Here is a 72,089-nt window from a genome sequence, read left to right on the forward strand (position 1 = left end):
TAGGTTTATAATATCAATCATGGTCACCCATGGTGAACCGTGGTTGAATGTCACATCACCATGAAAATAAATCATGTTTATTTTAGTCTTTGTAATATTTATATTTGGGTTTATAATATTAGTCCCTTGGGTTTAATATTATTCCCTTGGGTCCATAATCCCTCGGGTTTTAGTATTATTCCCTTGGGTTTATTATTCATTTGGGTTTATAGTATCAATCCCTTGGGTTTATTATTCCCTTAGGTTTATAATATCAATCATCGTAAACAATTGCCAATCATAGCCAAACATGGTCAACCATGGTTGAATGTCACATTGCAATAAGAATTGTCTCACCATCAAAATAAACCATGTTTATTTTAGTGTTTGTAGTATTTATATTTGGGTTTACCAATGTTGGGTTTATAATATTATTCCCATGGTTGAATGTCGCATTTTGACAAAGATTGTCCCACCATGAAAATAAACCATGCTTATTTTAGTGTTTGTAATATTTATATTTGGGTTTACGAATGTTGGGTTTATATTATTCCCTTCCATGTTTATTTTAGTGTTTGTAGTATTTATATTTGGGTTTACCAATGTTGGATTTATAATATTAGTCCCATGGGTTTAATATTATTCCCTTCGGTTCATAATCCCTTGGGGTTTTAGTATTAATCCCTTCATTTTATTATTGCTTTGCGTTTAGAATATCAATCATGGTCAACCATTGTCAATCATAGCAAACCATGGTCAACCATGTTTGAATGTCACATTGTGACAACGATTGTCTCACCATCAAAATAAACCATGTTTATTTTAGTGTTTGTAGTGTTTATATTTGGGTTTAACAATGTTGGGTTTATAATATTAGTCCCATGGGTTTAATATTATTTCCTTGGGTTCATAATCTACTCGGGTTTTAGTATTGATCCCTTAGTTTTATATATCAATCCCTTGGGTTTATTATTCCCTTAGGTTTATAATTTTGATCATGGTCAACCATTGTCAATCATAGACAACCATGGTCAACCATGGTTGAATGTCACATTGTGACAAGGATTTTCTCACCATGAAAATAAACCATGTTTATTTTAGTCTTTCTAATATTTATATTAGGGTTTAGCAATGTTGGGTTTATAATATTAGTCCATTGGGTTTAATATTATTTCCTTGGGTTCATAATCCCTTGGGGTTTTAATATTAATCCTTTGGGTTTATTATTAACTTGGGTTTATAATATCAATCATTGTCATCTTTATTAATCTCTTGTATTTGTAATATCAATTCCCTGCACTTCTTGATCCCTTAGGTTTTTAATATTTATCCGTTGGCTTCACTAATTCCTTGGGTTTATAATATTAAACCATTGGGTTTATTAGTTCCTTGGGTTCATAATATTAGTCCCATGGGTTTAATATTATTCCCTTCGATTCATAATCCCTTTGGGTTTTAGTATTAATCCCTTTGTTTTATTATTGCTTTGCGTTTAGAATATCAATCATGGTCAAACATTTTCAATCATAGCAAACCATGGTCAACCATGTTTGAATGTCACATTGTAACAACGATTGTCCCAACATCAAAATAAACCATGTTTATTTTAGTGTTTGTAGTGTTTATATTTGGGTTTAACAATGTTGGGTTTATAATATTAGTCTAATGGGTTTAATATTATTTCCTTAGGGTTCATAATCCCTTGGGGATTTAGTATTAATCTCTTAGTTTTATTATTCCTTTAGGTTTATAATATCAATCCCTTGGGTTTATTATACCCTTAGGTTTATAATATTAGTCCCTTGGGTTTAATATTATTCCCTTGGGTTCACAATCCCTTGGGGTTTTAGTATTAATCCCTTGGGTTTATTATTCATTTGGGTTTATAATATCAATCCCTTGGGTTTATTATTCCCTTAGGTTTAGATCATCAATCATGGTCAACCATGGTTGAATGTCGCATTGTGACAAGGATTGTCTCACCATCAAACTAAATTTAGTTTAGTGTTTGTAGTATTTATATTTGGGTATACCAATGTTGGGTTTATAATATTAGTCCAATGGGTGAATGTCACATTTTTTACAAAGATTGTCAAACCATGAGAATAAACCATGTTTATTTTAGTGTTTGTAATATTTATATTTGGGTTTACCATATTAGTCCAATGGTTGGATGTCCCATTTTGACAAATATTGTCTCACCATGAAAATAAATGATGTTTATTTTGGTATTTGTGATATTTACATTTGGGTTTATGAATTTTGGGTCTATAATATTAGTCCCTTGAGTTTAATATTATTCCCTTGGATTCATAGTCCCTTGGGGTTTTATTATTATTCCCTTGGGTTTATTATTCATTTGGGTTTTAATATCAATCCCTTGGGTTTATTATTCCCTTAGGTTTGTTGGGTTCTGTTATATTCTTTCCACGACTAACCCACATAGTTAATTGGGGGGTTAGAGGGGGTGGGGGTGGGTGGGAGGGAAGCCCCCCATTCGTTACACCAATTGTGTAGTGGGGGGGTTCACAGGGGGTTTGAGGTGTACCTGTAACCCCATTTTATGGGCTCCGGGGCAGCATCTCGGAAAATTTTGGTTTTGGACCCTATGTTAGGTTGGACAGACCCACCTATGGTTTTGTGCATGATTTTCACACATGTCTTTTGGATGCGATGGTTTTCGGTCCATGGTCTTGGATGCTTCGGCATGTATAAATATGTATTGTAACATTGAAGGGAATATAATGAAAAATCAAGCTGGTAGTCCCGATTTTAGGATCCAGGGGAAAATATATGTGTATATGTGTTTTATGTGTTATGCTTTCGCATTGTTTATTTTCTGTGTTTTAGAATTCGTATGCAGGTAATTTCTGCACGGTGCTAAAACCTACATTTGGTATCAGAGCAGTTTTGGCTTCAAGGGGACACCTTTGTTGCTGAGGGGTTTCACTCGGGCTTGTGGTAGACCCTGTTCAGTGGGAGATCTGCGAGATCGATTCTGATGGTGAAAGAAGATGGCAAGTAGTGGAAAGATAGAGATTGAGAAATTTAATGGTCAGAGTTTTGAGTTGTGGAAACTCAAGATGGAGGATCTGTTGGTAGATAAAGATCAGTGGATCGCGGTAGATCCGGGTACTAAAGCAATGAGAGTGTCTGATGAAGAATGGAAGAAGTTGGATCGGAAGGCAAAGAGCACAATACGATTGTGTGTGTCAGATTCAATATTGCTGAATGTATCAGGGGAAGCTACAGCGAAGGCTTTGTGGGAAACGTTAGGGACTTTGTACTAATCTAAGTCTCTAGTGAATAAACTGTTCCTGCGGAAAAAGCTATATAACCTGAGGATGAAAGATGGAGACTCAATGACAGAGCATCTAAATGCATTTAATACTATGGTAAGTCAATTAGCATTTGTTGATATTAAAATTTCAGATGAAGATAAGTGAATCAGTTTGTTGTGTTCTCTACCAGATTCATGGGATAGTCTGGTTATTGCAATAGGTAGCAATGCAACTGTCTTATAGTTTGATGAAATAGTCTCATCCTTACTGACGTAGGAGATGAAAAGGAAAAATATGGAGAGCCAGAATGGTGATGCCTTGTATGTACGAGGACGGTCCTAGAACAGAAACAAAAATAAGTCATCAAGTGGGAGATCTAAATCTAGAGGGAGATCTAAATCTCCAAGAAAACTTGTAAAGGTGGTGTGCTAAAAATGTAGAAAGGAAGGGCACTACAAAAGGGACTGTAAATCTAAAGCTCCTGATAAAAGAAAGGGATCTGATGATGCTCCTTCTGCAGAGGCAAAAACCACTTTAGATGAAGGTGGGGATGTGTACTTGGCCTCGTCAAGTACACATGTAGATTATGAGGCATGGTTCATTGACTCAGGTGCATCCTTTGACTTCACTCCCCATCGAGAGTGGTTCTGCAAGTATGAGAAATATGATGGTGGTGATGTCTTCTTGGGGGATGACAGGAAGGCTAGAATCATTGGTTGTGGAAAAGTAAAGTTGAAGTTACAAGGTGGAAGGGTTAGAACACTTCTGGGTGTTCTGCATATTCCTGCATTAGCCAAAAACCTAATTTTTGTAAGCAAGGTGGATGATGTAGGTGTAAAAACAGTGTTCGAGAAGGATACCTACAAGATGGTTCTGGGGGCACTGGTACTGATGCGGGGAGTTCGAATTAGAACTCTGTATAAGCTGCAAGGTAGCACTGTTGTTGATGGGTGCAACAATTTTGTGGTTCCTGAAAGTGGACTAGAAAATCTAGTGGTCTCTGGAGAGAAGACCATGTTGTGGCATCAGAGGCTTCGACATATTGGAGAGAAGGGCCTTCAAATACTTCATGGTAAAGGTATGGTAGAAGGTATGAGTAATATCTCTCGAGATTTTGATTTCTGTGAAAATTGTGTATACGAGAAGTAGAATCAGGTGAGTTTCCCCTCTGGTAGTAAGAGGGCGAAAAAAATATTAGATCTTTTGTACAGTGATGTGTTTGGACCTGTGAAGGTTCCATCACTGGGTAAGTCTGTGTACTATGTATCATTTATAGGTGTCTTCTCAAGGAATACATGGATGTATTTCCTTAAGAAGAAATATGAAGCCTTTGATAGGTTTAAAGAATTTACAGCTCTCATGGAAAATCAGACAGAGAAGAAGATAAAGGTGCTAAGGACAGATAATGGTGGAGAGTTTTGCAGCAAGGAATTTCAAGAATTCTGTAAGAAGAGTGGTATAACATGACAAAAGACTACTCCATATACATCTCAGCAAAATGGAGTTGCAGAAAGAATGAATAAGATGTTGATGGAAAGGGCAAGAAGGATGCTCAGTGGTGCTGGGTTAGGATGGGAATTCTAGGTAGAGGCAGTGGATACTGCATGTTACCTGGTAAACATGCCACCTTCATCAGCATTGGAGGATAAGACTCCACAAGAGGTATGGACGGGTAAGAAACCCTCTCTTTCACATCTGAGGGTATTTGGATGTGACGCATATGTACATGTTCCAAAGAAGAAACGAATAAATTTGGATAGTAAATTTGAAAAGTGCATCTTTATTGGGTATAAGGATGGTTTAAAGGGTTATAAGCTTTGGAACCCAGTCACACAGAAGGTTGTGTAGAGCCGAGATGTGGTGTTCATAGAGGTAAAATATGTTATTAAACATGAAGTCCAACCAAAGGAACCTGAGAAGATAGAGTTTGAGCTTAAGGAGGAAGAATCAGACTCTACAGCAGAGGAGGAATCAGAAGATGAAGAGCCACAAACTCCGGGTATAAGAAGATCAGTTTGAGAAAGAAGGCAGCCAGAAAGGTATAGTCCATCTGCTTTCTGTACAAATTTTGCTTTATCTATTATCTGACAATGATCCCAGAACTGTGAAGGAAGCAGTAGATTCAGAGGATGGAAAACTCTGGAAAGAGGCCATGGTTGATGAAATGGCATCTTTGCACAAAAGTGAGGCTTGGGATCTGGTGGAGTTGTCGGCTAGAAGGAAATCCATTGGCAGCAAATGGGTGTTCAAAAAGAAGACAAATGTAGGAGGAAAGGTGGAGAAATACAAAGCTCAATTGGTAGCAAAAGGTTATTCCTAGGTGTCGGGAATTGATTTTGGTGATATTTTTTCTCCTGTTGCCAAGGTAGCTTCTATTAGATTACTTTTATTTGTTGCTGCTGCTTTTGATTTTGAGGTAGAACAGATGGATGTGAAGACAACATTTCTTCACAGGGATCTGGAAGAGGAAATATACATGAAGCAACCTAAAGGCTTTGTGGTGAAGGGTAAGATAGAACTGGTATGCAAGTTAAATAAGTCTTTGTATGGGTTAAAACAATCACCAAGGATGTGGTATCAGAAATTTGATACATTTATACAGGGACTTGGCTTCACCAGAAGCAAAGCAGATCATTGTGTGTGTTTTAAATTAATTGGTGACCGTGTTATTTATCTGGTCTTGTATGGGGATGATATGTTGCTGGTTGGAAATGAAAAAGAAATTATCCAGGATTTGAAGACCCAATTGTCCTCCAAATTCGACATGAAAGATCTTGGTGTTGTAAACTATATTTTGGGCATGGAAATTAAAAGAGATTGGGCAAAGAGGAAGCTCTGGTTAAACCAGAGGAAGTATGTCAAGACAATACTGTAGAGGTTTAATATGCAGGATAGTAAACCGGTGAAGGTTCCTATTCATGTAGGTGTGAGGTTATCTACTGAATAGTGTCCCAAGAGACAAGAAGAGGAAGAGGACATGTCCTGTGTTCCATATGCAAGTGTAGTCGGTAGCCTGATGTATGCAATGGTCTGTACTAGACCAGACATTGCACATGTAGTCGGAGTATTGAGCAGGTTTATGTCAAAACCAGGGAAGGAGCACTGGACAATAATGAAACGAGTTTTCAGGTATTTGTGTGGCATTAGTGATTATGGTTTGTGCCACCAAGGAAGACCATGATTGGACAGAATGTTGGATATTCGTGGATTTGTTGACGCAGACTGGGCTAGAGATCTGGATCAGAGAAGATCTACAAGTGGGTATGTGTTTAACCCATTTGGAGGTGCAGTCAGTTGGATGAGTAAGAAACAATCTGCATTGGCACTATCAACTACAGAGGCAAAATACATGGCAGCGATTCATGTAAGCAAGGAAGCAGTTTGGTTGTAGAGATTGTGTTCAATTATGGGGTTAGTACAGGGAGCTATAAGGATAGACTGTGACAGCCAAAGTGCAATTTTCTTGGCAAAGAACCCCGCATATCATTCAAAGACAAAGCACATTGATGTTCAGTATCACTTTGTCAGTGATATGATAGAAGACAAAAAGGTTTTGCTAGTAAAGGTGGACACTTTGAAGAATACTATAGATGCATTGACAAAATCTGTGAGCTCTGAGAAGTTCTCTTGGTGTAGAGTAACAATGGGCATTTCAGGGTTGGAAAAATAACTAAGCTCTCTTGTGGCCCCCTGTGGAAAGAAAACAACAAGTGGGAGAATGTTGGTTTGTGTTATATTCTTTCCATGACTAGCCCACGTAGTTAACTGGGAGGTTAGAGGCAGGGGGGGGGAGCGCACCCTTCGTTGCACCGATTGTGTAGCGGGAGGGTCATAAGGGGTTTGAGGTGTACCGTAACCCCACTTTATGGGGTCTGGGGTAGCACCCCAGAAAATTTTTGTTTTGGACCCTATGTTAGGTTGGGTGGACCCACCTATGGTTTTGTGCATGATTTTCGCACATGTTTTTTGGACGCGATGGTTTTCGGTCCATGGTTTTGAACGCGATGGTTTTTGGTCCATGGTATTGGATGCTTCGGCATGTATAAATATGTATTGTAACATTGAAAGGAATATAATGAAAAATCAAGCTGGTAGTCCCGGCTTTGGTAGCCAGGGGAAAATATCTACGTATATGTGTTTTATGTGTTATGCTCTCGTATTGTTTATTTTCTGTGTTTTAGAATTCGTATGTAGGTAATTTCTATACGGGGTTAAAACCTACAAGGTTTATAATATCAATCATGGTCAACCGTGGTTGGATGTCACATTGTGACAAGGATTGTCTCACCATGAAAATAAATCATGTTTATTTTAGTCTTTGTAATATTTATATTTGGGTTTATGAATGTTGGGTTTATAATATTAGTCCCTCAGGTTTAATATTATTCTCTTCGGTTCATAATCCCTTGGGGTTTTAGTATTAATCCCTTCGTTTTATTATTGCTTTGCGTTTAGAATATCAATCATGGTCAACCATTGTAAATCATAGCTAACCATGGTTAACCATGTTTGAATGTCGCATTGTGACGACAGTTGTCTCACCATCAAAATAAACCATGTTTATTTTAGTGTTTGTAGTGTTTATATTTGGGTTTAACAATGTTGGGCTTATAATATCAGTCCCATAGGTTTAATATTATTTCCTTGGGTTTATATTCCCTTGGGGTTTTAGTATTAATCCTTTAGGTTTATTATTAACTTGGGTTTATAATATCAATCATTGTCATCTTTATTAATCTCTTGTATTTGTAATATCAATCCCTTGCACTTCTTGATCCCTTACGTTTTTAATATTTATCTGTTGGGTTCACTAATTCCTTGCCTTCATAATATTAAACCATTGGATTTATTAGTTCCTTGGGTTTATAATATTAGTCCCATGGGTTTAATATTATTCCCTTCAGTTCATAATCCCTTGGGGTTTTAGTATTAATCCCTTCATTTTATTATTGCTTTGCGTTTAGAATATCAATCATGGTCAACCATTGTCAATCATAGCAAACCATGGTCAACCATGTTTGAATGTTGCATTGTGACAACGATTGTCTCAACATCAAAATAAACCATGTTTATTTTAGTGTTTGTAGTGTTTATATTTGGGTTTAACAATGTTGGGTTTATAACATTACTCTAATGGGTTTAATATTATTTCCTTGGGTTCATACTCCCTTGGGGTTTTAGTATTGATCCCTTAGTTTTATTATTCCTTTAGATTTATAATATCAATAACATGGGTTTATTATTCCCTTAGGTTTATAATATTCGTCCCTTGGGTTTAATATTATTCCCTTAGGTTCACAATCCCTTGGGATTTTAGTATTAATCCCTTGGGTTTATTATTCATTTGGGTTTATAATATCAATCCCTTGGGTTTAATATTCCCATAGGTTTATATTATCAATCATGGTCAACCATGGTTGAATGTCACATTGTGACAAGGATTGTCTCACCATCAACTAAATCATGTTTAATTTAGTGTTTGTAGTATTTATATTTGGGTATACCAATGTTGGCTTTATAATAGTAGTCCAATGGTTGAATGTCGCATTTTGACAAAGATTGTCTCACCATGAAAATAAACTATGTTTATTTTAGTGTTCGTAATATTTATATTTGGGTTTACCATATTAGTCCAATGGTTGGATGTCCCATTTTGACAAATATTGTCTCAACATGAAAATAAATGATGTTTATTTCGGTCTTTGTAATATTTACATTTGGGTTTACGAATGTTGGGTCTATAATATTAGTCCCTTGAGTTTAATACTATTCCCTTGGGTTCATAGTCCCTTAGGATTTCAGTATTACTCCCTTGGGTTTATTATTCATTTGGGTTTTAATATCAATCCCTTGGGTTTATTATTCCCTTAGGTTTATAATATCAATCATGGTCAACCATGGTAAACCATGCTTGAATGTCACATTGTGACAAGGATTGTCTCACCATGAAAGTAAATCATGTTTATTTTAGTCTTTCTAATATTTATATTTGGGTTTAAGAATGTTGGGTTTATAATATTAGTCCCCTAGGTTTAATATTATTCCCTTCGGTTCATAATCCCTTGGGGTTTTAGTATTAATCTCTTCGTTTTATTATTGCTTTGCGTTTAGAATATCAATCATGGTCAACCATTGTCAATCATAGCAAACCATGGTCAACCATGTTTGAATGTCGCATTGTGACAACGATTGTCTCACCATTAAAATAAACCATGTTTATTTTAGTGCCTGTAGTGTTTATATTTGGGTTTAACAATGTTGGGTTTATAATATTAGTCCCATGGGTTTAATATTATTTCCTTGGGTTCATAATCCCTTGGGGTTTTAGTATTGATCCCTTAGTTTTATTATTCCTTTAGGTTTATAATATCAATCCCTTGGGTTTATTATTCCCTTAGGTTTAAAATATTAGTCCCTTGAATTTATTATTATTCCCTTGGGTTCACAACCCCTTGGGGTTTTGATATTAATCCCTTGGGTTTATTATTCATTTAGGTTTATAATATCAATCCCTTGGGTTTATTATTCCCTTAGGTTTATATTATCAATCATGGTCAACCATGGTTGAATGTCGCATTGTGACAAGGATTGTCTCACCATCAAAATAAATCATGTTTTAATTAGTGTTTGTAGTATTTATATTTGGGTATACCAATGTTGGGTTTATAATATTTATCCAATGGTTAAATGTCGCATTTTGACAAAGATTTTCTCACCATGAAAATAAACATGTTTATTTTAGTGTTTGTAGCATTTATATTTTGGTTTACCATATTAGTCCAATGGTTGGATGTCCCATTTTGACAAATATTGTCTCACCATTAATATAAATCATGTTTATTTTGGTCTTTGTAATATTTACATTTGGGTTTATGAATGTTGGGTCTATAATATTAGTCCCTTCGGTTTAATATTATTCCCTTGGGTTCATAGTCCCTTGGGATTTTAGTATTACTCCCTTGGGTTTATTATTCATTTGGGTTTTAATATCAATCCCTTGGGTTTATTATTCCCTTAGGTTTATAATATCAATCATGGTCAACCATGGTTGAATGTCACATTGTGACAAGGATTGTCTCACCATGAAAATAAATCTTGTTTATTTTAGTCTTTGTAATATTTATATTTAGGTTTATGAATGTTGGGTTCATAATATTAGTCCCTTAGGTTTAATATTATTCCCTTGGGTCCATAACCCCTCGGGTTTTAGTATTAATCCCTTGTGTTTACTATTTATTTGGGTTTATAATATCAATCCCTTGGGTTTATTATTCCCTTAGGTTTATAATATCAATCGTGGTGAACCATTGTCAATCATAGCCAAACATGGTCAACTATGGGTTTATTATTAACTTGCGTCTATAATATCAATCATGGTCATCTTTATTAATCTCTTGTATTTGTAATATCAATCCCTTGCGCTTCTTGATCCCTTAGGTTTTTAATATTTATCCGTTGGGTTCACTAATTCCTTCAGTTTATAATATTAAACCATTGGGTTTATTAGTTCCTTGGGTTTATAATATTAGTCCCATGGGTTTAATACTATTTCCTTCGGTTCATAATTCCTTGGGGTTTTAGTATTAATCCCTAGGATTATAATAGGGTTTATAATAATAATCCTAGGGATTAATATAGATCCCTTGAGTTTATAATCCACTAGGTTTATAATATGAATTCCTTGGGTTTATGATATTAATCATAGGGCTTATGCTCCTAGGTTTAATTTTATGCCCATTGTTTACAATATTAATCCCTTAGGTTTATTAATTTTAGGGTTTATATTCCTATGGTTTAATATTCATTCTAGGGTTTAATGTTATTCCCCTCTGTTTTTAATCCCTTGGGTTTTTAATACTAAACCATGGTCAACCATGGTCAACCATGTTTGTTTTAGGGTTTAGAATATTTATCTTAGGTTTTATATACCTTGGGTTATACTATTAATTGTTTTGGTTTTTCAGGTTTTTAGTATTAATCCCTTGTTGTTATTAGTTCCTTAGGTTCATATTATCAATCCCTTGGGTTTATTAATCTAAGGGTTCATATTCCTAGCATATAATATTATTGATAGGGTTTATAATATTAACAAGTGTTTAATATAGGTTCTTTGGGTTTATAATCCGTTAGGTTTATGATATAAATTCCTCGGGTTTAAAGTATTAACCATAGGTTTTATATTCGTAGGGTTTGATATTAATCCTAGTGTTTACAATATTTATCCATTGGGTTTATTAATCATAGAGTTTAATATTCGCATTGTTACATTACAAAACTTGGGTTTAATACAAGGTTTATAATATTAGGACTTTTTAATATTTAGTTTATAATACTAAATTTTAATATTGGCTTTATAATTTGTGATACTAGGGCTTATAATATTAATCATAGGGTTTAATATCAATCCCTTGGGTTTAAAATTATTCCCCTCACTTCATAATCCGTTTAGTTTATAATATTAATACTAAGGTTTATAATATTAAATTAGGGTTTATATTCTTAGTGTTTAATATCAATCCCACGGTCTAATGTTATTCCCTTCGGTTTTTGATCCTTTGGGTTTTTAATATTAATCCAATCGGCTTACTAATCCATTGGGTTTATAATATTGTTCCTAGCGTTTCTAACATTATTCATAGGGTTTATATTCCTACAGTTTAATATTAAGCATATGGCTTATAATATTAACCTTAGGATTCAATATTAATCCCTCAATCATAGCTAACCATGGTCAACCATGATTGAATGTCACATTGTGACAAGGATTGTCTCACCATGAAAATAAATCATGTTTATTTTAGTCTTTGAAATATTTATATTTGGGATTACGAATGTTGGGTTTATAATATTAGTCCCTTGGATTTAATATTATTCCCTTGGGTTCACAATCCCTTGGGGTTTTAGTATTAAACCCTTGGGTTTATAATGTCAATCCCTTGGGTTTATTATTCCCTTAGGTTTATATTATCAGTCATGGTCAACCATGTTTGAATGTCACATTGTGACAACGGTTATCTCACCATCAAAATAAACCATGTTTATTTTAGTGTTTGTAGTGTTTATATTTGGGTTTAACAATGTTGGGTTTATAATATTAGTCCCATGGGTTTAATATTATTTCCTTGGGTTCATAATCCCTTGGGATTTTAGTATTGATCCCTTAGTCTTCTTATTCCTTTAGGTTTATAATATCGATCATGGTCAACCATTGTCAATCATAGAAAACCATGTTCAACCATGGTTGAATGCCACATCGTGACAAGGATTGTCTCACCATGAAAATAAACCATGTTTATTTTAGTATTTCTAATATTTATATTAGGGTTTACCAATGTTGGGTTTATAATATTAGTTCCTTGGGTTTAATATTATTTCCATGGGTTCATAATCCCTTGGGGTTTTAGTATTAATCCCTTGGGTAATGATAAACAAAAGGAACTAATATTATAAACCCAATGCATACAAACCCTAAGATAAATATTAAAAATACTAAAATAAACATGGTTGAATTAATAAAATCTAATAATAATAATAATAACAATAATAATTAATTAATTAATTAATAATACTAATTATGAATTATTAATATTTAATATTACTAATATTATTATGAGTTTATATTATTATAATAATATTAATATAATAATCATAAATATATAAATAGATATGAATATTATGGTTATTATTTATATATTTATTAATATCATAAATGGTTGGTCTTTAAAAAATTACACATAATAATTCATTTATCACAATTCTAATTATTATTGGATCATGATTATTATTATGAGCTATTATTATTATAATAATAATTCAATGTAATTGCGATTATTATTATTATTTTATATTATTGTTATAATAATATAATAATAATCATAATATATTATTACAATAATAATAAAATAATATAATAGTAATTATTATTTTTATTATAATAGCTATTATATTATTATTATTATCATATTAATTATATTATTATCTTATTAATAATTATATTTGTATATTATTATAATAATAGGAATTTTTCCGGAACAAGGACGGAGCGACAAGTGTTTTGAACAGGGGGCGACAGAAGCGAGCTGGTAACTATGGAGGGGCATGCAGGAGGGAGCTCCACTCCCTCCTATAGTAACGTGGTTTCAAACAGAAGCAAAGAGACAAGTCTAAACAATTTCCGGAAACCAACAGAGGCAGAGAACAAGACAACCGATACTCAAAAGTCAAAAAGCAACAAATCCCTCGAAAAAGAAGGGACCCACAAGGAGGCTAGGAGGGAAACAAAATCTGGAGACAACAGTCAGAAAATGGAGAATATATCTACGACGGGACCCTGCAAGCCCAAGTCTAACATCAAACCCTGGGTGGTCTTAAATGATCTTGCACTACAGGTGCACAGAGTTCACATGGCAACTGATGCGGTCATATGCAAGTTTATGGGTATATGGTCCATGGAGAAAGAATTGTACACTTAGATAAGAAACAACTAGAAACCAAAGGGAGAAATAAATCTACATATTGGGTCCAAGGGTTTTTTTCACAGTGGTTTTCACTAACCTGGAGGACAAAGACAAAATTTTCGAAGGAGGACCCTACTTCTATGCTGCTGTTGGCCTTTACATGCAACCTTGGACTATAAACTTTGTTCCGGGGCGAGAATCGTTCACATCGGTCCCGGTATGGATTAGATTATACTCCTTACCTTTAGATTATTGGCTATCGGAATCCTTAAAAGCTATAGGTAATAAACTAGGGCATTTTATAAAGATATCAGAGGCAACTCTGTGAGGTAAATATACCTCCTTCGCCCGCATATGTGTAGAAATGGACTTATCAAGAGCACTTCTAGATGAAGTCATCCTAGAGGTTTATGATGAGGAATGGGTACAGGCGGTTGACTATGAACATATCCCATTCAGATGCCGTAAATGTCATGAACATGGGCACCTCTTCAGAGACTGCCCACAAAACAAAAGGGAGGATAACCTAAAAACCAACACAGGAAAAGACCTTGAAGGTTTCACCAAAGTGGGAGGCAGAGCGAAAGGAGGGGGAAAAAAGCACCAAAAGAAACCTAGCGAGAACAAACTACCAAGTCATAATAGTTTCAAAATTTTAGAAGAAGAGGGGGGTAAAAATTGAATGAATAAGGAACCGGAGGACATTCATACAGAGAAGGAAAAAGAGGACAACATGGAAATCATACAGGAATGAAATGAACAAAAGGAGGACCCACCAAGCACTATGGAACTTGGCAGGGACCATGAGATGACCCCAGGTGAAGGAGGTATGGAGGACCAAGACCTACAGGAGATTCTCGAGAGGGAGAACCTTGAACTAGAAAAGTTTCTAGAGCAGGGAACCAACAAAAGGCTTGACTCTCTGCCACAAGAGGAGTTTGATAGAGTACAATAGCTATTCCTCCAAATGTCTCAAGAAAAGGTTGCAGGAGTCAAAAGGAACTACGATAGATAGGACAATAGAGGGGTTAAATCAATGGAGATTTCATCAGGTCACTCCACCAAAAACCTAGGCAAGAAAAGAGGAAGAAAGAGACAAAATGAACTTTTGTCAGAGTGTGGGAAACTCATGGTTAATTCAGGTAAGATGAAAGACCTCACCAGTTACTCTTTCACAAACCCTTCATTATGAAGCTTACAACTTGGAACATTAGAGGACTAGGAAGTAAAAGAAAACAAAGAAATCTTAATAACAGAATAAAAGAAGAAAAACCAGACATGGTGTTTATACAGGAAACAAAATGCTCAGTAGACAAGATTAGAGAAATGCATAGTAAATGGCTTATCAATTATGAGTACCTAGAAGTCAAAGCAAATAATACAGCGGGGGGAATTATTACTCTATGGAATCCTCATAAATTTGAGATCCTAGATGCTGAGGCATCCAAAAACCACCTTTCAATGGTTATACAACCTTTGGGGGACAAGGATTGTTACATGATCACAAATTTCTATGGTCCTCAACTTCTTAAAGACAAACTCAGGCTCCTCACCTCTCTGGAGGAGCTGAGAGAGAGACACTCAGTAATCCCCTAGATTTTGGGAGGGGATTTTAACATGATCAGATCTCTCATAGAGAAAAAAGGAGGGACGAGAACGCTTGGACGAGACTCAATTGCCTTCCAGAACTTCTTAAACAACATGAGACAGGTGGATATGGACACAATAAATGGTACCTTCACATGGAATAACAAGAGAGGAGGAACTTCCCAAGTTGCCTCAAAATCAGATAGATTCATAATATTGGAGGATCTCCTTCTCTCCGGTTGCAGCATGACAGCTTTTATCCTTCCTTTCGAAGGCTCGTATCACTGACCCATCCAGCTGGAAGCTTGATTGATTGGCACCTTAAGGAACAGACCTTTCAGGTTTGAAAATTTTTGGCTCACTCAACCTGACTTCATCACTAATGTTGGTAAATGGTGGGAGGAAGACATGCCCACCCAAGGCACAAAAATGTTCCTCCTGCAACAAAGACTCAAACACATCAAGATAAGGCTCAAAGAATGGAATAAAAATGATTTTGGTAATATTTTTGAAGCCAAAAGAGAAGTGGAATTTTTTTTACAGGAAACTAATCAAATTATCATCACAGAAGGCTTCACAGAGGAAAGGAAAATGCAAGCGGACTCACTACAACAAGAATGGGATAATAGATGCTAGCAGGAGGAAATCTTCTGGAGACAGAAATCAAGAGTACAACGGATTAAAGAAGGGGAAATAAATACTAGGTTATTTTACAAGTCTACCATGAATCACAGGGCACATAATCAGATCACAAAACTCATAGATCCTCATGGGAAAGAGCTAAATACTCTCAAGGAAATGGAATCTGTTCTGGTTCAAAATTTTCAAAACATAGTAGAGGAGACCATTGCAGACAGATCTCAATTCACTAAGAGCTTCACTCAGCATATTCCAAAACTGGTAACCAGGGAAGATAATTATAATCTCAACAGGCCAATAATGGAAGAAGAGGTCAAGGAAGTAATCAAAGAGATGCACAACAGGAAAGCTCCAGACCCGGATGGTTTCAATGTAGACTTCTTCAAAACATGTTGAGAAACAATCAAACGTGACATTCTTGATGTGGTGGAGGACTAGAGAAAATCAAGAATAGTTCTGAGAGTGCTTAATGAATCCTTCATAGCATTAACCCCTAAACAGGAAAAATCCCTGACACCAGATAGATTCAGAACCATAGCTTTATGCAACGTGGTGTACAAAATCATTTACAAAGTTATTGCTAATAGACTCAAACCTCTTCTTCCAACGCTCGTGTCAAAGGAGCAAACTGGATATGTGGAAGGTAGACAAATTCTCAATAATATCATTCAAGCTCATGAAGTGGTTCATTCCCTCAAGACCAATAAGCAAGTAGGTATGATAATACAGTTGGACATAGTGAAAGCTTATGATAAGCTAAGTTGGTCTTACATCAAGGAAGTTCTTAAAGCTTATGGCTTTGACCACAACTAGATAAAGTGGGTCATGGCCCTGGTTACCACAGCTAGTTGTTCAATCCTTCTTAATGGCTCTCCATCCAGAACCTTCAGGCCATCGAGAGGCCTTAGGCAAGGAGATCCTCTCTCCCCATTCCTCTTCATTCTCATGATGGAAGGATTGGGCAAAGTGATCAATTCAGCCAAGGAGGAAGGAAGAATCCAGGGACTCAAACTTACTCAGAATGGGGACACTTTGACTCATCAACAATTTGTGGACGACACTATGCTGCAGGGCATACCCACAATCAAGGAAGCCAAAGCTTTCAAAAAAATCCTACATGATTTTGCAATGGTTGCTGGCACTAAGGTAAGCCTCACAAAATCGAAAGTTTTCTTTTTCAATACTGATATTTCTATTCAAAGAAATCTCTCTAGAATTCTTGGCTTTCAAAGAGATCATCTTCCCTCCAAATATCTGTGAATGCCTCTCACTGATAAACCTCTGAGTAAGGAAGTTTGGGAGGCAGTTACAAATAAATTGAAGGACAAAGTCAACAACTAGACAAGCAGATCCTTGAATTTAGCAGGAAGGCTAATTCTTACAAAGGCTGTACTTCAAACCATTCCAATTTTCATGTTTTCAGCCCTTCCTGTCCCAATAGGAGTTTTATAGCAAATCAGGAATATCCAAAGAAATTTTCTTTGGGGTAAAGGGGAAGAGAAAAGTAAATGGGCTCTAGTAGCATGGGACAAGCTCTGCAAACCTAAAACCCATAGTGGTTTGGGTCTCCACAACCCGGTCACTCTAAGCAATGTCTTGGGGGCAAAACTTTGGTGGAGATGGCTAAAGGAAATGAGAAACCCCTAGGCTAAGCTTTGGAAACAAAAATATGCAATGGACTAGCAGGAAAGGGACCACATTTGAATGACAGGACACATCAGGGGTTCCCATATATGGAACAATGCTTGGGAGAATGGAGCCTTAGTTCAGAAACATAGTTTCTGGGAGATCAGAAATGGGAATCTAGCCTGGTTCTGGGAGGACAACTGGCAGCAGGAACAAAACCACTGTAGAGAAGGATTGGACATCATTGAAAATGATACCATCAACAAAGGACTGAAAAGGGTAAGTGACTTTTGGGATCAGTCAAGAGACACAGGTAAATGGAGAATTTGGAAGGTACCAGATTACAGTGAAGAGACCCCTTTGAAAGCCCAAGCTAAAGTTCTTGAAGCGATTCTGGAAAAGAGGCAAATTTTGACTTCAACCTTGAATGATCTACTAAGATGGGGGAGAAACAATGAGGGAATCTTCAACCTCAAAGAAGCCAAAAGAATAGTCACTGGACTCAACTATCCAAGCCCTGACAAGACTTGGAAAGACCTTTGGAACAACCCACACTGGATGAAGATCAAACTGTTCATGTGGCTGGTACAGCATAAAAAGATTATGACTTGGGAAAATCTCAGAAAGAGAAGTTTTGCTGGTCCATCAAGATTCCAGTTATGTGGTCTGCAGGAGGAAACTATGGACCACCTTCTCAACCTCTTCTCTTTCACCTCCTCCTTATGGAATTGGGTGGCCTCTATCTTAAACCAAATAGTCAGGGACGAAAATGACATTATTAAAACTTTAAAGAATTGGAGGAAATACTTCTCGGATAATGAGACCGTCAATTTAGCCTGGACTCTGATTCCAAGATTTTTTATCTGGGATGTTTGGAAAGAACGCAATAACAGATCTTCAAAGCTAAATCTGGTTCAACACAAAGCATCAAGGCTCAGATCCTAAAATAGCTCCAAGAAACAGTTAATGCCCTCTTGAAGCAACCTCCTAAGAAACTCGTTGGTCAACGGGATGCTCACATTCTCGAACTATTGGGGCTCCAGTCTCATGTCCCTCATGGCACAAAAAAGAAAGAAAGGCTCATATCAGAAGGAAAGGCTCTCTTGCAACCCCCTCCCCATGCCTTTTTGAAATTCAACATAGATGGAGCCTCAAAAGGCAACCCTGGGGATGTGGGTTATGGAGGAGTCATAAGAGATGAAGAGGGCGATATAAGAGTCATCTTTCACAGTCATTTGGGGAGGGAAAATAACAATATTGTGGAACTCATGGCCATTGAGCAAGGCTTAGAAATTTTGATTGATCACAATTTACATAACACAATCATAGAGGCGGACTCGAAATTAACAATTAATTCGGTCAAAAGGATAGGCACTAGCACAGCACCAGACAAAGTTTTGAACCATTGGAGACTTTTGCAGGTCTATCACCGAATTCAATCTCACCTAAGAATACTTAGAACTCTTAGCTTTGTTCATGTGCACAGAGATTCCAACAAAGTGGCGGATTGGCTAGCTAATGAAGGGGTGTTATGTACAAGAAACAATAAGTGCTGCTCATGGGAGTTGGTTCCTATAGGACAACTACGTGAGGACTGCTACATTCTGGCTTGCACAAACAGGGAGCATTATCAGTACATGAAGGGGAAATAGTCAATTGAAAATTAAGAAGATGAATGTTAAGGATTTAACAAACAGGCGACCCAAGAATTGGTTCATTTGGGTATCGCAAATGGATGGAAGGCAGAGGAGAAAGAGTGCAAAACCAAAACGTGGCACCAACCGCTTTACTATAGTACAAGGTGGTTTTTCTACAGTTACGTTGTTATCGGGCATCTGCATTACCATAAGTGGTTTTACAAAAATGAGCCCGATGCCACTAACTTTTCAACACATGGCTCAAGGAGGAGAGAGAATACCACCTTCATTAGGCAGGTATTCCTCGCTCTCCTTTCCAGCTCGATATCCTTCACAGTCGTTGGATCTAGTGGTAGAAGATCTACGGCTAAGGTTTGTTGTGCTTGTTGGTGGGATCGGGATATCTTCCTCGCACGTTCCTGCTCAGGAGAGGGTTTAGGGAATTTTGGGCGGAACAACTGCTCAATGGTTATCTACCTTGCAGAACCGAAATATTTTCACTGCGGTATCTATTTCCTCATCGGGTCCGCTTTTTGATTTCTTGATTTCACCTGGTTTGGTTTAGAAGGTTGTTTGGTTTTGTGGGCCCTTAGCCAGGATCTCGAGCAGTTGGCTCAAATCCCAAAGCACAAGGCACCAGTTCACTCTTTGGCTTTTTTCACCTTTGGGGGTGTTGTATTTTATGTAACCTATTTATTAGCTTCATATGAATAGAAGGTTTGATTCTTGCTTCAGCAAAAAAAAATATAATAATAATATAATATTATTATTATTATATTTTATTATTATAATAATAATACAATACAATTGTTATTATTATTTTTATAATTTTATATTATTATTATAATAATATAATAATAATTATATTATTTTATTTCTTGAATAATATAATGATAATCTAATTAATTAATATTAATAATATTATTATGAGTTTATATTATTATTATAATGTTAATATAATATTCATATAATAATATATATAAATAATGTGGTTGTTAATATTGATATAGTTATTAATAATAAATTGGCCTATAGGCGTATATCAACCACATTGGAAAATGTGGTTGATATATATGCTTGATATAAGCCTATCGGCATATATCAACCATATTTACCTTAGTAAATATGCTGGTGCTAGTATATTATGTATAGTCTTTTCTCTTATCTTATCGTTGTCGTGTTATTTTCCATCTCTAAGATTTTGTTGCGCTGCATTTCCATGTCGCTTTTGAATAAACAACCTCATGCGGTTCTCTTATCTTTCCTTGCTCAGGTCATATTAATGGTACGATGCAGCTGGCTTAGATCTTGTATGGGCGAGGCTTCTATATCACCTTCGTTAACACCCAATATATACAAGAGTGCCTAATGGGATCCAGATTTGTGGAATCTATTAAATCTTTGTTAAAACAATAATCACGACCACACAAATGGTGTTGCCCACTATTAACACATCAGCGAATTTAATGTGACTGTGTAGGAATCAGTCGAACATCATTTCAAGATGGCGGAGATTGGCGAAGGTCATTATTGATTCTCCTTCATATGTATCTATAAATAATTATATTCAGTAATGAAATATCAAGCTCTTTTCATAGAGTCTTCATGTTTTCTGTCATGGTATCAAAGCACAGGTGAGCTGTGTTTGGCGAGAGTAGTGAGGGCTTGGTGGGGGTGGCCAGAGTTGTGACCACTCCATGGTGTGAAGGGCATGTGGAGTCTGCCGTGGTGTGTGTGTGAAGATTGGTGCGGCCTTTCTGAGTGATCCAAGTGTAAATGCGCTATGAACTAGCCATTTCAGCCAAGTGGGAATCAAGGAGCAGTGTGGAGTGCGTAGTGTGCTGAAGTGTGATTGAGTGGTTAGAGGAGCCATTGAGTTGTTGCCTTCAGCATTGTATAGAAGTGTTGTTGTTTTGTTGTGCATAGAGCAATGTGAGGGAGTGTTGCTGTCCTGTTGGGCGAAGAGGCGTTGTTGAACTTGCACTTTGTGGAGACTAGTGGAATGCCCAGTAATTATTGTGTGTTAAGCATTGAGTTTGATGTGTGGAGCTTTGCCTCTTTTCTTGTGATTTCTCCTTGCTGGTTTTGCGTGTGGAGAGATGTTGGTATGAGCTGTGGGTATTCTTCATCAATAGAGTGAAGTGTTTTGTTGACGGTGGAGTGTTCTCCTCTGGTTGTGAGTGGAGATGCCTAGAGCAGTGTGGAGCTGTGTTTTGAATATAGAGACTCTGCCTTGGAATAAAGCCAACGTCCGAGTGTGTTAGTTATATGGTTGTTGTTAGTAGAAAGGGGCTGGCCAGGGGCATTGGATTGTGAAGTGCAGTGAGCCTTGTTCTGTTTGATGTTAATCCTACAAATTTTGTTATTTCTGCTGAGTGGTGTGAAGAGAATTTGAAGAGCTAGTCCTCTGTTTTTGAGTTTGTTGTGTATTTGGAGATGCTGTGAAGGTGGAGTTCAAGTGTGATAGTGCATTGCCCAATGTGAAGGAGCCTGAAGGCCGAGGAGTGGAGACACATGTGAAGGTCTCAAGAAACGATCTATGTGTGGAGTGGTGGATTGTGTGCCACCTGCGAGCGTTGTGAAGCTGTCTGATCCCTTTGATGAAATTGTTGGAAAACACTAATCAAAAGAGTGGGGCAGTGAAAGTGTGGTGTGCATCTGGGGAAGTGAGAGGCAGAGCCGAGAGTGGTGCTATTGTGAAGTCAAAGCTCGCCAAAGTTTAAGGAAAACTTGAGCCTAGCTAAGAGTTGTGTGGGAGCGTTGTTAAATCTCTAATGTGTCTTATTTGTTGGGATCTTTCCTGTGTGGTAGAGGTAAAGTGGAGCCCAGTGGATATGTCTATCTTTTTAGACTTTTTGGATAATGACCTTTTTGATGATCATTTTCTCAGGAACCCATTTTACAACATTTTTGGGTCTGGCAGTTTTTTTGAGTTCGAAGAAATCATTGACAAACAATGTGAAGCTATTGAGGATTATGTTATTGATGATCACGAGCTAAAATTTAGTCCACATGATTCTGCAATCACTAACCAATTGTTATAAATTTGATTGGATCTACTTCCAAGATAGCTACGATTGTGAAAGATACGACCATGGATGTTGTTTAGAGGTTGCGCATGTTCGAAGATGACTACATTTTTGTGGCTCCTTTGCTGGTTCCTCATGGAAAGTGGGGAGAACATGAATTAGATTACCTTGTTTGGGATCTTGCATTGCATCCCAATCCAAAAGAGGTTGTTGATGTTAAGTACGTAAGTAAGGAGCATAGGAAGTTCGTAAGGAAAGCCAGAAAGGTGAATATGAAACTGGGCCAGCAAATGAACAAGCATGGACCCTTTAGCAAGAAGGAAAAAATGAAATGTTTTGTTGTAAGCCTAGCTGAGACTTAGACCAGCAAGCAAGTTGAATTTTAAGTTGTCGTGATTAAGGGGAGGTGTTAGAACATTAATCACGACCACACAAACGATGTTGCCCACTATTCACACATCAGCAAATTTAATGTGACTGTGCAGGAATCAGTCAAACATCATTTCAATACGGAGGAGATTGGTGGAGGTCATTATCGATTCTCCTTCATATGTATCTATAAATAATTATATTCAGTAATGAAATATCAAGCTCTTATGAAGAGTCTTCAGTGTTTTTGTCAATCTCTGTCGGGCTTTACATTTGAGACGATTCCAGATGGCCTGCCTCCAAAACATGGGTGCACCTCCAACCTACCTGAGTTATTTCGATCCTTCCCTGATAACACCCCTCTATATTTCGACAAGCTGATGGACAAATTGAATCATTTCCAGGTGGACGGTGTTCCTCCAGTCACATGTAATATCTGCGATAGATTTGCTTCGTTTCCGCACAAAACCACAATAAAGTTCAGAGTTCCGAGTGTATCTTTCTAGACTCATAGTGCCTGTGGCATCTCTGCTTATTTCTTTGCCCCTCTTCTCATTGAGAAAGTCTACATTCCTGTCAAAGGTATAATCACTACAACTTCTTTTATTCCTCTATGTACTGAACCCTTTTCCCATACCAACTCTCTATATCAAACACAACTTGCTTACTTACTCTATACAATATGGTATGCTATTGTACTGTGATGCAGATGAAAGTTGTTTAGAAAATGGATATATGGAACAAATAATTCCCTGTATTCCTAGAATGCCCCATTGTGTCTCAAAGATCTATCCTTCTCCTTGTGAAATAAGGATAAGTTGGACTTTATGATAAGGGAAGTGCATGCCTCTCTCCAAGTTGATTTTATTTTACTTAATACCTTTGATGACCTCAACCGTCCTGTAATTAATGCACTCAATGAGAGACTCCCCCCTTGTACACTGTCGCACGGAATGAGTCGATCTTGCGGACAAGATAGACCTTCCTAGAATCTAAAGAAGACCTAATGACAAGCAAACCAACCAGACACTATCTTTCTCTAAATATGCTTCAATAAACAATAGCAAACAAAGGTTTCTAGGGCCTACCTTTGGTCCAACGCAAGCTTGTGGATGCCCTCGCTCTTTCGATCCAAATGAGCTCCTCTTCGCGAATCTACAAAAACAAACAAGGCAAACAAATTAAATAGCACCTGAAAAACCAATTGAAAAACTAATTGCATGAAACATATTTAACATGAAAGTCAAGGAGTCCATGAAACAAATAACATAAGATACTTGTTGAGAAAAATGAGTTTGATTGTATTAATTCAAAAGAAGAAGAACCTTACAACCTTTGCCTTGACGCTGTACAAGCTCCTCCCAGGGTCCAACAAGATGTCTCCTCTACTTTGACAAGCTTCACTCACTCTCCAATAGAACCAAGAGGTATGTGATCTCTCCTCTCAAGCTCAACCAAAGAGTCTCAATTTCACCAGCATTTACCCTCAAAATGTTCAGCTTCTAACCTCCCTAGTCCTCACCCAAATGCTTGTATTTTTAGTGCAATGGAGGGAAGTTACTAGGTCCTCCTTCAAAAGGATAAATCCCTCCTTCAAAGCGATAACTCCTTTAGTCAAGGGATTAGCTCCTTCTCTTTTGGGATGCATGGACCACCTCAGGGCGAACAATCCACGTCAAAATTCCTTCTAGAAAACTATAGAATTAACCCAAAGTGAGTTTTTTAAGATAAAAATTGCGCCTTTTGACTTTCACAGGGGTCCGAACCTACACCGTTAGGAACAGAGCGGGTAGGTACGCAGCTTTTGTACACAGAAGGTGCGGGACCGCAGGTGACCATGGGAGAAAGTGCGGAACCAGAGTTACATTGATTTCTAATGTCTTTCTCCCACTTCCAAAGCTTGATTTGAAGAGCTGAGGTTCTAGACTTGCTTAGGAGGATAGTACAAGTGATGATAGACCCATACTGACTGCAAATAATCATGGTGACAATATTTTTGTGTAACAGATTGCCCCCTAAAGTGCAAAGTCTGTAGTAGATGAGGATTTCATTTATCATATAGGAAGAGTGAAGTACTTTATCATTTCGAGGATTATCTTGTGGAGAGCCTGGTCGAAACCTGTAAAAACATTCAATGCAAGATATATATATGAGATCATATCATCGCTGAGGTAGGCATTCCCATACTCAGATGAAAACTAACTAGAAATATATTAACTGCTCTGATATAGGAATGATCTTGTGAAACATCATAAGTATAGACTCGTGTGAACACAGTATGGATGCAGCCATCTTTTATGAATAGTCCACAACATAATGAGTGCAAAATTCCTCGCAGCCTAGATGGTGGAAACTAGATCCAGGGTCTTCATTTCTACTTCCCGAAATAGTACGATCCTATCCATGCGAATAAATGTGTTGATGTCGAACATGGTAGAAACCACTTGATTACCAGTCAATGATGTAAACTGTTAACAAGTGTGAGAGAAACCACCAATGATGTCAATGGCTCTCAAAGTACCCAGTACAATCCATGAGATGTGAGTAAATGTATTGATGTCGAACATATCATGGAATCCTTTGATTGAAACTCAATGATGTAAACTGTCGTCGAAGGCGAGAAACCTACCATTGAGGCATGCAGATCCCAAGGTACTGACGATCTCTAGATCATCTTTCTAGATAATGAATTGAAGTCGATAGAAAGCGATCCGTTGCAGGGAAGCCCACAACACGAAATCATAGATCAAGTTGAAGAAATTTTGTTGCAAGGACTAACTCAGGGATGGTCAAGATGGATGACAGATATTTCGCAAATGAATGGCTTATTGGCAGTGACCTCTTGAACACATAACGACACGACAAATGGCTTGGTGACAATTGACCCAAAGTTAATACCCAGAAACCGGCTGAAGACTTTCAATGTGGTTTGATCAACTGTTAGGCAAAGGATTTCCCAACCCAGGTGAATAAAAGTGTCGTGTTCAAGAGGGGTTACAAAGTATGACAAACAGACTCATTTTTCTCTCTTTTCCCCCACCATTTCTGGCAAGTACCTCTTTATTTTTGACAAGCTTGAGGAGGATAACATTTGCTTGATTATAAGCTCATCCTTCGGATGAGTCCAACTTAGTTTAAATTCGAACCCTAAGAAGGAGTGGTTTGTTCCTGTTTGTAATTGAACAGGTCCTTTACTGTAAAATTTTAATGAGTCCAGTATAGGAGAAACTCGGCATTTTTCAATTTTAGAGAGTCTGAAAAAACTTAAGAAAACTCTAGGGTTGACTTTTTCGTAAATTTGTGTCTCCCAAGCCCGAAAAAGTATAAAATAATACTTGAGAGAACCACTTGATCTTTTACGACCAAGGAGTACTTTTCGTTATTAGTGTCATTGACCTGAAAAAGTAAAAAAGCGATCAACGACACGTCGTTTTATAACCAATATCGAATTTGAAACGACAAAAATCCGGCAATCTTTTCATGTTTTTTACGGTCGGAAAAGAGCTGTAAGTGGACCATCTTTTAATTCCGTTTTAACGAGTGTAAAAGAAACGCTCGGAAATCTTTTCATGTTTTAGGAGTCAGAAAAGGGCTTAAAGATGACTCTACTTGTTTTTTCGTTGAAAATGATAGATTTCGCCTGAATAATCCTGTATTCTGCACAAAGACACAAACATTACTCATACCTATTTAAAATGGATAAAAGCGTTGCAAAATACCTTTTCAAAGTGAAACATAAACAAATTTGCGATTTATTTACTCAAAAAACTTATAAAAAGGGCCTTTGTCAATTCATTTTTACCGTTCGAGTTTGGGTGAGAAAATAGTGCTTTTGCTTAGAAAACTTCCTGTGAAGATTGTGGAAAATCCAACCGTCGGAATTGAGCGTCGTCTTCTCCAGGTAATCCACATCACCTTACTCTTCATTTTCAACCGTTTAGTTTTTTGATTTAGCCCCTCATTTTGTTTTTTGGGAGAGTTTTTAGGCGCAAAACCCGCGCGCGGGGGTCCGCAGGTTTACCATTGCGGACCCGCGGACCCCGACTTTTTCTCCATTGGGAAAAAACTCGGGGTCCGTGCCTTCCGTGTAGACAAAGTGCGGACCCACGCACTGTGTCTAACGTGGAGGGTGCATAACCCGCCGCAAGGGTTTTGAACCCAAAATTTCTCAAAAATGGACCAATCAAAAGGTTTTGTAGCAATCTAATTAATCTTTATTCTTGATGCAGAGAATATATCATGCTAGATTGGCGAGAACGGGAGCATGAGGACGTGGATACCGCTGCATGGAATCATCAGCCTTCACTTGATGCTTTGAGGGCATGCGGACTGTACAAGTTCTGGACCATTCCTGGCATGAGGGCTCAGGTAGATTTCTTACAGTGGCTGGTTGACAGGTGGAGTGTACAGGACCAGTGTTTTTTCATTGGCAGACACCAGCTCGAAATCGAGCTGGAGGACATTTATTTCTTGACTGGTTTGCCTAAGAGAGGCGAGGACTTGACTCTATTCGGGACTAGGCCAGGTGGCCAGTCTGTCGATAGCCTCCGGCTAGAGTACTGCCACAGCCAGGCTAAAGACAAAGGGATAGACATAAAGACCATATCCCGTCCTGAGCTCATGGTGATTGCGTTTACTGTCACCAGACTTTGCGGAGCTGCCGCATTACATGTTGCCACCGGATCCCAGATGCGTATGGCAGTTGATTGCTTTCAGGGCACCATCTTCAACTGGTGCAATGCTGTGTTGGCCAATGTGAAAGGCCAACTGACCAGGGCCAAGAGCGGACGACTAAAGACCTTTGGTTATGGGGCTTTGGTCGTGAGTTTTGGCCTGGAGAGGGTTCCTATGCTGATCCCACAGCATCTTACTGTTGGAGCTGGGCTTCCTCGAGAGCCCAAACTGATGCGATGGGTCGCAGTCATGGCCTGTCACTCAGACGAGAGGACAGAGGTTGCTCGGTTTAAACCTGAGTATTTCCAATGGTTGGTAAACCAGGTTTTTTGCATTCAGGATTTCCCTTATGCTGGGATAGATTTCCGCGGTGACCCAGACATGGTTCTTCCACCAGGAGAGAAGTGGGACGAGTCAGGTAAAATCCTTTTCAACTTTCCCTATTTAAGTTTTTTTTTTATATTTTTCATCGTCTCAAAACTGATAGTAAAAATTTTGAATGCAGATGTGGGTCCACAATGACCAGCCGCTCTCCAGCCTTTCGAGAGGAGGCAACCAGTTGCACCCGCGCCAGCCCCACAGGACGAATCAGCAGAGGTTTTGGCTGAGTTGGAGAGTCATCTTGAGCGCTTGACAGGAGATATTCCTGAGACTACTATCGATGACATCCCTCGTCGACTTCAGTGCTATGTGATTGGAGTCCCGGGACCTTTTAGGAGGTTCCTTTGTAAGGTGGCTCGGGCAGTGGTTTCTTATAGAGATCATCACCAGTGATAGGATGATCGCCTTTCGTGGGCACATGTGACATTTTTGTTTTTTGTACTTATCATTTTTGCCGATCATAAGGTGTTTTTCAACCTATGATCGAAGACGATGTATTTTTTGACACACTCCTATATATATATCACTATTGCCAGCTTATCTTGTTAAACATGTGTGATGAAATGTTTTTAAATTTACATGTATGATTATTGCAAATGTCTACTTAACATTCGAGAAGCAATTGCATCTGCTAATGTATTTAGAGATCTTGGAATATGCTGATATTCAATATAATCACATTCACGTTCCAAGAGATGCACTCTCAAAAAGAATCTCAGTAACACTGGATTTCTAATGGCATACACTCTATTAAGCTGTAATACAACGAGTTCAGAATCTAACCTCACTATCAAACTCCAAATCCCAAATGAAATAGATTCAGATAATAACTCAATCACTGCACTATACTCGGGAATGTTGTTTGTTGTCTGACCGAGGCTTACCCCATGCATAGAAACTAACTCGTCAGAGGGCGAATAGATAACCCAAGTTGCGGAAGAAATGTTCCGTGTACTACGACAAGCACCATCAGCAAATCCAATGTATGTTTGAAGAGGCATCGACATCTGCAATATCAAGAGTAAAACCAAGATAAGCCAGAATAATGACGAAAAACACTCTCTAAGCTAAGCACACTTTTTAAACTAAAACACACTTGCTAGAAAGAAAAACTAACCTAACTAAAAATCTCCATACCCATTCTTTTAAGCATAATACCTCTTCAAGTAAAGGCCATTTCTGGGTTTACCCAAAGAGTCCCCATCAAAGTCTACCAATTCATAAGCCCCTTTGGCTAGCTTTCGCTTGACAACATAGGGCCCATGCCACATAGGAACGAATTTTCCAGCACCTAACTTATCATTAGCTTGATCATACAATAACACTAGGTCTCCTTCCGAAAAATTTTGAGGGGTCACATTTCGATCATACTGAGCTTTCATACGTTTTGCGTGAGTCTCGATTGCCAATGCAGCATCACGTTGATTCTCATCTAATTGAGCTAAGTATAATAACCGCTTTTCCTCTTCGGAAGTAGCTGGAAGTAACTCGATGGCCATTTGCAGTGACGGGATTTCGCATTCAATGGGTAGCACAGCTTCCAAACCATAAACTAGTTGGAAAGGAGTGAACCCTGTTGATGTTTTCACTGAGGTTCGGTATGCCCAAAGCGCCGAAAATAGCATGTTGTGCCAATTCGACCGATGAATGCCAATGATTCGTCGGATCATGATAACTAAAACTTTGTTGATGGACTCAACCAGACCGTTAGCTTGTGGATAATAAGGAGTTGAGCTATCGTGACGCAAGCCAAGATGGCATGTAAGTTCTGTCATCATAACGTTTCGAAAATGGTGCCCATGATCAGTGATTATCGCTTGCGGGACACCAAACCTAGCAATTATATGATTGAACACGAAAATTGCAGTTGTCTTGCCATCTGCTTCGAATGTAGGCATCGCCTCGGCCCACTTAGTAAAATAATCTACTGCTAGGATGATATACGCAATTGCAGATGTCTTGCCGTCTGCTTCGAATGTAGGCATCGCCTCGGCCCACTTAGTAAAATAATCTACCGCTAGGATGATATACGCATGCCCCCTGGCCGAGTGAGGGTTACATGTAATAAAATTGGTACCCCATTTAGCAAAAGGACCAACGGCAATTATAGGGTGGAGAGGAGCAGGTGGAGCGCGCATCTTTCGATCAAACACTTGACAGTTGTGGCATTTTCGGACCGCAGTAATACAATCTTTAAACAAGGACGGCCAGAAAGAGCCAGTGCACAATATCTTTTGGGCTGTGGCATACCCAGACATATGACCGCCACATGCCCCAGAGTGAAAGTCATTTAGAACCCTTTCAGCTTCTTCGTGAGTTAAGAAACGTCGAAAAATAGAGTCCGCCCCACGAAGATAAAGAGTATCTCCAATAATTTTGAATTGTTGGGAGTGGAACCGAATTTTTCGACGTTCTGACCTTGAAATTTCTGGCCGAAAGGATTGGGTCTGGAGATAGACGATGATATCCCCATACCACGGATCCAAAGTACTGATTAGAAACAAGGATTCGTCCGCAATGGGCTCCTCCGCCACAGTTTCCGTGTCAGCATGCAGGAAATCACACATTAACTCCGCGAAAACTAAAGATTTCTTAGACTTGGATTTCTCAAATTCCAAATCGAACTCCTGCAGGATAACGATCCATTTAGAGTACTTGCCCCCTAGCAATTGTTTGGTCAAGATGTAGATCATAGGGTTGCAATCCGAAATGACTGTAGTTTTACGTAGTAAAATGTAGTGACGAAAACGTTGGACAGCTTGAATGGCTGCCAATGCCAATTTCTCCACATGTGAGTATTTTAGCTCAGTGGGATTTAATGTTCGACTAAGGTAATATATCACATGTTCCGTTCCGAATTCATCTTCCTGAACTAAGACCATTCCAATGGTGGAATGGGATGCGGCGAGATACAAAAAGTAATCCTGGTTGTAGTTGGGAGGATGCAACAACGGTGCATGGGTCAACGCGTGTTTGAGTGCATCAAAAGATTTCTGAGCTATCTCATCCCAAGAAAATTGAGTATTTTGTTTCAACAACCGTGTAAAACCCTTTGTAACCTCGGCGTAGTTAGGAATGAATCGTCGTAAAAAGTTTGTTTTCCCCTGCAAACTTTGGAGTTGGCGAAGACTCGAAGGAGGAGGCAAATTGATAATAGCTTCGACCTTCGAGGGATCAACGCAAATGCGGGTTTTCGAAACTACAAATCCCAGCAATCGACCCGTTTCTATACAGAAGACACATTTGTGTGGGTTCAACCGAATACGATAATGCCTACACCTCATAAAGATTGCTCGTAAGTGGACGAGGTGATCATATCGATGTAGTGAATGAGCAGGCAAGTCATCGAGATAAGGTTGCACAATGTGCTTGATGTCATGAAACGCATAAGACATCGCCCTCTGAAAAGTTGCTCCGGCATTCTTAAGCCCAAAAGCTAATTTGCAATAAGCAAATGTCCCCCATGGACAAATAAAAGCCGTTTTTGGTTGATCGACAGGTAGAATGTTGATTTGATTGTATCCGAAAAAACCGTCCATAAAGGAAAATATCTCGCTGCCAGCACAATCATCAATGATTTGATTGATATAGGGAGTTGGGTAATTGTCCTTTGGACAGGCTTGATTAATGTCCCTATAATCGATGCATATTCTTATTGTTCCCTATTTTTTGTTAACCGGAACAATATTCGATACCCAATCCGTTAACGGGATTGGATAAATGAAACCTGCTTTCAACATTTTTTCAACTTCTGCTTTAATTGCAAAAGCTTTTCGTGGGTGAATCTGACGCAAACGTTGCCAGACGGGTTTAGCGTTCGGGTAAGTTTTGATCTCATGAACAACAATCGCGGGATCAATTCCTGGCATTTCTTCATAGGACCAGGCAAACACGTCGCGGAATTCTTGAAATAGGGCCTTATATAATTGGATTTCGTCATCTGTACACGAGGCACCTATATGAATGTTCTCAACAATTCCGGGCTTAACCGAAATTTCAATGGGAATAGTTCGAGAGATGTTTCCCAAATTTAACTCTGAATCGGGATGTTTCATTGGATTCTGAGGTTCCTTGACATATTCAGTCGTAAAGATTGATGAGAAATCATTTTCAAAACGATCATCCTCAGGTAAAAACGAAGATCTGTGATGGAGATCTTCCCATGGTAAATCATCTACACATAGGATTTCACGAATTTGCTCATCAGAGTGAACAAGTTCAGAAAACGTAGTTAAATCTGAGGTTGATGTGAAAAGTGATTCCTCACGGACCACATTCATTAAGTCTTTTTCGGTTGAACACGGGTCGGCAAAAGACTGCATAGCTGCATAGGCCATTTCATATGGACTCAAAGGCATGGAATTACCAAATGAGTCTATTTCAGATTCAGAAGGAACGATCCAAGGATCGTCATAAAAAATAGTGTCTGATGTAATCATATGAATAGTTGCAAATGAAGATGATGTGTTGATTGGAGGAAAAGGAAAAGTTCCCAGCAAACCGGCATCTTTAACTAATCCTACTCCAACATCCTTATATAGGATAGTCGTTTTACCAACATGCTGAATACTCTCCGAAGAGGCTGGGTCAGATGAAAAGTAAGCCAGTTGGTCTATTGTTACGATCTTTCCATTATGTGGAAATTTTATGACTCTAAAGACCGATGAAATGACCGCTGTCATAGCGTAAGACCAACTTCGACCCAAGAGAAGGTTATAGTCTAGAGGGGCATCAACCACCTCCACATCTAGACTAACGGTTTTTCCTTCAACCCCTATAGGCAAATCTTGTAGAATGCCAAAAGGATGAAACCCACGGCCATCAAAGGCCTTAAGAATTGTCGGGGATTGATTTAGTGAAGGAGAACCAAGCGATCTCCAACATTGTATCGACATAATACACGTTGAGGCTCCCTCATCAATTACAGTCCGATGAATAGGCCTGTTTTTTACTATCACTGGAATCTGGAAAGCCATTTGATGAGGCAAACGCGGTGTACTATTTTCTAGATCAAATATTACTAGGTTCGGTTCCTGAACATCAACAGCTCCTATAGCCGACAAAAGTAATTTGCGTTGTGCTGGGCATGATTGCAGCACTTCCAAAGCCAACGTTGCTGAAGGTGAAACAGCTAAATCCTCAACAATGTTATAATTTTGAGCCGCTCTCGCATGTGGATTGAAAGCTGACCTTCGAAGTAAACCCTTGGCGGGCGGTTTAATTACTAGGTCTGGATTAGGTTTCTCGATCTGTAGTCGATCGGAACCGGGAGCCGAGGTTGATGGATTAGAATGAGAAGATTCTGCTTCTTTGCCATCAACAGGACTTTTACTGCCATAATCTTGCGATCGAGTCGCAATCCTTACATGGGACATCATCAATATGGGTTCTTCATTGGCACTCGAGGAAGAACCTATCATCTTGCTATCTTGATTTGGAAATGGATCCTTCAAAACAGCAGGAATTTGGGAACCTTTGACGATTTTCGCAACCTCTACTCGATGAGGGCAGTCTCTTGTGAAATGTTCTTCATCACAAATGAGACACGGATAACGAGGTTTGCGCTTTTCATCATTGGATTCCGCCTTTTCAGGTTTCTCCTTTGAACTTTTGTCTGTTTTATTCTTCTTCTTTCCTTTCTTCTTCCCGCCGGATTTTGATTTAGCTGTAGATGATTCTACAACGTGAACATCGGCGGAAACCTCTGCAGAAGAATCTCCTGTCGGGGAATCAGGCAAGGTTATGATAGGAGAAGAATTCTTGGAAGACTTCTTCTTACTTTTAGTGTTAACCGTACCGATCATACCGTCAGCGGCATGAGATCCCGAAGGAACTGCAGTGATTTGATTTGACTTGGGAATATCGGGGATCTTTTCGTGTAACGTACCTGATTGAGTATAGACCAAGTCAAGGTACTGTGCTTGAGCAATGACTTGCTCCTCAGTAACAACTCCGGCTTTAGCAACATCTTCGGTGATCCTTGGCAACAAAGATTTTACAAACCATTCAGCCAAGATTTGATCCGGAATGAATACCTTCACTAAACGTCGTCGACGTCTCCACTCATGAATATGATCTGAAATATACGTGGATGTCGATTGTTTTAGCGAAGTTAACAATTCCGTGCCATTGTCATATCGAACTGGAAACTGGAAATGAGTTAAAAATGAGGTAGCTAACTGACTAAAATTATAAAAAGTGCCTCGCGGTAACTCAATGTACCACTTGGCCGCGAGACCAATTAGAGTGCACTGGAAAAGTCTAAGACGGATCGAATAATCTGTGATGGAGTTAGACGCACACTAGAGGTGGTAAGTCATCACATGGTTCGACGGGTCCTCTCCAGATTTACCTTCGAACTTGGGAATGTCACTGGGCAACTTATTCGGCATTGGCGGCCAAAATGGAAGATAATTAATCAGATCATTTGTTAGGTGCGACAAGTCTGGTAAGTCCAAAGTTGCGATAAATGGTAACTGCTGATTAGGATCCCCTAAAACTCTGGGTCATGAGACCAGCCCCAGGAGGAGGATATCCAGGATAACTAGGAATAGGAATCACGTTTGGGATATTGTATCCTCCTGGAAAACCAGGATTAACCGTACCGTACTAGGGTTGTTGAGGTTGTTGATAAGTGTACCCAGGATATGGTTGATACTGATAAACTGGCTGCTGGATAGCAGGGCCGAATTGGTATTGTCCCTGGTACGGTTGATAAGGGAATTGTGGTTGACTTGTGACAACCGTACTTAAACCAGGTTGTCCTACAGGCATCTGAACCGTAGTTTGAATCGTGGATCCAGACGGTGGTAAATATGTCTGAGGAGTAGATACAGGAACAGTAGAAACCAGAGCTGTCGATACTCCAGAAGTAGGTTGGGTAGATTGAACAGATGTTGCGGCAGTTGCAGCAGTCGTTTGAGATGGAGTACGAGGCGCAGTAGGCCCAGACTGAGAAACTACCGAAGGTACAGAAGTTTGAATATTAGACTGGACTGGTTGCTAAGGAGAACCAGAAACTAAGGGTTGTCCAGTTTGAGATGACAACTGTACACCTGGCTGCAACACTTGTTGAGTTTGTGATGGATCGCACACTATGTTCGTTCCGGGGTATTGACCCATAATAGGTTGAGAATATTGAGGACCATAACCGGGTTAAGGGTAGGTTTGATAATTGAAAGGTACATTTCATGTCCCTTGAACATAAGATTGACCTTGGGGTGGTTGGAAACCTTGGTTCGAGTACTGACCTTGGGGTAGATACCCCTGTGGCACGTACTGATACTGAGGTTGACCTTGAGGTATAAATTGATACTGGGGTTGACCTTGAGGTACATATTGAGTCTGAGGTTGACCTTGAGGAACGTATTGTACCGTAGGCACGTACTGTCCTTGAGGTTGCCCCCCAGATGCAAATTTTGTACCTTGAGGTTGTCCCCCAGGCGTTAATTGAGGCTGCCCCCAGGCGGTAATTGGCCACCTTGAGGTTGAGAATTGGGAATAGAACCTGACATCATAAGAATGTCTTCTACGCTCAACGGTTTTGCACCATTGCTTCCAGTGAATAACCCTTGTTCAATGGGTTGAGGAGATGCTCCCGAAAAAATACCAGAAAGTGACTGATACCCAGAGGGAACAGAAGGACCGTCGTACAAAAAAGATTCAGGTGATTGAGTAAACATGGACGACTGACCTGACATATTTACGGGAGTATAAAAACCTCTAGGATGATAAGGAGCACGAGGTGGTGAAAAACTTAACACTGAGTTTTCCAAATAATTAGTTAAAGAAAGATACCAAGTAGTACTCCTAGGTGGACTGTAAAAAATTGATTCACGCTCCCTTAGATCAATAACAGGTTGATTTTCAGGGATAGGGATGCCTACTTCTTCTTCCGGAGCAAGTTCTTCAATAGCTATCAAACCAGAAGGAAGATTTTCGGTGATTACTCTTTCTACCCTAGGTGAATTAGGACCACTAGAAGTTGGAGAGACAAACCCCGATGTTGGAGTAACAGGTTCAGATATCTCAGGTTCTTCGCCTATATCACTAGTAGATGAAAAGCTACCAGCAAGTTCGGAAACTGAAATAGCTTCAGGATTATAACCTGTTTCTAGAGTTTGGCAATCAAGATGTACAACCAATGAAGACTCTCCTTCTTCAGGTGAACCAACCTTACTGCCACTAGGAGTTACGAGGACTTTCAAGCCTTCAAGATGGCTCGGAACTTCTTCAGGAGGTTGGCCCCGAAGTCTACGGGACTTCCTCAGTAAATTAGCCACGGTTACAAACTTAGGAGACTGGCCTCGAAGTCTACGGGACTGTCTTGGTAATTCAGCCACAGTTAAAACCTTTTAACTACTTCACATGCAAAAAAAAGTAAAATCTCAATGAAAAACACCTAAAGCCTCTAAAGAACCAAACAAATTTGAATCACACGCCTAAAGAATCTAGAGATCAAACACACACAAACAGTAACTTTCCGGACCGAAAACACTAGTTGGTGATGAAATCCAACGCCGTAGAATTCAGTACAGAAATGGCGGTTGGAACAGTTACCCCAGCAACCTGCTTAATGAATAGACTGGACCAAGTTCCTCCACTTTAACCGTCTCAAGTGAAGTGAACCCCCCAGAAAATCCAAGTGAGTCTAGCCGACGTCTGCTCCAGGTACAGTGGGATCTTCCCACCACTGTCACCTTAGGAAGAATCCTAAAGAATATGGTCACTAAGGCTACCAACTGAGACAAATACACCTGGGGGAACAGTCTACGATCCGATACGCACGCAAGGGAAGAGTAGCAAGCTCAATCCCCTTGAAGTCTCCTTGACATAATCCAAGGTTTACCAACAAGTGACCCCAGGCTCCTCGACAATGGTTAATTTGAGGTTTACCATTTTTAATACGTGAATATCTGGCGTCGTTCCTGTTATAGACATTTTTGTGCCTCGCGACATGGAGCATGAAATGTCAATAATTACAGGGATCCTCAGTCCCTAAACATGTTGTTCTTACCCCTAAAAGAACAAGGTCATCAAACAACAGCATTTCCAATCAGTTCTCCACCTGAAAACACTTCAAAACAGGCTTATTTTGGATCATGTCAGCTGCTCCACTGAGCTTCTGCGCTGGAATGCAACTGTCCCTCCTTGTACCTGCACTGGAAGTCAAAGTTAATGAAGGCTACCTGCGCTGGGCGAGATTGGCCAAGTGGCACAGTCATCCTGCAAGGTGTCAACTGCCCAGGAAGCTTCCAAACTGACACTTGGTTCATGAGATTCGCCCTGTGATGAGTAAGAGGTACTTGATCACCATGTGTAAGCAAGGATCTCCAAGTGGACTCAAGAACTGAAGATTAACTGAAGAGGGAGAGGACACAAGGCAGCTTCATGTCAGTCTCAAGCTGACTCATCCTCTCTTCTTCTCTCCTATATATAGAGCTCTTCTATGAGGTCTAGGGAGGCTGGAATTTTGTGTAAAGCAAGGAGGTGCTGTTGGTTTACAGTTAGAGCTATTGGGTGATTGTTTTACTAGAGGTGAAGAGGAGAGTTCTTGCTGCTGGGGAGGTGCTGCTGGATTGGAGCCATCATTGGTTGTAACCTTCTCAGAACCCTGTTACTTCTATCAATAAAGTTTTGCATGTTCTCCTATATACTTGTATTGCATTGATGTATTGTATTTACATGTATATTTGATTCATCCTAATCCATGCTTCAGTTATGAGTACATGTATCTTGTAGTTTGCTCTCTTGTTTTGTGCAGGATCTGTGTGTAGCTGGACCGGCAAAGAGAGCAAGGAGCTGGGAACAAGAGACAAAGAGAGAGGGCAAGGATCGACTAAGTGAAAGACACCAGGTTGGTTAATCTTTCTTCATTCTCTCTGTACTTTCATAAAGGAAATCATCAAAACTTTACTTTCAGTTGTTGCTAAAGACTGTCACCTTTAGAGTAGGGATAGGGTCATCCGCATCGGATACTTTTCCCCACAACAAACTGGCGACTCCGCTGGGGAGCCTAGTATCTTGTTGGTGTTTGTAGTATTTTGCTATTCATTTCTTGAAGAAAAGAGTACCAAATCGAAAAGCTTTTGACTATATCAAAAGCGAAGTAGAGGGACTGCTACTCTTGCTCATTTGCTGAGAAAATTCAAGATTTGAAGAGCTTATCTACAAAATACTCTTTACTCTTTGTGATAGATCTTCATCCTCTTGATCATCCCTTAGCCTGTACTTGACCTATAGCTTTTTATTTCAACAAAAACAGTGCATTTTTGAGCTTTTTATGACCCGGAATTCTTTGTAGACGAAACTCTCGTGAGTCAGTGCAGGCTGTCCACAGGCAGTCTGCATTACAGCGCAGGTACTCCCTTCGGGAACTGCGCTGAGAGTCAAACTGGCAGACTAGAACCTGCGCTAGTCCAGTTAGCCATTGTCTTGCTCAGTTTTCCCATTCTGTCTTGGCCCTGTTTTCACTGATTTTTTGTTGATTGCTTGCTGGTCAGTGTACTTGCTGTAGACCACTTCTCCTTGACATTATTCCGCCTCAGTTGTGTGATGAAACTGTGAATATTCTTTCAGTATTTCTTGTTTCAGTTACACTTTCCCATTGTGAAAAGCGAACCAGTATAGCTGTGACCTCTTAGATCCTGAACTGTAAAAGTGTCTTTGTGATCTTATGAGCTAGTTTTATTACTGTTCATGGCTGTTTGAGTTTGTTTGTTTTTCGTTTCATGGTTTGAATCTATACATTTCCTGTGTTTTAAACAAGTCTATCATAAGGTGTCTTTTTGATTGTGGACAAGCTTGTTTATTTCTACTTGAAATTAGATTCAAAATTATACAACAGTTTCCTTTCTGTCTAGCATCAACATTAAGGATAACGAAAAGAAATACATGCATTGTGCATTTTGCATTTGACTGTATGCTTGACGATTTAGGAAGATGTGCATTTTAGTGTGTGTTCTATGATCTGTGGAAAAAGTTGTGTCTTTCTTTTCCCTCAGTAGATTAAGGTTTTCAAAGTTGAAAGATTGAAAAGATTTGCTTCTCATTCTTAGATTGCATATAGGAAGTTGTATATATACATCTCGTGGCGAACCTGAAAGGCAAACTGTTAAGAAAGATCAACATTAAAATAAACTCAATTTGCATAACAACGCTTTGGAATTTAACGCGAACATCTAGAGGTCTAGGTAGAGACGTGTTCCGGCGTCGTTAAACATAGTGACTGTCGATCTCTACGAAGGTGGGTGATTCCTCCTGAGAGTCGGTGGCACTAACACGGACTTGAGCTCCCGCGTACCGTCGCGTATATTGGGAGACCCCTATAGGCTTTTATCCTTTATCCTTAGGAAACCGTGTCGGCCGCCCTACTGATCGCGATGCAGTGAACACAGCATTCACGAAGATCGACCACCCGTACCGTAAAACGTATTCTATGGTTTCGCGAAAGGTTTGGCACACCCTCTGCCTAGATCTCCAGAGCAGTTTCTTTTGGCCTTTTTCAAACTCTATAACTGAAAAAGTCCAACCGAGCATTTGTCACTTCGGGCTCGTTAATACATCGAAGGCGACTAGAGTCATCTTTAGCTTTTTCTCGACTCTTAAAACATGAAAAAGCAAGTTTGTGTCTAAAAGCGTCGTTAATAAAATTTATTTTAAGCGGAACATAATCACCTGTTATTCCCACGTTGATCTTTCAGTTGAAAAGTATGGAGCCCACCAACCAAGGAAGTAACCTTGGCGGAAGTCCAAACCCCTTCTCCTCTTGGGGAGATGTTGGTGCGCCTCATATGGCTACATTGTCGCTTCCAGGATTGACAATCGGCCTCCCTGTATGGCTCTTTTCAACTAATGTAGTCCAAATCGCCACTAATCCTGAGCAGTCGAATCAACAGTCAGAACAATCTAGAACTACCCACCAGCCTTCCACTTCTTATGATACTTCCTCTGATCCTTCATCTTTGCAAGGTAGAGCCGGCAAAAGTCAGCCTCCCAAGGAGAAGAAGGAAAAGAAGAAGAGAGAAAAGAAGCAGAAGGAGCCTCTGGCGAAGGCGACTGGGGGCAAGCAGAAGAAAGCTAAAAAAAACCCACACACTGCACCGACCGGGCCTAAATCGCCATGTGTCATTTGCAAAGGGATCCATTTCCATCGTGATTTTCCTTGTATTCCCCGGATACTAAGGGACTGGTCCCCAAGGTTGCACAATCCGGTAGCATCAACCTCTGGTTGTCATGTTGATTGCATTCCGTCAACTAGCGAGAGTGAAGGACAAAGAAGGGGACCAAGATCACCCTGTCTATTGTGTGAAGGTAATCATGCCATCCACAAATGTCCATTCTTAGAGGAGGCAAAGAGAGTTTTGGAAGATCGCCCGGTGTCGCCGGTGCAACTTCCTCCTGGATATCGAAAACTCGCACCTAATCCCTCGATAGTTGAAAATCCAGTTGAACCACTCAAGTGGTCAGCTGAAGTGTCGGTCATTGAGAATGAACCTATTGAATCTAGACCAGATAGAAGTCTAAAGGTCGATACGGCAGTTGGCCCGGTTCTTCCTTCAGAGGTTCTATCGTCCAATGACTCCGTCATTGAAGACCCGTCTTCAAATGACATCGTTGTCGAAGAGTCATCTTCATGCGACACCCTCACTGATGAGAACAAGGATGACACCATCCAGGTTCTCTTCATCAGCACCGACTCCGATGAGCATCAGGGCAATGCGCCCATTCCTTTATCGCAGGAAGGAACATCATCAGAGTCATATCCGGCCGTATATTCGGTCCCACCACCAAGCAACCTGGTTGTATCCTTTGATTGGAATCAACTAGGCAGACCCCGGTTACCAGCTAGTGTACCATTCAGAATCATTGTCCAGATCTATAGAATGATCATGGCTGGTACTATCATTGATGAAGGGGCGTCTGTGAGTATCCTTTCCTCTGTTGCTTGGAAAGCACTGGGTTCCCCAGCGCTTTTACCTGAGTTGAGAAATCTCTCAGGTTTTGATAAAGGAACCAGTCGACCATTAGGGATCCTCCCCAATGTACCTGTTACATTGAAAGGGAAGACCGTCGAGATGAACGTGATGGTAGTTCAAGGACCCTTGGATTATAACCTACTCCTTGGATGCGACTATATTTATTGCATGGGAGCGATAGTCTCCTCACTCTTTAGAGTAATGTGTTTTCCACACGAAGGAAGGGTGGTCAAGCTCGTAGACCAACTTTCGTTTCCGGGATCTCGCATCGCAAATAGTCAAATACCGTTCCTAAATGGTCTGTTCACTCAAGATTCGCCTCCACCCCCAGTCCTCCTTCCCGATGAGCGCGAGTGATTCGGAAAGAAAGACTAGAACCCAGGGGGCATGCACCCTGGTCTGCTTCGGGCAGAAGAAACCCCGGGTATAAGAAAGAATTTCCGCAGAAGAATATGACTAGTCCGTACCCCGTCCAAAGGAAGTGGGGTTGTTCTAGAATAATAATCTTTTGTTAAAGTTATGTGTTTGACCAAAGAGTCATTCACCTTTGTCTAAAAAAGTGGGCAATGCCCAAGTAGGAATTCCCTTATTGCAACAAGTAGTAACCATCTTTGAATTCAAGCCTCGCCCATCGAAACATATGTTTTGAAGGATAAGCAGGGGCAGTCTACGAAGAAGGAGACCGTATTGTTGTGACAGAGGGTAACCATCTTTGGACAACCCAATGATAGACACCGCCGAAGAAAGAGATTGATTTGCGGCAGCGAATCGAACCGTCTTTGGAATAATAAGAAAGAGGCAAGCCTCCCTCAATAATGCCAATGTTTTATCTTTGAGTGGTGTTCTTCTATTGTCACAAATAGCTGTTTGTTAAAAGTGGGCCGACGGGAAGCCTGAGTACTGCATAAGACCCCTTAGAATAACGAGAAGACAAGTATCGTTAGCATTAGATTGGCAAGATGACAAGTAACTGTGAACACCCAAAGAAAAGCAGAGGTAGGGGAGAGGAGGGGCAGCCTCGAAATTCTATCCTATACCTAGGGGCATGCAAACCTTCTGGAGTGCAAGCTAGGGACGGTTATTTATCTGGTTTTAAGATTAGCCGTTTCCAAACTTGCATGAAAGAAGCCTGTGGGGCAAAAGTAAAATTTGCCAAAAGTGAGCATAGCTGTGGTAAGGCATAAGCTCTATAAAAATTGGTCCTTACGGGAGGCGTTCTTTTTATGACTGGTATATCGAGCAGTTTTAGCATATAGTTCATGCTCGTTAAAAAATAAACGCAAAATTCGAGCAGTTTTATGACTGAATCTATGCTCGTTAAAAAATAGAAAAGTGTGAGCAAAAGTTTCCCCCAGAGTTCAAGCTCATGGAAAAAATGAACCGGTAAATAACCTCTTGAGATCGCAAATTCATCAGCCATAAGAGCCTTGATCGTGTTGTCATCCATCACCTCCACCGTTCATTTGGCCGATCATTCGCTTCCATTTGTGTGTTTACCTCTTTTGAGAAACAGCTGCGAAGAGTGATTCCACCTAGCCATCCTCGTAACACTGCCGTGATTGGAAAATTCCAACCTGTACCTGGAATCTGTAGCTATCCCTATTTATCACTCGTTCCTCAAAAGACGAGTCTTCTTTCAGCTCTTTTCACTGACTCGTAAAATATGAAAAGTTTGCCGAGTTTTGGCCTTCCAGCTCGTTAAATGACCGGAATGCTATCCCTCCTCTAAATTTTAATCTTTTTGGACCTGAGGGATTATTGCACAAAAGGATCGAGCGCTTGTCTTGTTCGGCTCGTTAAAAGTACTGAACAGCCATCCCTTCTGTATTGTTTTATACTTTTCCGGACTTAAGGGATTTGCTGACGAAAAAGGAATTATGGAGTTGACTTTCCGTACCTTTTCAGACTCTCTAAAAATGAAAAGGACCGAGTTTTCCTTGTCGTTAGACTCGTTAAAATAATTAAATAGTGACAAACTTGTCTTTAGACGAGAACGAGTTTCCCTATCGCTAGGCTCGTTAAATCATAGCGATGGGCTTGCCCGAAGGGCAGGTTATAGAACAAGCATATGTTATCCTCCTCAAGCTTGACAAAAATAAAGAGGTACTGGTCAGAAATGACTGGGGAAAAATTGGGAGAACATCAAAGTTTAACGGTAGTAAGTCACTCTTGAACATGACACTTTTCCTCCGTATCACATCGGGTTGGGTTGTTTCATTCACCGGTCTCATCACCATGGTCCTCGCCAAACCATCCACATTTGGGGTAATGCTACCGATCCATCGCATCAGTGTCGTTATATGTTCAAGAGGGGTCATTCTGAAAGTGTCAACCGTGTCCCATCCACTGCCATACATTATCCTTCATCCATTCATGATCGCCACCCTGAATCATATGTCATAGTTTGTTTTCACCTCCATTAAAGTCATTAGCTCCGTTCCGTGTCATTGCTGTGGGATTCATTAAGGCCCTCCTTTGACGGATCGCTTCTTGTCGACTTCAGCTCATTATCCAAGAAGTTGATCTAGGAACACCCCCATCAGTACTTTGAAGCTTGCATGCCTCAATGGCAAGTTTCTCACTTCCGGCGACAGGTATACATCAATGACCTTCGACCAGAAGATTTTGCGTGGCGTTCGACGCCAAGTCCTTTATTCACGCCACGTGAATTGTACTGCAGTACCTTGAGGGTCATCGTCATTATTGGTGATTCCTCTCGCGCTTGTTAACGATTTTCATTATTGACCAGTAATCAAGCGATGTCTTTCCATGTTCGACTTCAGCGCAGTTCTCACATGGATCGACTTGTACTTAGAGTGAAGATCGAATGAGTTTGAAGACCCCGGATCTAGTTTCATCCATCCGGGCTGCGATATATATTCAGGAAATATAAAAGCATTTGTCATGTACATCATTGCAACAGATGATCATCCTATTCAAAGGATGATAATTTCAGCAGAAAATTATCAGTCTACCTTCAGACGATCGTCTGTCATATGTACCAAAATGTATTTATAAAAGCTGAGCATGGGAATGCCCGCCTCAGCTAGATCATGAAAATAGAATGAAAAATAATGTATTGTATTGTATTGTATTACAGGGCGCCTCCTCAGCACTGGAATGAACTTCGGACCCTCTAGATAAAGCATTTCACCCGATAAACGGCCTCATACTTTAAGGGGCAACTTTTATAGACATTTTTGTGCCTCGCGACATGGAGCATGAAATGTCAATAATTACAGGGATCCTCAGTCCCTAAACATGTTGTTCTTACCCCTAAAAGAACAAGGTCATCAAACAACAGCATTTCCAATCAGTTCTCCACCTGAAAACACTTCAAAACAGGCTTATTTTGGATCATGTCAGCTGCTCCACTGAGCTTCTGCGCTGGAATGCAACTGTCCCTCCTTGTACCTGCGCTGGAAGTCAAAGTTAATGAAGGCTACCTGCGCTGGGCGAGATTGGCCAAGTGGCACAGTCATCCTGCAAGGTGTCAACTGCCCAGGAAGCTTCCAAACTGACACTTGGTTCATGAGATTCGCCCTGTGATGAGTAAGAGGTACTTGATCACCATGTGTAAGCAAGGATCTCCAAGTGGACTCAAGAACTGAAGATTAACTGAAGAGGGAGAGGACACAAGGCAGCTTCATGTCAGTCTCAAGCTGACTCATCCTCTCTTCTTCTCTCCTATATATAGAGCTCTTCTATGAGGTCTAGGGAGGCTGGAATTTTGTGTAAAGCAAGGAGGTGCTGTTGGTTTACAGTTAGAGCTATTGGGTGATTGTTTTACTAGAGGTGAAGAGGAGAGTTCTTGCTGCTGGGGAGGTGCTGCTGGATTGGAGCCATCATTGGTTGTAACCTTCTCAGAACCCTGTTACTTCTATCAATAAAGTTTTGCATGTTCTCCTATATACTTGTATTGCATTGATGTATTGTATTTACATGTATATTTGATTCATCCTAATCCATGCTTCAGTTATGAGTACATGTATCTTGTAGTTTGCTCTCTTGTTTTGTGTAGGATCTGTGTGTAGCTGGACCGGCAAAGAGAGCAAGGAGCTGGGAACAAGAGACAAAGAGAGAGGGCAAGGATCGACTAAGCGAAAGACACCAGGTTGGTTAATCTTTCTTCATTCTCTCTGTACTTTCATAAAGGAAATCATCAAAACTTTACTTTCAGTTGTTGCTAAAGACTGTCACCTTTAGAGTAGGGATAGGGTCATCCGCATCGGATACTTTTCCCCACAACAGTTCCCAATGAAGAAGGATTGATTCCCACACTGGTTCGGACACGATCTCGTGCTTCTCCTTTAAGAGGAGCTTTCCCAGATCATAAATGCAACAATTGGATTTCTTCCTACCACAAGATACAGCTACTTGTTTGTTTTTACTGTCTTGGAGAGTTAATTACTCTCCTACTCCAAGACACTAGCCTAAGCTAAGTTGGTGTATCAGAGCCCTAGAAATAAAATGTTACTAGGTGAATTTTACTTTAAGCATTAATTTTAGTGGTTGTTATTTAAGTCAAGAGGTGGCAGAGATGAAACTCATGGTGTAAAGACTCGACTCGAAATCACTAAAAAGATGCACCTAGGATGATTTAAACAATCTTTTCTCTTCGATGAACTTCTAAACTTAAGAAAGAGTTTGAGAAATGCAACTACTTTGTAAACACAAATCTTTCTCAATTAAACAAATTAAAAGAAGAGCTTTTCCTTTCCAAAGCACTCAAAACGAGACAACTAGCTATTTCACACAAATTTCCCTTTTCTTTTCAAAACAAACAATCACTACAAAAGACAAACTTTTCCAAAAGAGATTTTGTTTTTTATATTTTGAAAAAAGACACTCAAAACTAACGAAAATGACTAACTTTGAGAGCTACAAACCATAAAAAGCTACTTGAAGTTAAAGCCTTCTAAAAGTCTTTTTGAGGATGTTTTACTTAGCTAAATGTGAGCTAAGGACTAATGTATGCGGAATCACAATTAGTCAAAAAACAACTAATCTTTCATTTTCTTTTTGTAAAAATGAAAATTCCAAACTTTCAACTACAAGCTTTTCGAAATTTTGAAATGAGAAAACTCAAAGCGAATTCCTCAACAAGGGGAGATTTCATAAATGGTTAGACTCACAAGAAGACCAGTAGACACCAAGGTAATCTGAGGTCTCTAGGGCTTCTAAGCTCAGAGCCACTACACAACCAAAACGAAAAACAAACCCAACAAGCAAAATTCCTAGAAATTCCACCTAAAACCCTAATGCTAATGAAATTAAACCAAGGAAAGTTTTTGAGAGGGAACAAGCAGGTCTAGGTAATGGCTAAAACTTATAAACAAATTCTAAACTGACAAAAAGAGGAAAATTTGAAATTCTTCAAATTTTTGACAGGGTACGCAGGCAACCTGTTTACACAGGTGCGTCTACGCTCTGTGCACAAAGCAAAAGTGCGTACAAGTACGCACTGTGCTTAACTCAGAGGGTGCGTACCTCTCCCAAAACTATGAAAAATGAAGACTAACTCAAAATTAACTAAATACACCCAATCCCACAGTCATCAAGTCAAAAACAGAAACAGAAAATACAGTTTCTCAAGTCAAAGTATAGACAAAGAAAACAATCAAGTCCCCAGTGGAGTCGCCATTCTGTCGCGCGGAATGAGTCGATCTTGCGGACAAGATAGACCTTCCTAGAATCTAAAGAAGACCTAATGACAAGCAAACCAACCAGACACTATCTTTCTCTAAATATGCTTCAATAAACAATAGCAAACAAAGGTTTCTAGGGCCTACCTTTGGTCCAACGCAAGCTTGTGGATGCCCTCGCTCTTTCGATCCAAATGAGCTCCTTTGCGAATCTGCAAACACAAACAAGGCAAACAAATTAAATAGCACCTGAAAAACCAATTGAAAAACTAATTGCATGAAACATATTTAACATGAAAGTCAAGGAGTCCATGAAACAAATAACATAAGATACTTGTTGAGAAAAATGAGTTTGATTGTATTAATTCAAAAGAAGAAGAACCTTACAACCTTTGCCTTGACGCTGTACAAGCTCCTCCCAGGGTCCAACAAGATGTCTCCTCTACTTTGACAAGCTTCACTCACTCTCCAATAGAACCAAGAGGTATGTGATCTCTCCTCTCAAGCTCAACCAAAGAGTCTCAATTTCACCAGCATTTACCCTCAAAATGTTCAGCTTCTAACCTCCCTAGTCCTCACCCCAATGCCTGTATTTATAGTGCAATGGAGGGAAGTTACTAGGTCCTCCTTCAAAGGGATAGCTCCTTTAGTCAAGGGATTAGCTCCTTCTCTTTTGGGATGCATGAACCACCTCAGGGCGAACAATCCACGTCAAAATTCCTTCTAGAAAACTCTAGAATTAACCCAAAGTGAGTTTTTTAAGATAAAAATTGTGCCTTTTGACTTTCACAGGGGTCCGCACCTGCACCGTTAGGAACAGAGCGGGTAGGTACGCAGCTTTTGTACACAGAAGGTGCGGGACCGCAGGTGACCATGGGAGAAAGTGCGGAACTAGAGTTACATTGATTTCTAATGTCTTTCTCCCACTTCCAAAGCTTGATTTGAAGAGTTGAGGTTCTATACTTGCTTAGGAGGACAGTACAAGTGATGATAGACCCATACTGACTGCAAATAATCATGGTGATGATATTTTTGTGTAACATACACGATAGGTCCTCTACGTTTACTTGCAGAATCTAGAAATCATAAAATACTTGATATGTATGCAAGCATTTGGATTGAAGAAACTGGTTGTCTCAAATGGTTGGATTCTCAGGAACCCTCTTCAGTTATTTATGTTTGTTTTGGGAGTATAAGTGTTATGTCTACTGCGGAGTTCTTAGAGATCGCCTAGGGATTGGAGGCTAGCAAACAACCTTTCCTGTGGGTTATTCGTCTAGATCTGATCGATGGTCAGGACTTTGATGTGCTACCTACAGAGTTTTGGAGAAGTGAAAGGAAAAGGCTTGCTAGTGAAGTGGGCGCCTCAGATGGAAGTTCTCTCACATCCTTCAGTGGGAGGATTTCTGATTCATGATGGATGGAACTCTATGCTAGAGAGCATCTGCGCTAGTGTGCCCATAATATCACGGCCTTTCCTTGTGGAGCAACTGACTAACCGCAGATTCGTCAGTGAAGTGTGGAAGATTGGATTGGCAATGAATGATGTTGTGAAAATAGATGATGTGGAAGTGTTAGTAAGGAGATTGATGAAGGGGGAAGAAGGGCAGCAAATGAGAAAGACTGCTAGTGAGCTAAGAGAAGCATCGATGAGAGCATTGGGTCAGGGAGGAACCTCTTACAATAACATGGAGAAGTTTGTTGAGGAAATAACGAAGGGATTGACAGATCCTTGATTGATTTATTGTATATGTATGGATGGTGGATAATTTTCTATTTATCATAATTAATTTGTCACTTCATAATACATAGGGGACTCGCTGAGTGTAGATGCATTCTATCTATTTGGATTAATGGTATATAACTATTTTGTAATTCGTATCTTATACGCATTTGAAATAAAAAGTCTGATTAAGTCAGATCATCCTCTTTTTCTTTCTTTTTATAAGGAGATTTCATATGAAGATGTTTGTTTCTTGAAGATGAAATTACCTTGATTTTTTAGGCAGGTTGTAGGTAGACAAAATAAGTTGTGTTTGAGAGCAAAAGCAATAGGTTCTTGCCTATGCAGTTCAAGCGGAAACACAATTTATATTTGTTTTTCTTCGCATTAGTTTAAGATTCTCTTCTGTATGTGCACGGGAAGTTTTAAGAAAGAAAATAAAAAACTAATGGTAGTTAATATTGTTTTTTCAGTACAAAAAAAGCTTGATTTATATTTATATTAGAAATTCAATATACATATTCCATACAATTCATATCGTGTGCCTCTTCGGGAAAACCAAAATACAGATCCCTTGTGCTTTGAAAAGTTTGCATGTGACAGGGAAATAAGTAGTCCATAATCCTTATACAGCATGAAATAGGAAAAGATGGATGCCAGTAGATGCATATTCCAACATCTATTCAATCCCTTATTGTAGACATGCATCAATTCAGTCCTGTAATGTAGACATGCATCATTATTGAGTGGAGGTGATGAAACGTAGAGATATAATCCACACAGTGCTAGTGCCGCTTCAATCAGATGTGGAATTGTTATGGCCACATGAGAGTCATGTACCATTCTAAGGCAGTATCAACAGGATCCTTCTTGTTAGTACAATGCGCCCTGACCAAAACAAAACATTGGAACTAAAATTTACACCATCTAACGAGGAGATTATAAAAAGTCCCTCGTAGAGGACACTGTTTATGCCCAGTGGCTAAGCAAGCAAGTTCAAAAAGCAAAAAAGAAAAATAGACAGTCATCCAATAATGTCACAGAAACTTAACATAGTTTATCAAACTTAAAAGGACATGTCTTGATGCCACCTTCGCACATTGTGCTGCCATATGAAGATTTTAGACATATTGTACATCATTGTGAAGATAATAAACGTATATAACAAAATTTACAAAAAATACTGTGAAAAACATGCAGAGAGGAATTTTAACCCGGATTGGAAAGTCCCCCATATCAAAAGTGTTTTGCTCCCATGAGATCTCTAGATACCATTAGCCAATACAACCTTGCAAACCATTTTTAGATAATCTGTCTGCTTCCTTGTGAGGCTCCTTCCAATGTGTTGGATTGTAGAGCTATCTTGACATTGCCATAGAGATTCGATTCTTTCCATCCATCCTTGAAGCCTGGGGTTGTTGATGGATGCCATCCCTAATACTTGCTTAATTATAATCATCGAGTCACCATATATGTGCAGAGTGGGGTTCCCAAGGAAACTGTTGAACCATAGGAGACCCCACAGAGCCATTGCTTCAACTTTTGTGTTTGTACCACCACCATAGTTCCAGTACATCTTGTGTGACAAATCAGCATTTATGGCAATCTAAAAACCACAAGCACCTGTGTTCCCTTGTGCAGCCCCACAAAAAAACCCCATAGGGTATGTGAACTAAACATTATTCTTCATTTTAGGGTTGTTCTTAGAGCATATTGGTTGTGCAGAGAAAAAAGAAAGATTGGAGGCAATTCTTTCAATTATCATAGAGAAATCTTCCCTACAATTCTGGAAGATACTTTTGTTCCTCCTATTCCAAATTGCCCAAAAGCGGAAAAGAGGAATAACCCACAAGGCAGATTTTTGTGAACTCCACCATTTCAATGAATCTCTATTGCAAGAGTGTTGAATGTATGGGAAGCCAAATAGGGAAGCAATATTTTTCCAAACCTGTGTGGTAAATTGACAGTGCAAAAAGATGTGATCATTATCTTCAGAATAATTTTTGCATAAGGAGCATATACCAGGGCCATGCCAATTTCTTTTTTGTAGGTTTGCCCATATAAGATTCTTGTTATGATAAACAAGCCATGTGAAAAGTATAATTTTTATTGGAGCTTTAGTTTTCCAGAAAGCATAAAGAGTATGATGCTCCCCTTGTCTAGTGACCATATTTGATAATGCATGATATGTGTCCACCACAATAATGTTATCAGAAGTCATTTTGCCCAACCATATAATTCTATCCTGAGTCCCTGATCGGCATATGCCAAGTTGCTTCATTGTTGAAGTGGTCTGAAACCATTCCCCTTCCAAATGGCTGGTTAAACCCAATTCAAGGGAACTTTTCCATATGGGAAGCGTACCCTGCCATCCTTTTATAACTTGGCCCTAGAGAAAAAACCATGCTCATTTAGTTGCTGGATGATAATGTCAGAAATGGAGAAGTTCGATTCATCACCTAATATTGGGTCAATTCCAATAAGAATGCTATTGCTTGTCTGGAATTTCCATGCCAAATGCTGAATGAAATATTTCTCGATTTTCAGGAAACTTAACCAAATTGTTGAATCTTGTTTGATACCGATAGAGCCATATCGGTACCAAAAAATGAAGTCTTTATTCTTTATATACTTGTGATGGATAATCTTGTTCCATGTGCGTGCTCCAAATAAACCCCTCCAGAGGGATTTAATAAGCAATGCCTCACCGAAGTGATGAAGGTCCATAATTCCCCAACCATCCATGTCCTTTGGAAGACTAATATTTGATAGTTTGGTCAAATGGAATTTTTTTGAACTGTGGCTACCCGCCCATATGAAATTTGTCACAAGTCAGTTTATGTCGCTAATGATGGAGGAAGGAATATGGAAAATATGTGCCCAATAGACACCCAGTTATGATAGAACGGCTTGAGTAAGGATGACCCTTCTCCCTAAGGACAAACATCTAAATTCCCACCCAGAGATTCTATTATAGAATCTATTAGTAAGCCATTTCGAATCAGTAATTCTATAGCAGGTGGGTTTAAGGTTATAACCAAGATATTTTAAACCATTTTTCATAGGTCTATCCTCAATTATAAATAAGTCTTTAATATATGCAATAGTCACCAAATCAGATTGACTATGATATAGAACAAATTTATTGGAATTTATGAATAATCCGGAAGAATTTGCAAATCTACTGAAAATGTGAAAAAGATAATATTAGGAAAAACGGCAAAGCATACCCATTATAAGGATTTCATCAACCAAGAGGTTATGAGAAATACTGATGTTGTTCCCCAGCATTAGTGGTTTGAATTGATCCTCCAAGACCACTTTTTTGATATGCAAGCTCAGACAGTCCATGACCAGAATGAACAATAAAGGAGATAATGAACATCCCTGACAGAGACCTTTGCCAGCTCGGAAGAACCTTGTTGGGAATCCATTGATAATGACAACATAGTTTACATTGTCCACACATGCCATGATCTAGTTAATACATCTAGGTTGTAAACCAATATTGCTAAGGATTATTCTAAGAAAGCCCCAGTCCAGACAGTCATATGCTTTATAGAGATCAATCTGAAGAATAGCTGCATCAATATTTTTGGTGTGGATGGAATGCATGCTTTCTTGAGCATTTGCCACAACATCATGGATGAGTTTTTCCGGAAGAAAGCCATGATGTTCAGAGAGATGAAGTGAGAGAGAGTCCTGCGCATATGCCTAGTAATATTCTTTGGTATGATTTTATAAATGATGTTGCACAGTGAAATAGGCCTAAAGTTCATGAAACTATTTGCAGAGTTGTTTTTAGGAATGAGAGTGATGTATGTGGAAGTTATCTTATGATGAATGAAGCACATAGTCCTGGATTCCTCAAGCATGCCCAACAGGCCAGTCTTAATAGTTTCAAATAAGTGAGAGAAAAGCTCGATAGTCCACCCATCTGGACCGGTACTTTTGTCACTCTTAAATGACTTGAGAACTCCCAATAGTTCATCTTCAGTAACTTCCTTAAAAAGATCCTCATTTTTCTCCAAATCATACATGATAGGGTATGGATCAATTCCCCAAACCATATCTTCCACAGAAGAATTTTCATTGCTTCCATAAGCATTTTGAAAAAAATTTACAGCAACATCACTTATTCCTTCTTATGTTTGGAATATGTGTCCATCGGAGTCTGTGATCTCCCATATGGAATTTATATTTCGGCAATGGTTAGCATATTTGTGGAAAAATTTTGTGTTTCGGTCACCTTCGTTTAACTAGAGCGCCCTGCCCTTTAGTCTCCATGTGGATTCTTTCATCATTAGGATTTTCTTCTTCCTGTGTTCCATTATTTGAATGTTTGATTGGATGTGATCGGGAAGGTGATGAGTGGACATGGAGTACTGGAGTGAGTCCAAACATTTTTGGATTTTCACAAGCTCCTTTCTACTGTCCCTAATTTTCTTTTTCTGCTAGTATTTAACAGTTCCCCAAAGGGAGTCTAGTTTCTCTAGGATATTGAGCATGGCAGAAGATCTTGTGGCATTAATACTACCCCATGTTTCGAGCCCCAGCTTATTAAATTTAGGATCCTCCAAGAATGTTCTATTGAATTTGAAGGGGAAGCCCAAGCGGAGTTCCCTTTTCCTCCATTTCAGAGTGATGGGTCTATGATCCGATATGAAGTTATTGATGATGTTAACCCAAACATCCCCCAGACGGTCCAACAATTGTTCATGGATCAGAAATTAATCCAGTCTCTTAGCAACGTAGGTAGAGCCAGAGCATCCATTGTCCCAAGTAGGGGAAATTTTTGAGGGACAAATATCCACAAAATTTTTCATGATGATGGCATTCTGAATTTTCCCTACTAGAGGATCGAATTTCCTGAAGCATGCCCAAACTTCATCAATACTGATAGTACCGTTTAGATCTCCTGCTATAATGAGCGTCTCTAAGTCCATCAAACCTGACAATATGAACCTGTCCTAGAAGTTCCCTCTATCTAGTTAATACTTCTGGGGCATATATGTTTAAGATATGTACATGACTCGGCAGGCCACGAATACTACCTTCTAGCAGTATACCAACAAAACATTCGAAGGCCTTAATGTTGATCCAGCTCGGGTCCCATAAGGCCATTAGACCACCCGAGAGGCCCATAGCAACAATTGAAGATATATACCAGTTCGGAAACATTTTCCAAAAATATTAAATAGTGTCGGGAATGTTATGCATTGTTTCTTGAATAAGGATAATGAAAGTTTGTAAAGATAACAACAGATTTTTGAGGGCTAAGTATTTTGGGGCAATCCCTAGACCCCGAATATTAAGGGAGATGATGTACATCATGGAAGATCCTTCTCGGGAATCTATGCTCTAAGGGCCTGTGAGGGGGAGATGTCAGCTTTAGGGATGTCAATGAGAAACCTATCCAATGGGGAGGAAAATGGATTTTTATTGGAGCGTCCCCGAAAGTGGCAACTGCCATGGCTTTGCTTCTTTCGCACAGTAATGTTTCCCACCAAGGTCGAGCTAATGTTGGGAGATGGATTACCTGAAGGTTTGTGGATAGTGAGAGTACGGAGATAAAGGGTCTTCCTTTATAGGAGGAAGTCTAAGTCACTCCCAACCAAATTTGTACGCGAAGTTGTGGGAGAATTTGGTGGAGTAATGTTGAGGCACGAGCCTTTATCTTTTGATTGATGACGAGGTGGAGCCAGAGGAGAAATATATGCAACTTTTGAGGTGGATGGAATGTCCAAATATGGATGTGGAGCTGTAAAGGGAGTTGGTATGTCCTGGCTAGTTGTTGGCTCGGGAGGCGGATGACACATGAAAACTATTGGGCTGTTAGAAGAGGGAAATCCGATTTGGGAGAAATATTTGGAGATGATGGTATGGTAATGGGCAAAGAAACACTTAATCCAAAAGCATGTGGAAGGTGGGAGTTCTGGTGTGAATGCATACTTGGATGATGAGGAAGATGCTTATTTGGCATGTTCTTTTTAGCGTTCAGACTCTGACGACCCATATCCAAGCGAGGCCCCATGGCGCCATTATAGCATCTTCTACCATGGAAGCATCCACGAGGACAGAAAGGGCATTGATCATGCATGTGTCCAGTTCTGTAGAAGAAGGAGAATCTGAAGGGAACCCCATAATAGTCTAATCTTTGCTGAAGGAAGGTGTCACCCCAATGAAGTTTGATGTGATCAGGGAATCCCCCTCTATAATCATTTTCAATGAGGATCCAGGCTACCCTTTTTTCCTGTGCTCCAAGACATCGAGGGTCCACATATATAAATTTTCAGATGGCATTGGCAATGTCAGATAGCACCTATTTGGTCCATAATTCCAGAGGAATTCCTAGTAATTTGACCCATACCAACTTGTTGGAGGGTGTCTTATGAAGAGGATTATACCTAATGTACCACTTGTGAAGGGCAAGGAAATTTTTTCCATGAATCCATGGGATGGCTATAATTTTCTCCAAGTCGTCCTGACTGAGAAAATGAAAGTTGTACCATCCCTTTAGAAGCCTAACAACCATAGACATGTACCCTAGCATATATTTCCATTTCTTGTCTATCCATTTACGTGTTTCAGAGTCCTCCATCTTCGAGAAATACCATCTACCAACTAAGGCACGTTTTTGGAGACTGGTAATATAGTCTTCTAGGGTATCACTATCCAAAGCCAAATCCGGAGGTGGTGGAACAGTTTTTATGGAGCGATGTTTTGAACATCGATATTGGAATGCAAGTCCACCACCCAATTGTTCAGGAGGCATCTGATCGACATCTGGTACACTATCATCACCCAAGATAATGTGCCATGCATCAAGAGAACGTGGACTGCTTTGGCTTACATGGATCTCAGCTCAACTTCAATGGGATTTGGCCTCCATAGTGGCACGAATGAGAGCAGAGGTGGAAAAAATGTCAGAAGAATAATCTGCCATGAATTAGTATTTCGAGGAAAGAAGTGGCGTATAAGTCAGTGACTTCTGATAGCTTATTAAATATTAGCAGATCTGATGTTAGGGAAAAGAGAATTTCTGATGCAATTACCTGTACAACCACCTTTGGATCACCAAGTCCTGAAGAAAGAGGCGATCCAGGAGGGGGATAGGTACAAAGATATTTGGAACGAAGAGTCTGGATGCTACCGATTGACAATTCAAAAATGGAAATATTAATTAAAAAACTGACAAAAGGAATGATACAGCGGATATGACCTAATGTGGAAATAAATATGCTTCTTGATATGTGTGCGGATGACATGTATGGAATAAATGTTATAAATGATATGCGATGTCAGGTGTGGCCGTAATCTCACATCACCCGTCGAGAAAGTTGAAACCACCCAGGAAAGTCTAAAACTAGCCAATAGTTGAGAGGGCCAAGAAAGGGACAAGACCAACGAAGGTGGCGAGCTATGGCGGGATTCCTTAGATGATGAGGGAATGACGAACCTGGTAGAGAGATGATAGAGCTGAGAGGGTAGGCATAGCAATGCTAAACCATTAAGACAAGGTCTCATGCAACCAGAACAACACATTTTAGCATCTGAAGTTAAAACAACAATAGTAGCACTAGTTGTAGACAAACCATAAATTATAGAACCGAAACCCCCACTGTTTATAGGGGCTAGAGATAATTAAGAAGTTTGAAAGATTGAGCCACGATGGGAAATGACAATCAAATTGGTTAATAGATAAATAATATGAGAGGAAACATGATAAACTGTCTTTTATAGTGTGTAAGCCCCACGACATATGGAATTGAGGGGATAAATGTAAGCCCCTAAAGCCAAAACTAGTTATATGAACAAAGAAAGCAATGATATTCCCAGACAATCCAAGAAAATTATGAAGACCGTTATATGAGTTAAGCCCAGAAAAAAATTGGAAATTTCACATTATATCAGCTTTAATACAAAACCTAGCAAACAAACACGATATTATACCCAGAAAGAACATTTAGCGCGCAGACAGTGAAAACAATTCAATTCCCAGACAGTTCAGGAAGATAATGAAGATTGTTCTATGATTTGAGTCCAAAATATCAGCATTAATACAAAAACCCAGCAAACAGACAGGAAACTATACCCAGAAATCACATTTAGCATGCAAACACCGAAGCATATGGCTCAATAGTAACGATGGGGACATACCTGTAAAGTGTTTTTTTGTTTATTGGTCCTAGAACTTCCCCAAAAGTCCATGCCAAACTAGAAATGCAGTGTCATCTGCGATATAGCTCGAAAAAGAATCGACCATGGCAAAACACCATCTACCAAGGAGACAAAAATTGGAAAGCTATTTAAAAACAGCTTAGTGATGACAATCCTAGTAGAGGAAATTGAATGCCCAATGGTCAAGTGATCATGCAATATTCATGTGCCAATTTGATGTTTCCTGAAACTTTATTCAACAATTTAGATCCAAGATTATGATCAAGTTTATGCTTACAAATGTGCTACTCACAAAGGGTGCCTCTCTTTTTCTCCTGCTTCTTTCAGATAGTATTAACTTACCCTATGGTAGTTAATATTGTTTATAGTACATTATAGATTTATTTTAAATATGGTAATATGAAGACAAATATCTAATTTTTTTAAGTGTAATTTTTTTATGAGTTTACATTATTTAAATGTTTTGTATAGTTATTTAATTATTTTTATTTTTAGATTTTTTAGATTTTTTTTTTTGATCTAGATGAGCAAAATTTAAATTTTGATGATAGATACCTTATACATCACACTAGGCTATAGAATGAGCCTCTCGGCTCATTGAGCCTCTAGGCTCAATCATAGTAATATAAACTAGTAATTTTCTTAAAAAGTGTAAAGAGAGAAGATAGGATTGTTAAATTGGAATTGTTGAATTGGAAACTAGATTGTACCTTGATTTGAAATAATAATTGTTGTATTAGATTTAGGTTGTTTAGTGTGTTGGTGTTCAGTTGGTAATACCCAATTAAAATAATAATTGAAATATTGAGATGATAAAACTTGATTGAGATATAACTTACCACTTATTTTACCAATGGAAGATTTAAAACCATTGTGAAGAAATATTGATTTTCTGGAATATGCAATTTCTACTAAGAGGAAATAATATGTACAAATTACTTTTGCCCATGTATGATATGGTGACATTCAAAATGTATGTTGTATTTTTATTTTCATTTGTATTCCCTATTATTGATGATTATCTCATCTAGGAAATTATCTATAATTGTTGTAAATCAAGACAATGTATTATTACTCTGCATAAGTTGAACTCAATCCAAAGGATGACAAATTAGAGGAATCCTACTATTGTTGTATATCGGTTACTTCTATAATTGTTGTAAATCAAGACAATGTATTACTACTCTGCATCAAGTTGAATTCTACCCAAAGGATGAGAAATTAGAGTAATCCTACTATTGTTGTATATTGGTTGCTTATAGGTTTTAAATGACATTGTTTGCTTAAAGAGATCTTTGCTTAATGTACCACAACCAATTGCCATAGGTTCTTTCATAATGCATAACATTGTACATATACATTTGTGGAGTAACTCATAAACAATAGCATTTGTGGAGTAACTCAGAAAAAATACAGTGCCCCATCTTCATCGAGCCCCCTAGTTTGTCTATACATATCAAACAAGCCGTGGTGCCATATGAACACTTTTCTTAGTATTGAGAAATGATATTTTCTTGTCACCTATAATATATAAGATGTGACGGTTATTCAAAGGATGGTTCTTATATTTCCAGTAATGGAAACTATTATAATTATACATCATCGAATGGACCCGCAATGCATGGAGCTTTTGTATGCACTCTCTACTATGGTATTCACCTAATGTTTTACACTACCAACAAAATAATGTCACTTCAAAGGTAAGTGAAACATATTTTCACTCATAAGTAAAGGCACTTGCCTCATTTAGAAATCATTTAGTTAAGTTTTATCTTTTCATCATTATTTAATAGTAAACAAAAAACACATAGTTCGTAACCCCCCAAAAAAAAAAACAAATTAAATATTTTTAGTAATCAACCAAAAAAAATCTAGCCCATAACCTAATTATTTTTATCCAAACTAAATACTTTTGAAAGATCCTTACCACAAATCGAAAAATGCTTTTTATTGGAGTTGGGATTTGAAAAACTTCTAATACATTAGAAATATAATTAATATTATAATAATATTTTTTACAATTTGATTGAAATTAAATTTAAGAAAATAGTATTTTTAATTTCTAAAAGAATAAGTTTACTATTTAATTTTGCTAAATATTTATTAAACTTAGGAAATAGTTTCTGAAAATTTTCAAATTAATTAAGAGTCAAAGCATTTAGACCCAAATTGATTACATTATATTCTAACTTGGGCATGCATAATAAGGAAATACTTGTGTCACACGTACACATACACATGAATTTTTTTTTTTATATTTCATTTCACCACACATTACTACACAACATGACAATATAAATTGATTACCACATGTTGGAAAAGAACTGTTAATGAGCATATAGTCTGGAATGATATTGATAGTGCAGGCTTCTGTAAGTGATTTATTAAGTTATTACACAGGTCTAGCACTATTTAGTAGGTTATCATAGACCGTAGTAAATAACAGTACTGACTTGTATGATGTGGGCGACTCTTGTTAATTGTGAGGCACACATCCAAATGAGTTGCATTTAACGATTCCACATAGCAGTTGTCCGATGAAGGCCTCACCCAAGACTCATCCTATGGTTGTGATTAACCGAGAGAAGATTAGGGTAACTGCCTTGCTAGGTCACTGCAGACAGAACTCATTTGGCTCCCTTCTTTTGGCTCTGATGGCTCTGCAACCCCCATCTTCCAGCTTCTTATCCCAGACAGAAAGGGTGTGAATACCTAGTGAGGTTAATATTTCTTGGTACCCCAATCTTACCTGATATCATACTACTCAGGAAACCCTAAGTTTCCCACTAGATTGGTTGTTGTGTTGTAACTCCAATTATGTTATTTCTCGCATGGGTATCCTTCCTTCACCATTGGCTTTGGTAAGTTTCTGCTTGATTTTGTTCATCATTTTCTATTTATTTGAGATTTTGTGCTACATTTTTGTAACAAAGCTGACCCTAACAGACACGTTATTCCTGCAGGTGAGGAGGGCATCCACCATGGTCATCGACTCCTTCACATTACCCCGCGAAACTGGTTTCTCATCTCCAAGTTGGTCTTTCAAACACTCTGGTTTCTATGCTTCCTATCCTCAGAGGACCTTGAGCAGATGAATGGATTGGGGAAATCTTTCAGGTTAAGGCCCCCATATGCAAGACAGTTATTTCCCTGTTTTTAATTTTCGTTGGGTTTTGTTTGTACCACCAGTACTCCCTAGTGAGATGCTAGAGGGTGGTTCTGAGCCTTATCATTAAGGTTTTGACTCTACTGAGTTGATACTGTAATCAGACTATACTTTTAAGTGTCTTTGGTTTGGTATTGTTACACAGATGCAGCTCCGTTATATGTAAATTAGACTCCATCACTGTTTACATAATTACCATATTTAGTTATGGCTCTAAGGTTTACTTAGGGAGAAAGATTTATCACATTCTCTTGATTTTACCCTTCTGGGTCTTCTGCAAAAGGAGTTTCCTGTTACCAAGACCACTCAGGTCCCTACCAGGTCGAGCGAAATCCTTTTAAGTAGAAGCCTAGGGTTATTCGAGTAATCGTCCCCATTCACATGGGTTTGCATAATATTTGTGACTGTTAATTTTCTTAGTTAGATTTACAAATGATTCTCATCTTCTTTTCATAGACAATATTGTGTTCCATCTGGGTTCATAATTCAATTTGCTTCAAAAGATGGCTTCTATTTATTGTTTCAATCACAACACTATTAATGTTATTACTTCTCCACATTTCCATATGCAACAGGTCCGTTCCTTTTAATGTTTTAGTACAACTAGTCTCAATTAATTTCACATTGTTCTCTTATAGTTTTGGTTTTTTTATTCTGTCAAGCTGTCTTGACCAAGACCCCACGGTCTTTACTAGCGTTTTGTAATTTTTTTTGTTTTGTTGAGTTACCCAACTTCCTAGTAGGTAATGGGTTGTGAACGGAAATGGACTTACCAAATCTTGTTCCCTGCCAAGATGCTCCTTAATTTTTATACCAATCAAATGCTCTCGAGCCACCTTTTGTTGATAGGTTGAGTCTAGTTCATTTTTGTGGAAAAAGATTTGGTTAATAAAACATATTTCAGGCATTGTTGATCCTTCATAGGTTAAATACATGTATAGATTTCACTTTACAGACTATTGGCTATTTCAAAAGGAAATGTATGATATTTACTATTTATCTTGGCGTTCTCTTCATATACCAACAAGATGTGCCATTCTTGTTTATGCACACGAAACATGGTTTCTATTTACATTAAGGGAATACCCCAAATCTTTCATAGGAAATATGCCCCTTTTTTGTGTGTTTAAGAAAACAGAAGCATACTGCATATTTCTATATTTTTGAATTTCTGTTAAAAGAAACATAAACATTGTCATGAAACATTACTGCATAGTGCCTTCCTAGATAGGTATTTACTATGCCAATTTTGTCCTTAACATAAACATACAACATTGGATTATACTATTTATTCTTAAAAAATGATATGGACTATTTGTTTTTCTTTCACTTTCTCAGTAGGAGATGAAAATCTGTAACACAGAAAAAACAACAACATAATAATGTAAATTGTATTAACTATACCAACTAGAACCAGGAAGTCTCTCCTCGCAACTTTGAGATTGGCAATGACGTCTAGTCCCCCCCGAGCTTCCACTCATTTAGACAATATAGGTTTCAACCTCAAGTTGTCTAGTCTCCAAACCTCAAGACCCCTGGTCCAGTTTACAGTCCTAACTTGCAAGGATTTTTCAAGGATTCCATAGGCCCAAGTCTAGCTTAGGAACTCCTCAAAACAACAATACTCTGCTCACCTACACAACGTCTTCTGTTAGGTCTGTGTATGCCCTCTCTATTCTCCTTCTCGTTCCTCTGGCTCCCTCTTTTTCCCAAAAAAAAAAAAAAAAAAGAAATCCTTCCTTGGAACTACCCTTTTTCTAAGGAGGGAAAGAGGCTAAATTGACCTAACTCTTTGGAGAGATTTCTTTATTCGGTTATACATATATAAAATATTTCTTTTAATACTCAAGAACTTAACCAAGTTCGAGTCACTACATTTATTTGGTCTTCCACTTAGACCGAAATTAGTTCCAGAGTTTATAAAAAGTAAATAATGTCAAAGTTAAAACATGAATTCATGAACAATCTTACAGGTGTCACATCTTCTCCCTGGACGAAACACCATCCCCAGTGTTTATTTCAAACTATTTAATCAAGTTTGGATATGCTTGTCACATAAATTCTTTATCCTCCCAGGTAGCTTTTTCTGGGCTGAATTGCTTCCATTGCACTTTAACCTGGGTGATAGCTCTCCTTCGTTGCGTTGTTTCTCTCTACTCTATAATTCGTAGAGATTCTACCAATAGTTCTCCGTCTGGTTCGACTTGCACCAAACGTTTGATGGTATCAATATCAATCACATCTGCAATGTTTTATTTCGCAATTTAATTCATTATATGAGTTACCTGCATATCTTGCCAACTAATCACATGCCTAGGGTCGTAAACATATCGATTTAATAATGATAAATGGAACACATCATGAATCCTAATGTGGGCAGGTAGGGCTAGCCAGTAAGCTACTAATCCAATTCGTTCCAGAATTTGGAAGGGCCCACAATATATAGGTGCCAATTTAACGCAATTACCCTACTATAGTGTGCTTCTTTTAGGCTTAATCCATAAATAAACATAGTCTCCCACTTGAAACTCTCGGTAGGTCCTCTTCTTGTCTGCATAAATCTTTTTCCTGTCTTGCGCAGCCTTAAGGCTTTGACGCACCTTTTTAATTATCTACTCAATCTTAGCAAGCATGTCGGGTCCTAATACCAACTTATCCTCAAGATTATTCCAATTGGTAGGCACTCTGCATTTTCTCCCATATAATACTTCAAAGGGGCTCATTCCCAAAGATTCATGGTATCCATTATTATAAGCAAACTCAACTAAGTGGAGATACTCCTCCCACTTTGTTGGTTGCTACATTACATACATTCTTAACATATCCTCTAGCACCTGATTCACCCATTCAATCTGTCCTTTGGTTTGGGGATGATATGTAGTGCTAAACTGGATTTGATTCCCCAAGCCTGTGAACAAAGCTTTCCAAAAAGAAGAGGTAAATTTTACATCCCTATCACAAATCACCACTCTTGGTATACCATGCAGTCAAAATATCTCTTTCATAAAAATATCAGCAATTTCAATTTTTTTATATGGATTTCAAAGGTATAAAGTGAGTTGTCTTACTTAACTTATCCACCACGACCATGATGGAGTCATTCAATTTTCTAGTTTTAGGAAATCCTGTTATAAAATCCATTGTAATAGTATCCCATTTCCATTCTAGAATGGGGAGAGGATGGAGCAACCCAGCAAGATGCTAGTGTTCTGCCTTAACTTGTTGGCATTCCAAGCATTTTTCCAAATATTCGGTGATGTCTCTCCTCATTTTGGGCCAAAATAAATTATTTTTAATTGCAGAAAATAGTTTTTGATATCTGGGGTGGGCAACATACAAGCTCCTATGAAACTCATCTAACATAAATTGTTTAACATAAATCTTGTTAGGAATATATATTCTACCCTTAAAGGTTAGAAATCCTTCATTGTTTAAACCATAATCAGATTGTCTTCCTAATTTATGTGCTTGATTGGCTTGCTGCCATAAAAACTTATATTCAGGGTCATTGTGGGCAGCTTCTTCTACTTTCTCTAAGAATTTTAATTCCACTCAACTGTACTGGACTTCATATATGCAATATAATTTCCTACTCAGTGCATCAGCCACTCGGTTGTCCTTTCCTTTAAGATGTTTAATATCGAAGTCAAATTCACTCTGGAAAGTATTCCATCTCACTTGATGAGCATTCAAATGCAGTTGGGTAAAAAAATTTCATTAAACTACTATGATCTGTCATTAGAAAAAATTTCTTACCCAAAAAATAATGTTTCCATACCTTCAAGGCATGCACTACAATAGTTAGTTCCAAATCATAAGAGTAATATCGCTACCCATGGTCCTTCAGTTTACGAGATTCATAGGCTATGACTTTCCCATATTGCATCAATACCCCCTGACAGCTTCCTAGCACGCATTTTTGCAAACAATGAGCTCTTTTTCTGGGTCCGCTAATTTTAAAACAAGGGCAGAAGTCAATAACTATTTCAGGCGTTCAAAAATTTGTTGACACTCTGTCGTCCACTTGAAAACCTTTCCCTACTTTTGTAGGGAGGTAATCGGTTAAGTAGTTTTGGAAAATTCTTCAATAAATCAGCGGTAGTATCCAACTAACCCCATGAAGGATCGAATATCAAAAACATTCCTGGGAACATGCCACTCAATGATGGTTTTAATCTTTTTGGGGTCAATTGCAATTCACTTCGTTGAAATGACATAACCTAGATACTCGATCTCATTTGGTAGAAGTCACACTTACTGTATTTAGCATATAACTGATTATCTTGCGAAGTCTACAACACAATTCTCAAATGATTCTCATGGTCCTCCACATTTTTGGAGTATATGAGTATATTGTCAATAAATATTAGGACAAATTTGTCTAATAAGGATGGAATATACCATTCACCAAGCTCATAAATGTGGCAAGGGCATTGGTAAGCCCAAAGGGTAACACTACGAATTCATAGTGTACATACTGAGTCATGAATGTTGTCTTATAGATGTCTTCCTCCTTAATTCGTATTTGATGATAGCCTGATCTTAAGTAAATTTTCGAAAAAACCTTGGCCCATTTAACTTGATCAAACATATCATGAATCCTTGGTAAGGGATATTTATTCTTAATAGTTAGCTTATTCAGTTGTCTATAATCGATACATAACCACAATGTACCATCCTTTTTGCGTACAAATAATACAGGGGCTCCTGAAGGTGACACACTTGGACGTATATGCCCCTTGTCAAGAAGTTCTTATAATTGCATTTTAAGTTTTGCTTATTCAGGCACGCTCATACGATATGGTTTTCTAAACACTGGGCTCTCACCCAAAATTAACTCTATGGTGTTCTAGACACTGGGCTCACACCCAAAATTAACTCTATGGTGAAATCAATGTTTCTCTTAGGTGGCAACCAAGGTATTTCTTCTGGGAATGCATCAACAAATTCATGAATTAGGGGTATATTTCCAAGACTAGTTATTTTTGTCCTTAAAATTTGTATAACCTACCTGAACTGCATAAATTTGGCATCCTTTCCAAATGCACTTCCCTAGATGATTAGCAGTAATAGGTCGTAATTTAAAAACTCTCTTAATTCCCTGAATTTCTTGTCTCTCACCATTCTCTCTAAGGAAGCTCATAGTTTTCTCCTTGCAATCCACTATCGACCAATTTTTCTCTAGGTTGCCAGTCCATTCCAACCAGTATATCATATGCACCTAAAGGTAGAATATTCAAATCCACTATAATTTTCTACCCTGCTACCTCTAAGGAGCAATTTACCACCTTAGAAGCAACCCTTCGCTTGGCCCCAGGAGCCAATTGCACCAGCTAAGGGGTTTTAAATTTTATTTTTGGTAAGTTACTTAATTCTACTAGGTTTGGGCTAATGTAGCTCAAGCTTGTGCCTGGATCAATTAAAATGCAAACAAAATATTAAGATAACTTACCTTCCATCTCTATCATCATAGGTTGATATTCAACCTAGCCATCATCCAAGGCTGTGTTAATTCATGGAATATTTCTAGCTACGTCCCCAACCATGGAGGCTTCTTGAATGTTAGCAACCTACTTGGTACAAGCAGGGTGAGGACAATTTTTGAAATAATGAAGTTCCCCGGAACCCCAACACTGCAGAGGGGGTTTTGGATGTTGACTGGCTTCTGGCTGACTTGACACTTGTTATTGTTTGTTTTCAATTTGTTGTCCCGTTCTCTTCTGATTCCTCCCAACCACTTTTGTCTACATTTTCCGATTCATGTTTTCAACATTGGGGAGTCTCCTTCCTCGAAAGTTCTGAGAGTTCCTTTGTACCTTTTTGTTCATCTCCCCCTTGTTACCTTCCCCCTTTTGTTTCATTTGTTTGTAACAAATCCGGTCTTCCCAATGAATTCATCCATAGTTTTTGGGTAATCAAACTCCAGTTTTTCTTGCATAAACATATGCAAGTTGCTAATAAAATGCTATATCTTGGATTTATCCTCCGTGACGTATGGAACGTACCTTAGAAAAAATGTAAATTTAGTGATAAACTCATTAATAGTTAGTGGGCCCAGCCTTAAATCACAAAACTCTCTTGCCTTCTCATTGTAGAAGTGTTCAATTAAATATTTGTCTTTGAAATATTTCTGAAATTCGTTCCATGTGACCTCCTGATCATCAATTCCCCGGACAACGTTGACCTCCTCCCACCACAGGGTGGCCTTTTCTTGTAGCTGAAAAATAGGCAATCGAAATTTCATATTATTATCATATTCATATACTTGGAAATATTTATTCATGTTAATTAGCCAAGCTTCAACGACTTCCTCAACCTCTCCATTGTACATCAGACGTATTATCTTCTTAAATTCTCCTTGTAGTTCAATTTTCTACTTCTTAGGACCTCTACAAAATGAGCCATTATCCAACCTTCTTTCTTCATCATTATGTCCCCCTTTCAATTCCTCATTGTATTCTTCATGAAGAAATGTATCTGTGCAGTCTCCATTTCCTGCACTAGGGTTGGGTGCCTGGTGATTATGTCGGTCTGATAGAATTTTTAGGATGCTTTCTTGTTCCTGTCAGAGTCTTTCATTTTCAGCCCTAAGGTTGGTGATTTACGCTTGTAGTTGCTAAACTGTCTCGAACAATGCTGCATTTTCCTATCAAGATTCCTCTCCCAACTTCACCAAAATTTCTGGGTTAGTTTCTATATACAGTATGTGGCCCCTTACTTGTGGTTCAATTCTACTCCACATCTTTCTTTATTCTTTGTGTGCAATATCCATGTTGATAATGAGTTTACCCTGCTTGGCCATAGTGTTGAACACTAGGCTCTAATACCACTTGCCACACGTACATGGACACATGAACAATTTTTTAATTTAATCTCACCACACATTACTACACAACATGACAATATAACTTAATTACCACATGTTGGCAAAGAACTATTAGTTAGCATATAGTTTGGAATGATATTGATAGTGCAGGCTTCCGTAAGTGATTTATTAATCTATTACAAAGGTCTGGCACTATTTAGTAGGTTATCATAGAACATAGTAAATAACGATACTGACTTATATGATGTGGGTGGCTCTCGTAAATTGTGAGGCACACCTCCAGGTGAGTTGCACTTACCAATGCCACACAATAGTCATCTGATGAAGGCCTCACCCAAGACTCATTGTTGGGTCCCTATAATACTAGTGATTACCCCATTACTATTGTAGTTGCATCCCTTATTAATATTCTTGTGCCCCTATTATCCCCATATTGTTATTATTGTGCCCCATAGAATCCCTCTATTGTTATTTTTGTGGCTTTATATTATTATTGTTAGGTCGGTTGGGTTATATTGTGACTCCTTAGACTCCTATATATAGAAAGGAGGTTTTTTCATTTGAATAATCCAAGAATTGTTCATTTATGTAATGTAAAGGAGGTTTCCCCCTCGAATAGGCTAAATTCTAAGGCGTTGATCTATCTTTTCTATCTTTTCTTGAGCTAGTTTCATAACATTTGGTATCAGAGCTTTGGATTCTAGGGTTTCGCTGCTCCAAATAGGTCATCATGGCATTTTCGCTATAACTTTTTTTCTGCAATGTTTCAGAAGCTAAAAAAAACCCATTTGAGAAGACATCGCGTTGAACCTCAGGTCCGAATTTCTGAGCTTTTCGGGCTATATTTGCGGAAATATGATCTGAGGAAGTTGGTCTTTTTGCAGACTCCTGAATTACATTCCAAATAGATGACCTGGGGAAAATCGTCATAACTCTCTCTCTGAGCATCGGATTGAAATTTCGTAAGAAGTTACAGAAAGAGGATGGACTGTGGTTTCTTGTAGATATTTTTCAGAGCCAAAGGTTGAAACAGTGACTCGTGGCACGTCGTACAAGTTCGCTCTACTGAACTATTCTATAATCAAGTCACTTTGGGAGATTTCACATAACTCTTCCTTGGAGAAATTGCAACCTATAGGTTGCAATTTTAGAATTGGATGATCAGAAAGTACGAAGATACATCAAAGGCAATATCAAGCTCCTACAAAGTGAAAAAAAGTGTGTAGATTTTTTAAAATTTTTGCTTAAGCTTGGTTTGAAAATTTATTTTGAAGGAATTCAAAGGGCATAGTAGAGCATTATTATCAGTAATTGATGCCCCGAGAAAAGAAAATGAAAACGCCTAGTAAGCAACCTGAAAGCTCTAGCATGACTCATGAAGAAGAGGAAGAAATGCTACATGATATATCAAAATTAGAAGAACAAGTGCAACAAATGTCACTCTCACAAAAGCTAACAGAAGCTAAGATAAATGGCATGGAATCTAAGATAAAGGGCGTGGAATCTAAGATGGATGATTTGAAGATGGATTTGAAGACAGATTTGAAGAGAGACATGGCAGATTTGAAGACAAACATGGCAGATTTGAAGACAGATTTGACAAATTTTCTACAAGAAATACTTACTAATCGTGAAAAGGTAGTAAAGGAAACTCATGATGCGAACAAAAGAAATGTTAATCATGATTTCATAGACTCTAATGTGGGATCGAAGACCCACCATATTCCAAAAATCGATATGAGGAAGTTTGATGGCAAGGATCCCGCAACATGGGTATTATAGATGGAGCAATTTTTCGATCTCAATAATGTGAAAAACACACAAAAGGTACGTATTGCAACTTTATATTTGGAACCAAATCAATTTGTATGGTATCAATGGCTTTGCTCTCGTAAACAAATTATCACTTGGGCAATTTTTACAGAATAATTGACAGCACATTATGAGGATACAAAAAGCAACGCTTTTTTTAGCCAATTGATAAGTCTCAAAAAAAAGGGTTCAATAATGGAGCACATTGAGGAGTTCCAAAAATTGAACATAAGGGTAAAAAATATTCCAGAGGAGCATAGGATTGATGTGTTCATAGGGACTTTAAAGGATAATATCCAACATGATGTTCGCCTTTGGGAACCTGATTCATTAGAGAAGGCATTCAGGTTAGCAAGAAAAATGGAAAGCAAAATTATGGCAACCAGGAAGCATACCACTCACAACTATAAAGATGGAAGTGTTGTTGCTCCTAGTCTTCCACAACCTATAAGGTTGACACCACAAAAATTGGAAGAAAAAAGAGCAAAAGGGCTTTGTTACAGTTGTGATAGCAAATACACTAAAGGTCATAAGTGTGCTGAGAAGAAATTACTCTACATAGATTGCGAAGAGGAAGAAGAAAAGGAGCAAGAAAGGTCAAAAGAAGAGGATATACTCCAGGAACAAAGCCTAGATAAAGAAGAAATGAATCCGACCATATCTTGTAATGCATTGGCAGGAATTACCACTCCTCAAACCATCAAGATAGAAGGACAAATCAAGAAGAAAAAGGTAATAGTGTTGATTGATTCAGGAAGTACCCACAATTTTATTCATTGTAAGGTAGCAAAAGAATTGAATTGCTTCTTATATCCAGCACCAGAGTGTCAAGTGATGGTTGCAAATGGAGGAACAATAAATTGCTCTGGAAAGTGCCATAATATCAAGTTATCGATGGGAGAATATGTATTGACTAGCCCAATGCTTTCCATTCCAATGGGAGGCGCTGATGTTGTACTAGGAGTCCAATGGCTACAATCCTTGGGTACAATAGCTTTTAATTTTCAATAAATTTTCATGAAATTTTCGGTGGAAGGAAAGGAAGTTGAATTAAGGGGTATTGCAGGGAAACCGGGAGAGATAATCAGCTCTAACGGTATGACAAAGCTTCTAAAAAAGGAACAAAGGGGTGTAATTGCACAATTATGTTTGCTAGATGTTTCCACATTACAATCATCTATTTCTCCAGATCTCCAAAAAGTCTTGGACAATCATTCCAAGGTATTTGAGACTCCCAAAGGTCTCCCACCTATTCGTGATCATGATCATGTTATTCATCTGATTCCAAGAAGTGTTCCTCCAAACATCAGGCCGTACAGATATCCCTATGCCCAAAAGAGTGAAATTGAACGTATGGTTGCAGAAATGCTAGAGGCTGGTATAATTCAACTGAGTCAAAGTTCTTTCTCTGCTCCAGTAGTATTAGTGCACAAGAAGGATGGATCATGGCGCATGTGTCCGGATTATAGGGAGCTCAACGAGCTCACTATTAAAGATAAGTTTCCCATTCCCATCATTGATGAATTACTGGATGAATTGCATGGATCAATTTACTTCACCAAGTTGGATCTTCGTTTAGGATATCATCAAATCAGAATGAAGACTGAAGACATTTCGAAAACAACCTTTAGAACTCATGAGGGTCATTATGAATTTTTGGTCATGCCTTTTGGCCTTACCAATGCACCTTCAACATTTCAAGGTTTGATGAATTCCATTTTCAAACAATTCCTTAGAAAATTTGTGTTAGTATTTTTTGATGATATACTAATCTACAACAAGTCTTGGAAGGATCATGTTGAACATGTTGACAGGGTGCTACAACTATTGGAGGAGAAACAATTATATGCAAAAAGATCCAAATGTTTCTTTGGAGTACAAGAGGTGGAATATCTGGGTCATATTGTATCTCATGAAGGAGTTAAGGTAGACCCTAGCAAAATTAAAGCCATTAAGGAATGGAAAATCCCCACATCCATAAAGCATCTGCGAGAATTTCTCGGGTTGACAGGGTATTATCGCAAGTTTGTTAAGAATTATGGGAGAAGAGTAGCACCTCTAACAACATTATTGAAGAAAGATGCATTTTCATGGACTCCAGAAGCAACAAAGGCCTTCGAACATCTTAAAGAGGCAATGTGCCAAGCACCGGTCTTAGCTACACCGGACTTCACAAAAACCTTTATTGTGGAATGTGATGCTTCAGGAAATGGAATTGGTGTTGTTTTAATGCAAGATGAAAGACCCATTGCTTTTGAAAGTCGTCCAACCAAGGGAAAGTTTTTACATAAAGCTATTTATGAGAAGGAAATGTTGGCAATACTCCATGCACTTAAGAAATGGTGACCCTACCTAATGGGAAGACACTTCAAGGTAAAAACGGATCATGATAGCCTTAAATAATTTTTAGAACAAAGATTATCATCTGAAGAGCAACAAAAGTGGGTCACAAAGATGTTGGGTTATGACTTTGAAATCATCTACAAAAAAGGGAAGCAAAATGTGGTGGCAGATGCACTCTCAAGAAAGGATGAGGATGTGGAAGCATTGTTGTGCGCCATTTCTATTATCCAACCAGATTGGATAAACGAAGCAAGGGAGGAATGGAAGAATGACGAAGAAGTGTGGGCACTTATTCGAAAGTTACAACAAGATTCCAGTACGTCTGATACATTTAGCTGGCAAAATGATTCTTTATGGTACAAAGATCAATTATACCTCTGTAAGAATTCCCAACTAAAACAAAAGATTCTTATGGAATTGCACACTTCTCCCTTAGGAGGGCACTCAGGATTTTTAAAAACTTACCACAGGGTTAAGAAGGGATTTTTTTGGGATGGCCTTAAATCAGATATTCAAAAATTTGTGGCGGAATGTTTGGTTTGCCAACAAAATAAAGTTGAAACAATTAAGACACCGGGTCTATTACAACCTTTATCCATTCCAAGCCAATGTTGGGAGGAGGTTTCAATGGATTTTATCACAGGTTTACCCAAGTCTGAGGGAAAGAGTGTCATCATGGTGGTAGTTGATAAACATACCAAGTATGCACACTTTTGTGCATTATCACATCCATTTAAAGCCAGTACAGTTTCTACTGCATTTATGGAAACAATTCAAAAGCTACATGGAAACCCAAAGATTATTGTAAGTGACAGAGATCCCATTTTCACTGGAAATTTTTGGACAGAATTATTTTCTTATCTTGGTACTCAGTTAGCTCATAGCTCATCTTATCATCCTCAATCTGATGGGAAAACTGAGATAGTAAACAAATGTTTGGAAGGATATCTTCGTTGCTTTGTATCTGATAAACAAACACAATGGGTCAAATGGTTGCCTCTGGCTGAATGGTGGTATAACACTTCCTTCCATACATCAACAAAAATGACCCCATTTATGGCACTTTATGGATATCAGCCACCATCCATCACATCATATTTAAGAGAAAATTCTAAGGTTCAAGCAGTGGAACATCACATCGAACATCAACAACAAGTCCTCCAACTCTTAAAGGATAACCTCGTCTTGGCACAGAATAGAATGAAACAACAGGCAGATCAACATCGAGTGAAATAAGTTTTGATGTAGGTGATTGGGTATTCCTACGGCTACAACCATATAAGCAAATGTCCCTCAAGCAAGCTAAGAAGGATAATAAATTATCACCAAAGTATTATGGTCCGTACAAGGTGTTGCAAAAGATTGGTACTATGGCATACAAATTGGAGCTTCTTGCAGCTTCTCGATTGCACCCAGTTTTCCATGTTTCATGTTTAAAGAAGGTTATAGGCGACAAGCTCCTAGTTCAAACAATATTTCCAGAACTTGACAAGGAAAAATTATATTGGAACCGGAAGCAGTCATAGAAACAATAACTCAACAGCTACGAAATCGATCAATTTCGGAGTATCTTATCAAGTGGAAGAACTTATCCGCTGAAGATTCCATCGGGGAGGATGAGAATTTTATACAGAAGCATCCAAAACTACTCGTTGAGGACAACACTTTTTTGAAGGAGAGGGGCATGTTGGGTCCCTATAATACTAGTGATTACCCCATTACTATTGTAGTTCCATCCCTTATTAATATTGTTGTGC

At 38.7% G+C, this 72,089-nt stretch overlaps 1 pseudogene; it reads left to right on the forward strand.

The window, feature by feature from the left end:
• The first annotated feature begins 20,425 nt into the window (after positions 1 to 20,425).
• On the forward strand, positions 20,426 to 48,017 carry LOC149208897 (7-deoxyloganetin glucosyltransferase-like; annotated as a pseudogene).
• The last annotated feature ends 24,072 nt before the right edge of the window (positions 48,018 to 72,089 follow it).

This window comes from Pinus tabuliformis, chromosome 1_2 (assembly GCF_031772625.1).
Source record: "Pinus tabuliformis cultivar Carrire ecotype Pingquan chromosome 1_2, CPIR1, whole genome shotgun sequence".
NCBI classification, from domain to species: domain Eukaryota; kingdom Viridiplantae; phylum Streptophyta; class Pinopsida; order Pinales; family Pinaceae; genus Pinus; species Pinus tabuliformis.